Source organism: Cupressus sempervirens, chromosome 2 (genome assembly GCF_028749045.1).
Source record: "Cupressus sempervirens isolate cs-2001-9-10 chromosome 2, ASM2874904v1, whole genome shotgun sequence".
Taxonomy (NCBI): Eukaryota; Viridiplantae; Streptophyta; class Pinopsida; order Cupressales; family Cupressaceae; genus Cupressus; species Cupressus sempervirens.
In genome coordinates, this window is record NC_143119.1 from 670,838,567 (window position 1) to 670,910,655 (window position 72,089).

Here is a 72,089-nt window from a genome sequence, read left to right on the forward strand (position 1 = left end):
CTCCTCAACCTCGCTCAAAACCATCTTTCCCACTACTTTATCACCTCTCAAGGTGTGTGCCAATGATGATCTTTCCATTTTCCTCATCCATTTACCCACAAGCCTTATGTCTTCGCATCCATTATCTATCAAACTCCCACCCACCATTCCACTTGTTCAATCCAATCCTTTTTCATCCATCCTACCAATATCTATGAGCCAAAAAAAGCTGAAGAAAGCCAAAATCATTCCAACTAAGTCCAAAGTCAAAAAGTCAAAAAAAAATAATAAAGAAAAATAAAGCGTCCATTGGTGAAAACTTGGCAATTCAAGCGCCTTGGACAAGTACCATGATGAAAACTTGGCAAACAAGCATCATGTGTAATCCAGCCATCCCCAGCTTAGCCTATCATCCTCATGCTTTTGGTCACATCTTGCCATCCAGCTCCATCTTCCAATCTATCCACCTATCCTCCACCCTCCATCTTCCATCTCACACCATCCACTTATCTCCTGCAGCTTCAGCCAACCATCCCAGTTATCATCCATCTCCCTAGCCCCTTCAGCTTTTTCCATCTTAGCTTCAATCCTATCACATCCATCATAAGACCTCCTTTCACATGTCATCTTCTGATTGGGGGCACTATATTCCTTGGAGATCTTGTCTTGTCCATCCTCCCTTGTCATTGGTATCTTGCTCTAGGCTATCCTCATGCAAATCCAATGTCATCCTCTCATTAGCCATTCGCTCTAGCACCATCTATCAGCTTAGCTACCACCAACCCCAGCATTGTCCCCATCCTTGGTCACAAATCTATCATCAACATTGGATGCATCCTTGCACATCCATATCTTATGCTATCAACTCATCCTTAGCTTCTGCATCTTGCACCAACTTGAGTCATCCCGCTATCCTATCATCCTGAGCTTTTTCCTGCTTGTAACTATCCTTGTCAGCTTCAGCTTGTAAATATCTTGGTCCGTCAGCTTGTACATCCTTTTTAGCTTAGTACCATTGTATCTATCCAGCTTTTGTGTCAGTTCCTCCTTGATCAACATCTTGCACACATCACACATCTTGGTTAGCTATTCCAATGCATCCTTTAGCTAGATCTCTTGTCACCAAAGTGTTATCTTTCTTAGTTCAGCTTGCCAGACACATCACTCATCCAAATCCACCAGCTTAGGTGCTCTCCTATAGGTCCTTGCAGGATATAGCTTTCCTCATGTCTGATCTTGGTCCGTTAGTACCTCGTCCTACCCATCTCGTTGGCAAACGGTTCTCTTTTGGATTTTTGCTTTCTTTTGACTTGGACTCTTCCATGTTGGGTCTTGAAATATCTTTTCCAAGCAATCTCCTTGTTCCCTCCTCAAGGTTTCCACGATCTTCCATATCATGGTATACTGCAAATGGGGCAATCAGAGCGTAAGGTCTTGATCATGTCTTTTGCTTGTTTTCTTTTTTGCTTGTGGGTTACCCAGTGTCGTTTCCACACTACTTCCTCTGGGATTCATGTGTGATACTGGGGCAATCCTTGCGTGTTTGTTTTGAGTTAGTTCGTCAGTCCTCTTGATAGTTGGTGAAAAGGCCTTGATGTTCTTGGTAACTTTGGCAATTAACCAACAGTCCTATAGCAAATCTAGTGCTCAACTACATGGTGGTATTTCTCTTTGAAGTATCCCCCCGCTCAAAAAGCTTCAATGGTTTTCCTTCATCTCCATTATCCCCCATCCATATCCAGCATTCGTCTCTCCTACCCCAACTTATGCATCAGTATCTCTTTGAATCACTCCTCACCTTTAGCTTTAAGGATCCACAATCCTAGTCTTAGGGATCCACCAATCCAAATCAATCCACCAAGCCTCATCTTTCGAGATCCACAATCCTAGTCCTAGGGATCTCCGAAACCCATCTTCCGCCAATCTGACTCTTTGAAATCCTATTGCATCAGCTTTTTAATCCCCTCATCCATCTCCCCATCCTGGATTCCTTTTATAGCGCTCCGCTCCTTCATCCTCTGCAATCCCTGGGATCTTAAGCTTGCTTCCTCTTGTGCCTCTAATTCTCCCTTTATCATTCTCCTGTAGTGAGAGTTTGAGCTAACTAAACCTCTTCTCTTAAGCCAATCTGAGTCTTCTTGCTCATCTCGGATTTTTGTACTTTTCAAAAAGTCGTCGAGCCTCGCTTTCTCTCCCCGCCGCCTTCTTGAGGGGGCATCTTGCAGTCCATTCTCTCCTCTTCTGCTCTAGCTTTGGGCATCTTATTTTCTTATCTTTGATGCCATGCCACTTGCGGCATCGCATCAAAGAGGGGCAAAATGTAGACACCTAAAAACCTTTAGAAAATAAAGTATTTTTATTTTCTGAAAAAGTCCTGATGACATCATCATTAATTAATTAATTAATTATTTAATTTATTTATTTATTTTTATGCCATTAAATCCCTTTATCTTAATTAAAAATATTTCATTAAAGAATCCCTCCCAAAAATGTTTAAATCTTATTTAAACATTATTTTCTTATTTATTAATTATTTAATTAATAAATTGACCAAAAAACCCAAAATAAATAAAAAAATTATTTTTTGCCCAAAACTTGGCCAATTTCCTTAAGACCACTAACCTCTTCCAAAATCTTCTAATCCTTCTTTAATTTTGATTAAAGGCTAATTCCATCATTTCCTACCCCTAATCCCAACTCAAAATATTTAATTAAAATTAAATATTAATCCTCATGTTTATTAAAAAAGTTTTAATAAATATCTCCTCAACCCAAACCCTTGAAATAAATAAAACTTTATTTATTTCCTAAAAATCTAATTTATCCTCATCCTAAGAAGTTCTAGACTCTTCTAGAAAGTCTTCATCCTCATCCTAGGAAATTCTAGACTATTCTAGAAAGTCTTTATCCTCATCCAAAGTCTAGACTCTTCTAGAAGATGTCTTTAAACCTAATCCTAATCCCCTCCTAACCTTGTCACATTCTCTAAACATGAGTTAAAACTTCCTAACCTAAGCCAAAGTTAACAAATATCTCCTCCTTCACCCACCCTCATTAAATGCCATCCACTTGCCTATCCCTAAGCTAATCCTAAACCATCCTAATCCATCCTCTAATCATTTGCACAAGCCTAAGCAAGCTTAAAACCCTCCTAATCAAGCCGAAGTCGAAATTGCTCTCATCTCCCTCAAAATATCTCAACCATAAAACTTTATGAAGCCCACTAGGCCATAAATGACTCTTCCAAGCCCTTTTATTGCTCTTACAAGCCATTATGAGGGTCTTTATGGAGATTTTATCCCTTGAGCCTCCTTTGTTGACTCATCCTTCCCCTTTCCTCAATCCTCTCACCTTGTGACATGTGTCACTCCCTGATTGGCTGTAAGGAAGCACAATCCATGTGCTCTCTTCTCATGTAATCTGAGCCCTCCATGAGCTTTTTCCCATCCTTGCATCTTAGCCCTCAATCTCTCAAGCCTCTTGCCTATAAATTGGATCCTTCCCCTTTGCAAAATATCACAATCCATGAAGTAAAGTCATAATTCCATTTTTACATCAAATCCATTCACCAAAATCTACCAAAAATCCTCCATTGAAGCCCTTTTTGAATCATAAAGCTTGAGCATGCATCCTATCTATTTAGACAAAGCCACTCAACAAGAGAGCTTCTTATTGAGAGAGCCCATTAATGGCTCATATTCTTAATTAAGAGCTCATCTTAGTCTATCTTGAAGTTTATGAATTTTGTTTATTTTGTAGAAGCTTTATTTAAATTTGGTTTCTATTAGCATACTAACATTGCTCATATACATTACTCGCTCTCATGCGAAATTGGTGCTCAAAGGCCCTACACCTCCTACTTCAAATCTTGAACAACACAAGGACAAAGCCCTTGTTGGTCTATCCGGTAAAGGTGCAAAACACACAATGAACTTGACTACAACCAGTTATAGTGTTCTAGATCAATTGAAACGAACCAATGCTCACATTTCCATATTTGAGCTGCTTAAAATCTCGCCTACTCATAGGCAAATTCTAGACAAAGCCCTCACTGAGGCAAACGTTCCTCAAGATCTTGCTCTTGAGCGATTTCAATCCATGGTAGGTCACTTGACCTCACCTCATCTTATGACCTTCTCTGAGGAGGATGACAACTCACTGAATCACCCACACAATCAGCCTCTACACATTGAGGTTACGATCCACCAGACACGTGTTCGTTGGGTACTCATTGACAATGGCGCTGGCCTAAACATCATTTCTGCTGCTCTGCTTAGACAATTGGATTATTCTGAGGACTCTGTTGATCCTCAATGAAAGATCACTATTAAAGCGTATGATGAAGTAGAACGAAAGTCACTAGGTCTTGTGACTTTACCAATTCGCATTGGTCCTGTCGAAAGGGATGTCACTTGTCAGGTACTTGACATTCCCTTAGCCTACAACATTCTGTTGGGACAGCCATGGATACATGAGATGCGCGTTGTGCCATCCACATACCACCAATGCATTAAATTCCCATTTTATGGCTCCAAAGTTACTATTCCTGCTACTAGTAGCTACACTTGCAATATGCTCAAAGCTTCTGATTCTTTCATCCCTGCTAACCGTGAGTCTACTGATTGTCATAACAATAAGCTGAAACAAATTGAGTAGTCATTTAAATTGAAAGAAACTGGTATGGGAGAGTACCACATGGAACCAGTGTTGTCATTAACATCTATTCCAGAGTCCCGTCAAAATTTTGGGAGACCCTCAGTAGCAAAGAAGCCATTCATGTTGACACCTCAGACCAAGTTTAATGGCTCTTTTGTCAAAGCTACAGTTCCCTTAGAAGATGAAAGCGAAAATAGAGCCATTGTTGCATGGCTTTACAAAGAAGAGTCTCCAGTAGACCTAACAGAACAAGCTCGGGAAATCACTCCTAAGAAGTATGGACCTGGTCTTAAGCTTATGAAGCATTTTGGCTACAAGGGAACTGACCCTATTGGGTGCAATAACAATGGTTTAATAGATCCTATCAAAGCAACAGCTCAAAGCAACAGTGACACAACTGGCCTAGGGTTCAAGAAGGTCCCTTTCCATTTGGGATCCAATAAATTCATACCCGTACTTGAGAGTTCATCTGAAAATGAGTCACAATCTGAGTCAGGTACTCGAGAGGAAGAATCTGATGATGAGGATTCTTACCCTCATCCTATTCCTTATGATCTTGCTAAATTCTTTGCTGAGCCAGATGACTTTATGCCACATGTTAGCACTGTGGATGATACTAGCGATTCTTCTAAGGACAATGCTGAGAAACTCAAATATCATTCAGAAAAGGAAGAATCTAGTCAGTCATGCCATATTGAGTATTTGTGTAAGAATATAAAGGCTGAAGGAGAGTATGTCCCTATCACTATTGGGGAGTTCTATATTCTCTCACCATGTAGCATCGATTCTCATGAATATGAATTTGACAATCTTTCAGAAGCGACTACTGATAAAGACATTGACCAAGTGCATGTCTATGAAAATCAAATTGAAGTGAGTGAAACGTCTAGGGATAGGTCACAGGGGTCTGATCCAACTAGTGTCCTAGAGTCGTCAATTACTAATGTTCGTACTCTGAGGCATTTGAATACACCTGTGGGTGAGGTCGCCATAGGTCTCAAATTGCTGGTCCATGCATTTAATGACTATACTATGAATGCAATTGAACCAGCCACTACTCTCTCACTCACACATCCCGAGCTTATAGACTGGAACCCCAATGCATCTAACGAAGACCCCACATTTCAGAATGACTATGCTCTTGCCTGTTACCTAAACGCTATCAAACCTGTAATGTCTTCCACCAATGAGCAAAGCGTCAACATGACTGAGGCCGACATCAAATATCTCAGTCACATAATTAAAAAGAAAAAATGCAAGAGGTCCGATGGTGAAAACCACATTGTGGCAGTGTTGGATCCAAAAAAAGTAAAAACAAAAGACGTATCCAAGGGTGAAAAACTCTCTGAGGCGCCCACGGATGAGATATTTGATGTCCTTCCCAGTCACTTTCAGGAAAGATCATCAGTGTTAATAGAGCCGACACAGCCAATTAACCTGGGCACAGAAGAACATCCTCATGTGATACATTTGGCGCAGTCATTGTCACTTGACGAGAAGGAACAATTCATTGCCTTTTTCAAAGGAAAGAAAATAAATTTTGCCTGGACATATTCTGACATGCCAGGATTGGATCCTGATCTTATTATGCATCACTTGTCCATAACACCAGGCATAAAACCAGTTAAACAGAAGCTTCGAAAAATGCATCCTCATGTTGCATTACTAGTCAAAGCTGAATTGGAGAAACTTCTGAAGGCTGGTTTCATTCGTGTAATTGATTATGCTGAATGGATATCCAATATTGTCCCTATGTCCAAGCATGATAAGTCTATTAGAGTTTGTACAGACTTCTGTGATCTTAACTTGGCATGTCCTAAAGACAATTTTCTACTCCCTAATATTAATATGATCATGGACATGATGGCTGGTTATGAGATGTACTCACTTATGGATGGTTTTTCTGCATACAATCAGATAAAAATTGCGCCAGAAGATCAAGAGAAAACAACTTTCACATGTGCATGGGGAACCTTTTGTTGGAATGTGATGCCATTTGGTTTAAAGAATGCTGGTGCTACATATCAGTGGGTTGTTACTACAATTTTCCATGACATGATGCATAGAACTATGGAGGACTATGTTGATGATACCTTGGTCAAAAGTGCTAAACGCAATACTCATTTGCACGATTTGGGACCAATCCTAGATCATATGGAAAAGTTTAGTATTTGGCTCAATCCTAAGAAGTGCGCATTTGGTGTCACATCAGGAAAACTGTTAGGATATATTGTTTCTGCAAAAGGAATTGAAGTAGATCTAGAAAAAAGTACAAGCAATAATGGACATGCCACCACCTTGAAACATCAGTTAGATGAGAGGACTACAGGGAAGGCTTCAATCTATTCGCAGGTTTATTTCACAATTGGCGGATAAATCACAACCCTTCACAAAGACCTTACATAAGGGTGTGAAATTCAATTGGAGCCAGGATTGTGAGCAAAGCTTAACATAGATTAAACAATATCTTGTCAATCCACCAATCCTGATGCCTCCTATGCATGGGAAGCCTTTGCTTTTATACATTTCAGCCACTAAAACATCTTTGGGTATCCTGTTGGCTCAGGAAGACAATGACAACAAAGAAAGAGCTATTTATTACTTAAGCCGAAATTGGTATCTTATGAGAAAAACTACAGTATTATTGAGAAAGCTTGCTTGGCAGTTGTCTTTGCTTCCCAAAATTTGAGACACTACATGCTTGCCCACACTACATGACTTGTGGCTAAAATAGATCCATTAAAGTACTTGCTCAGTAAGGCAGCTCTCACAGGAAGATTGGCTAAATGGGTCATGATACTAAGTGAGTTTGACATCCAATATGTTGAACGCAAAGCCATAAAGGGACAAGCAATTGCAGATCAGCTGGCTGAGGCACCCATACAAAGTCTTCTACCAATAAACATTGATTTTCCAGATGAGTCAATTCTAACACTCACTCACCATACATGGGTTATGTTCTTCGATGGATCCTTCACACAACAAGGATCAGGTGTTGGATTACTTTTCATCACACCACAGAGATACTCATTGCCCAAAGCGTACAAGATTTTGTTTCCTTGTACAAATAACATTGCTAAATATGAAGCTTTGATTAATGGTATGAAAATTGCAGCTGAATGGAGAGTAGATCAGTTGGATATCTTCAGTGACTCTCAGCTTGTCATCAACCAAGTAAATGATGTGTATCAAACAAAGGATGGAAAACTGATTCCTTACAAACGCATGGTTGATGACTTGACAAAATATTTTGCACACATCACCTTCCAACAGGTTCCACGCACAGATAATAAAGCGGCTGATGCCATGGCCACTCTGGCCTCCCTTCTACAAATGCCAGAAAATGATCTCCGACACGAGTTCTTAGTGGAAGCGTTACACTACCCAGCCTATGACACACCTGATTCCAAGATGATCTGTTCTATTATAGGACAAGAATCATCCCGCTACCATCACATCTATTCCTACCTTCGTAATCAAACCATTCCGGAAGGTCTGACCCGGAATGAGAAACGTTACCTAATCCGTAATGCTTCACATTATGTCATTATTGCTGACGATTTGTATAGGAGAGGTCTCGACAGAACACTCCTTAGGTGTTTAGAACCCGACGAGTCCAAACGCACACTAATTGACGTTCATGAAGGCATTTGCGGATCTCATTCCAATGGCTTAACACTAGCTCGCAAACTCCTTCGTGCTGGTTACTACTGGCCTAAAATGGAGCAAGAAGCTATTAAATATGCTAGGTCCTGCAAACAGTGTCAGCTACACGGGAATCTCATTCACACTCTAGCTAGAGAGTTGATTCCCTCTACTACAACATGGCCATTTCAAAAATGGGCCTTTGACTTGGTGGGACAGATTCACCCAACCTCTTCTAATGGACATAAGTTCATTATCACCGCTACAGATTATTTCACGAAATGGGTAGAGGCAGTCCCTCTCACAATTGCTGATGGAAAAACTGTAGCGCTTTTTATCACAAACTACATCATCTGTAGATATGGTATACTGTCCTCAATCATTACTGACAATGGAGGACAGTTCAAAAATAAAGACCTTAAGGAACTGTGCAAGAAATTCAAAATTACACAACATTGGTCTTCCATTTATTACCCCCAAGGTAATGGCCAAGCTGAGGCATCCAATAAGGCGATCCTCAAAATTTTTCATCGCACAGTCAGTAAGTTAGGGAGAGACTGGCATCTCCAGATCAATCCAGCCCTGTGGGCATATAGAACAAGCATTAGAACTCCAACAGGCACGACTCCTTTTGTGTTGGTATATGGGGCGGATGCTGTGCTTCCGATAGAGGTCAAGATTCCTACCTTGAGAATCTCTATGAAAGGTCTTATCACGGATGATGACTATAGGATAGCTCGGCTTCAAGAGCTTGTGTTGCTGGATGAACGATGACAAGTGGCCTGTGATCATCTACGAGCATATCAACAAAGAATGACATGAAGCTACAATAGGAGAATTAGGCCACGTGACTTCCAGCTGGGTGATCTCGTCCTGAGAGAGAATCCTAAGAATCAACAACAACAAATGCAAAAGGGAAATTTTGAACCAAACTGGCTAGGTCCTTACATCATTACTGTAGTATATGGATCTGGCGCCTATCAACTTTCCACAACCGAAGGAGAAGTGCTTAAAGAGCCTATGAACACTCTCCACCTAAAGCGGTTTTACAGTTGATTCAATCTCAGCAAGCTCTCTGTATATATCTAAATGTCCTGAAAAAAATCCTAAAAATTAGAAAAAGTCCTGAAAAAATTGTTACCTTGGTAAAAACCTAGCAATAGGTGCCTTCGTAATACCAAACAAATTGAAAAAATCTCAAAAAAAAAAGAAAAAAAAAGGAAGTGCCATTGATGAAAACCTAGAAATAGGCATCATGGTAGCAAAAAAAGGAAAATCTTGCCAAGAAGGTGAAAACCTAGTAAACAGGCGCCTCTTGTTAGTCACTTTCATGCTTTCGCTTTCCTGCTTTTCCTGCTCATGTATCCATGGATTGAGTCTTGTCATAGCTCGGGGGCATTCCCCCCTTAGTGTCACTCTTTTCGAGATTCTCCTCATAGAATCTCCTACGCGACAGTCACCAGTCATTTTGACTACGTCTGCCTACTGTCGCCAGTGTCACTCTTTTCGAGATTCTCTTCATAGAATCTCCTATGTGACAGTCACTAGTCGTTCTGACTACGTCTGCCTACTATCGCCAGTGTCACTCTTTTCGAGATTCTCCTCATAGAATCTCTTACGCGATAGTCACCAATCGTTTTGACTGCATCTACCTACTGTCGCCAGTGTCACTCTTTTCGAGATTCTCCTCATAGAATCTCTTACGCGATAGTCACCAGTCGTTCTGACTGCGTCTGCCTACTGTCGCCAGTGTCACTCTTTTTGAGATTCTCCTCATAGAATCTTTTACGCGACAGTCACCAATCGTTCTGACTGCGTCTGCCTACTTCGCCAGTGTCACTCTTTTCAAGATTCTCCTCATAGAATCTCTTTCGCAACGGTCACCAGTTGTTTCAGCTGTGTCTGCCTACCATTGCTCGGGTCATGTCTCAAGATTCCTTTATGAAAGATCTCTTTTGCGTCAGTCACCAGTCATCCTGGCTGTGTCTGTCTACTGTCGCTTAGTCCTTCTTAGGTTCTTCATTGTGAAGATTCCTCTTTGACCTCAGTCACCAGTCGTTTTGACTGCGTCTGCCTACTATTGTCACTCTACTGAAGAGATTTCTTTCTTACATATTCTGGACATTGACACTTGACATCAATCCCGAAAACATTAAACTCAATGATATACTTGTTTGGATATGCTGAGCATTTTCTTTGTTTGCTTTGTTTTTCTTTATCATATCTCCTCGAGCAACTCGATGATGTCATTTTCGACTAGAGAAGTAATGACTGGGGGCATGATCTTTTTCTTTGCTTTCTGTTTGTGGTTTAGTTCTAATAATTTGATCTATTCCTATAAGAGGGGTGTCCACTATAAGAGCCTCCATCTCGTATTGGATGGCCGTGTGTACCTCGACTCCTTTTTATACAGATACGTCAATGACATTGGTTCTTCTCCTTGTTTGTTGGAGTGAACTCTTCATGCTATAGTGCATACTGATACTCGTCCTATTAAGTGAACGTACGGGTCACTACGAGTATATCTAGTACACTTCTATCTTAGGTTACGAACGCAAGGGTCGTTGCGAACAGAATGAATACTGAATACTTAGCATAAGAGGAATCTCCCATGTGTTTGGTGTGCCTGTCATGCAAGCAACATTCAGGTCATCCTAGCATTCATGCTTTGATGCTTATGTTAACTTGCTACATTAAAAGGGACAAATGTTTTGGTCATTCTGACTTCTTGTGCCTCGAATGCTTACATTTAATCCCGACATCCCAATAACATATGTTATATTCATATTTTCATGATTGCAATGTCAGTGAAAATTGTATAACATACGAGCTTTATTTTATATCCAATGATGATAAATAATCGAGGCTTGGTAACCAGACCTAGGGTTGCATTTAACATAGTCTTGCATACTTCATTTGCATTAGCACGCGAGTCGATGGTAATCCTGTTCATACTCCACATGCATCAAATTCCTCCACGGCTGCACAAGCATTTGGTTCATCGATTCTCGCTCCTCAATGGAATACTTGTGACTGTCAAACAAAAACATACAACACTACATCAGATGTCAGTTCATACATATGCGTTCTATCTAAATACAACATACATCTCATGTACATCAAAGTAAAACAAAAATAGACAATGACATGTACATAGGAATACTCGGCTCAAAATCTCGTATATATATATATATATATATATATATATATATATATATATATATATATATATATATATATATATATATATATATATATATATATATATATATATATATATATATATATATATCAAAGAATGAGTCAGTACAAAAATAGGCGCTACTCGAGCGCAATCGATCAAAATTGATACATGTGGTGCTGGCACACCAATCGATACATAGCCAGAGATCAAAATAAAAAATCAGGCACAGAGCGTCTAACTTTGTCCCGAACTCTCGCCTCCAGGAGGAGTAGGAGGAGCAGGGGCAGCAGGTGGCAGAGGCGGTGGTGGCATATCCGGCCTGACAGGAGGTCATGCACCTCCAGACTCTCGTGCGTACTGCGAAAATCACTACACCTGCACTGTCTCATCTGGCACAGCGCTGGTGTATGCAACATAATAATATGCAGCCCGAGCAAACTAGAAGCGGATCTCATCCTGTGCCTGCTCTAGCCTCCGCTCTGCAGTCTCTACGCACTCTCTTTGACGATCTATCTCTTGTTGTCGCTCTACCTTCTACGCATCCCTGACTGCCAATGCAATCTGCAACTCTCCCAACTATAGAGAGGTCACACGAACCCGCTCTTGGTACCACCGTACCGCATCCTGTACCCCACTTGCCGGCTGATCCGACATATCCTCATCAACCATCTCTGGTGGAGGTACCTGTGGCTGTGGAGGCACTACTGCTGTAGGACCTCCTGCTGAGGGGCCTGCTCCTCTATCCTCTCCTCCTCCGCCGACTATGTCTTGCCCCACTACCCCTAGCACCTGGGTCTGATCCCATCTGACGTGGAGGAATAGGTATCTGTTGTACCCAGTACTAGACCTATGGTGGCATCTGTGGCTGTGCCTGCTGCTGCTAGGGCACCTGTCTCTGTCCTTGTACTTGCCCTACCATCCCTAGTGGATCCGTGAAGCGTGAGAACAGATGGCTCATCAAAAATGCCTGATATGCAAGCGTCATCCTAGCATCTACTACCTCTGGCAGGTAGTCCCATTGAACTGTGACTAGGCTGCGAATATCTATCATGGATCGTCCTAGATCCATCCGTGGAGGCCATCCCCACTCTATATCCTTTTGCACCCTAGCATAGGCACAATACTCAGCTGAAATGTCCTGTGGTCAACCATACTGCCACCACACTCGTGAGATGACGAATCTCTCTATGACTGATGTCGTCCTGCCGGCCAGCGATCGAGAACTAAACATCTAGGTAACTCTCTCGGGGCATCATCCCAGTCCTCCGTCTCTCTCCAAGGTCGCCATATAACAGACACTAGGTCATCAAGATGAGTCCGCCAATGCTCAGTCTTACCCAGGTGGGCCTGGGTAATATGCCCTCGATATCTGTAGATGTAGGGCTCCATGGGCTCCCCAGAATCCTCAAAAATTGGCCTACATATAGGGAGATGCTCCCAGGCCCAGATCTGTAGCACATAAACACCTGCTGCCATGGTTTTCTTCTTGTGGAAGACGACCTCATGCATCTCATGAAAAAGATGGGCCAACATGCACTGACCCCATCTAAAGATCTCAGGTGCCTCAACCATCCTACGGAGCATGACACCCCATCCACACTCCAATCCATGCTGTCCCCTGTCAGGAATATGAAGCAGCTCAAGAAAATACCCAGCACAGATGCCAACCTGTGTGTGGGTCCATAAGTATGCATAAGCTCATCCCAGCTGATGGCTCTGCCTCTCGGTAGCTCTCTCCCGAATACAATGGAAAGTGCCTCTGTCCCTAATCGAGGCACTGTATCATAGATGACTCGGGCACCGTGAAATGGGATCCTCAGTATCCTCCATATATCCTCCAGGGTAATCATCATCTGACCCATCAACAAATGGAATGTTTTTGTCTTCGAATGGAAACGCTCTACCAATGCAATGAGAAGGCCGTGATTCACCATCATGGCTGGAATCCGGCATAGTGAAGACAAACCCAATCGAGCAATGTGTGCCCGATCTGCGTCATCCAAACTCCGCAATAACTCTCCATACGGCGGATAATGAGATCTGAATGAAACATCTCCAAAGACCTCTTGCACACACAACAAAAAAATGATAATCAAAAGATCAGTATCAAGTTGAAACGACGCATCAAAACAAACTGAAATGCAATTTCTAAATGCAAAAATCACAAAAATAGCACAGAATTTTGCGCGAGATTCTTGAAATCTCGCGCGAAGACATACAGTTTCACGCGGAATAGTTCTTTCTTCGCGCGAAGAATCTAGCCTTCGCGTGAAAAAAGATCTCCTCGCGCGAGAAAAGAGGTTCTCGCGCGAAACACAAATTGCCTCGCGCGAAGAATCTTCACCTTCGTGTGAAACCAAAATTGCCCCGCGCGAAGATATTTCGGTCGTGCGCGAAGAAACAATGCATCCTGTTTCTTCGCACGAGAAGAGATTGGTATCATGTGAAGAAAGAATTGAACATCCTAAAACATGCTTAAAACATGCATAAATGACCTCGAAATGCGTGACAACAAAAGTACAAAGATGGGAGATCGATGACTCACTGGTGGTCTGTAGTCTGCTGGGCGGCTGTGTCGTCTGGAGTGCTCAAAATGATGATATCTCATGTTCACTGCCATGTCTCTATCAGAGCTCAAAATCACTACAAGACAAAAAGCACAAATGAATTGAAAATGACCCTTCGAGCCCTTATATAGGCGTTGACCAAATTTTTCAAAGTGCTCGGATTTGCGCAAAAATTGCACCCTTGGCTAATTGGACCGTTCTGGATCCATTTTTGGGATCAAATCCAAAATTTGACACACCTAAGAGCCTTAAAAACACATTTGAAAATTTTGGGGACAGACGTGATCGAACGCTTGTGCAGCCCAAATCTTTCTGATACTTTATGATTCTTGGAAACCTTTCAACTTTACATTCTCCATATTTTCAAAATTCATTTTGAAAATAGTCAAACTTAAGTCACCTGTGGCTGAATCTGGTCAACTTTTGGTCAAATTTGGTTTTTGCGACTTCACAATCATTTCAAATCAACCCTGAATTTTCTTTAGATCGTTCTGATCTCTTCTAGCTTTTACTGAATCTCAAATTTCTTCTATATCTCATGATGTACTATTTCTGGTGTGTCATCTTTTGATTTCGCTCTCGAGGGGGCAAGATGATTACATCGTTAAATACTTATTGCTCGGGGCATCTAGTTCCCATCTTATGTCCTAGTCACTTGGGGCATCTCATCACTTGGGGCTTTTTGTTCCCTTCTATCTGGCATCTCTGCCATCTATCTTATCTTTTCATCAATTGATCAACCTTATAACAACTCTTCTCAGAGTTTGATAGACAGGTATTGGGACAGTCTAAACCCCTTCTCCTGAGGATCAAGCCTCGTTCTGAGGATGATTCTACGACTCATTATTGAACCTTGTTATCTTTCTTTTATCAATTTTGGGTATCTAGGTGTTCTATCTGGATCCTTGAAGGTTAAGCTCCGTTCTGGAGATAGTCTTCTAAATGCTTTCAATCTCAGGTATCTAGGTGTTCTATCTAGATCCTTGAAGATTACGCTCTATTCTGGAGATAGTCTTCTAAATACTATTATTCTCGGGTATCTAGGTGTTCTATTTGGATCCTTGAAGATTACACTCTATTTTGGAGATAGTCTTCTAAATGCTATTATTCTCGGGTATCTAGGTGTTCTATCTGGATCCTTGAAGGTTAAGCTCAGTTCTGGAGATAATCTTCTAAATGCTATCAATTTTAGGTATCTAGATATTCTGTCTAGATCCTTAAAGATTACGCTCCGTTCTGAAGATAATCTTTTAAATGCTATCAATCTTAGGTATCTAAGTGTTCTACTCGGATCCCTTAGGATTAAGCTCTGTTCTAGAGATGGTCCTTAAAAAGCTTATCAATTGGTCTCCGTATCATCACCTTCGGAACCAATCTCATCTTTGCATCATGCTTTCTGATTTTCTTTGAATTGAATGTGCTGCTCGCACATTCATTCAAAGAGGGGCAAAATGTAATACCCCATAATTGGCTCATTGCCATCTCAACCAATTCTGGTTGCCATCTCAACCAATTCTGGTCTATTTCTGATCAATCTTAAAGTCCTATTCTAATAGGCGATTCTCATTCTGCTATTCGCTACTCGACTTAATTGTTAGATGTAGAAAACCTAAATCTACATTCATCATGCTTATTATTTAATTCCTATAGTATTTACTCATATTAGTCACATTAAACCTATTGATTAATATTTAATTTAATTATTAAGTATTTATACTTTAATTAAATTAAATTATAATGGCTAATGTACTATGGAATTAAATTTATTTAATTTAATAGATATGCCTATCTTAATTAATTAAATGTAATTATTTAATTAAAAGAAATTATTTAATTAAATGGAGTACTTACTTCTAAATAATTAAACAAAGTTATTTAATTAAATGGGAAGCCATTCCTAATTAATTAAATGAAGTTATTTAATTAAACAAAAGTGTCTCTAATTAATTAAGATTATTTAATTAAATAGAAAAAGTAATTATGAGAGCATATCTCATTTTATTAAATTAAATATCTCAACAAAATCTCTCTTCAGTTCAAAAAGGGAAATTTTCAGTTCACTATTGATAAAAAATGAGTTAAATCAGTTAACTCCTTTTTCTACTCAAATTAAAACAGTTAACTCCTTATTTTACTCAAATTAAGTCTGTTAACTTCCTTTAATTTAGGAATCTCCCTTTATGACTGAACCTCATCTTCAATCCTAACCGTTGATCTGAATCAATCTCAACCGTTGATGGATTCCAGGAGAGTCTATTTAAGAGACCCTCATCTCTTCATTTAGGAGGATGAATTGATTTGCTATCGAATTGCTGTTGAAATTCATGCTCATATTTACTTACATTTCTTGCATACATTCTCATTCTTAGTTTAATCTCATTTTAGTTTAATCATGCATATGCTTAATCTAGTTTGCTTTATTTGTTCTTAGATTACATTGCATCTTTCATTTTTTGGATTAATCTGTATACTCATTTTTAGCTTAATTCCATTATCAAATCCTTTGTTCTTAGAGGGTCTGGTTGCCTGCACCTTGATTCTGAGGATATTAACAGGCAAAATCCCTTTAGATAGAAGGCAACAGGTCGCTTTGCAGGGCAAATTTCGGTTGAACAATTCAATGTTTATTCCGCGATGAATCTGCAAATAAGGACCGTGTTGAAGTGTGTGTGTTAGCATAGGCCGCATTTTCACATAAACAATATCAAGGTCAAACAAGGCTGCCCCCTGTCGCCTACATTGTTTAGTCTTTATATTAACAAGCTCGAAGAGTGGTTAAACGTGCATGATGGAGATGGTGTTACTGTACACGGTGTAAATGCACATTCATGAAACCTTAGGGTAGAATGCAAATGGACTAACGAAAAACTAAACTAAATAGAAGATATCATTATCAGATTGTAATTTTTACAAGCGTCTAATGTTTCCCTAACTACAACTGCTAAAATAGCTCTCAGACCAACATCTTAGTGACAGTTCTAGAATGAGAGAATGCTGAAAATAAAATATGCAATGAACTAACAAGTGATAAATGATGCTAAATAACACAAAATAATGGTAAAATGCTATGAAAATGCTACAATAAAAATGCTAGATGATGAATCAAAATGTGCCTATAGTGCAAATGCCTAAGACTTGGGTCCTTTTGCTCTTGAATTCTCCTTCTATTTATAGGATTTTAGAAGGGGTTGGGATAAGAATTTGGGTTTTACCTTTTCACTTGGTGGGTAGAAGTGAAATTGAAAAGGAGCTCAAAAGTCTTGATTGGAGGCTCCATGTGATTTTCATGTCAACAAAAATGTCTCATGAGAGACAAGAGAAGGATCTCAAAAGTCATGATTTGTGGCTAGATAAGACTTTATGTCAACAAAAATGTCTCATGAGAGACGAGAGAAGGAGCCCAAAAGTCATGATTTGTGGCTAAATATGACTTTTATTTTCAACAAAGTATATGACTTTTATTTTCAACAAAAATGTCTCATGAGAGACAAGAGAATGAGCCCAAAAGTCATGGTTTGTGGTTAAATATGACTTTTATTTTCAATAAAAATGTCTCATTAGAGACAAAAGGAGGAGCCCAAAAGTCATGATTTGTGGCTAAATATGACTTTTATTTTCAACAAAAATGTCTCATGAGAGACAAAAGAAGGAGCTCAAAAAGTAATGATTTATGGCTAAATTTGGATTTCTTTTAATTCTTTATATAAAAGGAGGTTTTTTATTTTGTGAGAATAAAAGGATTTATTGATTTAATAAAAGTTCTATTTATTCTCAAAAATTTGTCTTTTCCCTCTCTTTTTTTGAATTTCATTTTATGATTTTGAATTGCTTCTCTCCTCTTTTGAAGTTGATTTAGGTCTTATTAATTTGATAGATGATTTTTTGTTTAATTTGTGCCGATTGATTAGAATTGCGTGATTTATGTCTTTGCCAATTTTTGGGTGTCTACAATTACAATTGGGGGAATTTGTTATTAGACTACTCCTTTATGTAGATGGCCTTATTTTGATTACCAAATCTACTCATGGTTTACAAGGCCATTTACATACTCTTGAGCATTTTTTTACTATGGTGGGAATGCAAGTTAACATTAGCAAACTAGAATCATGGTGTTCTCTATTGGATTCTATTTTAATGGTAGCACTCTTGAAGAAGTTATGGATTACAAGCATCTTGACATGGAATTTAACAAGAACATAAGATGGGAAGTTGCAAAAATAAATAAATTTTGGAGGCTGTAAGGCCTTTTATGCTCTTCAAAATAGATGTGGAGAGATTGAAGTTTGGTATTGGAAGACTACTCAAACTCTTTATGATCTTATAGTGTTATCGGTTGTTCTCTATGGTTGTGAGGTGTGGGCCAACAACATTTCCATTTCCTAATGAAAGTAAATCGAGGGTATTCAAAAGCGTTAGATCATTAGCAAGTTCAAAATCAAGTGCATTGCCCCATGTGATATTATGCTAAGAGAAACAAGAGCTCCCCTATTGAGGCTATCACTATGGTTTATGTTTTATGTTATCTCAAAGAAACCAAGAAATGGAAAATGATAGTTGACCTAAGAGTGCCTTTAGTGATGTTTTGTGCAAAAGAAAGAAGATGTGGATGCAAAAAAACATCAAGCGGATGAGTAGATGGAATATTCATTTCAAAGCGTGTCCCACAAATAACAAAGAAAGTAAGTTCTTCGTTTTGAATAAGTTTTATAAGAGGAATTGGGGTAAAGGGATAGGCAAGAAGAAAAACATACTTTATCATTGAGTTTAATTCCTTGTGTGACCAACTTCAAAAGTCTTATATTGAGGTCAATATTTCTTGTAAAGCACAAATTCTTATTGCCTAGTTGAAGACTAACTCGCATAAGCTTTGTAACGTGACCGAGCATTGGAAAAGGCCAAAAGAAATTGGAATGAACGGGCCTGTCCCTTTTATAATTCTGAAAATGTGGAAATTGAGCACTATTTTGTTGTTGAACTTGATTTATTGAAATTGTAATGTCCCCATTTGGGACATTTACGTATTTTTTGATTTTCCATCTATACCACTTTGATAATCTTCTGATATGATCCTTCTTCTCCAAAGTTGATTCGATATATATATATATATATATATATATATATATATATATAAGAGTCACGTCCTTTCATTATATCAATAATAATAATATAGTTATATTATATTAATTATATATTTATATTAATAAGTTTTTGATTAATTAATATAACTATATTAATAAGTATATCATTTATATTTTTTATAAGATATAAGTATTAAATATGTTATATAACATTGTATGTTTATAATAACATATTCAAATATATGTTGTTATAAATATAATATCATATTTTATTATTGTTTATATTAATTCTTGTATTATTAATATATATTATATTGATTAGTCTATTAATCAATTTATTATAATTATCATTGGTTATTAATATCATATATATTCAAATGTGATAATATCTAGATATGTTATTATTTCATTGTTTATAATGTAATTGTAACATTTATTTATTCTTATATCTTAATCTTATTATTATGAATCATAATTTATATTATTACTATGAATAATACAAATGATTAAGTAAAATAAATAGATCATAAGTATTTATCAATATTATTTCTTTTGTGAACAATCGATAATAGCGTATGAACTATTATTATATTTTATCCTATTATAGGATTCCCTCTTAAAGTATGATATAAGAATAGGGTAATATATATGTATTAAGGTACATATATACAAAGGCATGATATTAATACATTTGATATAATTACGTAATTTTGAAGAATCATTCTAATCAATGAAATGTCGACTTGTTTGATTTTGAATATCTACTCATTTAGTATTAGAATGGAAGTTGATGAATAATAATCTATAAATGATGTGATAGATATCCTTTCTTTTGGAGACAAGGACATATTAATATGTTAACTTAAAGACAAATTATATCATTATTATTAATAATTAATTTATCATTAAATCTTATAAATATGAAGACATGACAGAAATTGAGAGCTATCTTATACCCTATGTTTAGTCTTATGGTTAAAATCTTCTCTTCTATGATCTATCACAAGAAAGACAATACTTTTGAATAAACAAACCCAATGAGGGTACCTAATAGAAAATCCGTAACTCGGTCAAACTAATACTTCTTCCTGTTCTCGAACGGTCTTGAAAAGGAATTTTGTGTATTTCTGACTCCTTCAATCACCTCCAATAGTGAAGAGGCTTGCGAAAATGGGGTGTAATGGGCACCCAGAATGCGTACTGAGTCTGGCAGTGAACGAGACATTTGTTTTAGAGAAGGCTGTCTGCAGCTATGGCTTCTTCATGATGCCACCCAATCTTTGGCTCTCTTCCTCTTCCACCCTTCAGCGCCCTCTCAGACTATCAGATGCTACCACACGCATGGTCTGCATCTCGCAACAAAAATCACCCTCTTCTTCTCTTCTTATAAGGGTAATGGGCATAAGTTGCCTCACCGCTGAAGACCAACAATATTTGCTGGTATGCGTTTCTCATTATATTAACTTTCATTATCCAGCCAGTTCAGTTCAATTTGAAAATATTATAGGTGTTTTAAGAAAATGCAATTGCACTTGCTTTGAATTATTTGTTTCAGTAAGGGTGCCCATTTGTTGAAAAGTGGTATATACTTCATATTCCAAGTAGTCATTATAAATCATTTTGCGGAAACATACACGTGGGGAGCTTGAGCTAGCTCAGGTTTGCAAATTTTGCAATAAGTTCTGGCGATGGGTTTAGAAATGTCGCTCTAATCAACATTCATGGATTCGTCTTAGGCAGTTTTATACAGAAGCTTTCTTTAAACATTTAGTGGAGTGTGGAAATTTCAAAAAAGATATTTTTAATCATTTTAGTCAATCTGCCAGGATCAAGTTGTTCGAATGCTGAGGCTATCAGAAATGCAGGAATCTGCAGTTAGAGGTTTCCATGCTTTGCATCCCGAGGCTGAGGCTAACGGTTTTGGTAGGCTTTTTCGGTCACCGACCTTGTTTGAGGACATGGTCAAAAGTATGCTTTTATGCAATTGTGGGTGAGGGCCTTTACATGTACTTTTGTTTTATATTTCTTTGCTGCTGTTCCAGATGCAACAAATAATTTTCTTGCCAGTTTTTAACCATAAAAATCAATTCAGAACCCTCAAAGGTACTTAAATCAACTCACATTGTATTATACCCTAGCTAATAGGACCTTCTAGGTGGTACGACCTTACAGAAACCATTAGGCAGTACGGAATTGTCGACACTACCTGCTTCTGTTTCTAGAATGGGACAGCCTTCCTGCATCCAACCGACCCTGTTTCCAAGCCTTTAATCTCCTGGCTAATTCTTCAAACAACACCATATTGATTTCACAAAATATTTTCACCAACTGCAGTGATGATGGGTCGATAAATGTTGCTCTAAACATCAATATTTATGGATTAGTTTGAGGTAGTTTTTATACGGAAGCCGTCATGTAACAATTTGTGTACTGGGGAAGTTTGATTTCATTTTTTTTGACTTTTTTATTCAATATGCCAGGATCAAGTGCTTCTGATGCTGAGGCTATCAGAAATGAAGGAATCCACAGTTAGAAGGGGTTCCCTGCTCTGCATCCAAAACCCAATGCTAGAGGTTTTGATTACCTTTTTCAGTCAGCAACCTTGTTTGAGGTCATGGTCAAAACCTTCCTTTTATGCAATTGTGGGTGAGAGTCTCTACTTTGTTCTTATTTCCTTACATGAAAACACTAATTTTGCAGATGGTTGAGCAGTAATGGACATGCTTGCAGATGGTGCAAGCAGAGTGGGTTTAGCCATAGAGGAAACACCATAGTTAAGTGTGCTCGAGCTGGAGTAGTACCGGGATGGGTGACCTCCCGGGAAGTCCTGATGCTTCACTTTTGTGAGCATCACCTAGATCCAGTGAGTGCTAAGTGCTCCATTTATTGTTATGATAGATGGATTCGTGTGGATCACTACTCATGAAACATGATTCAACGAGTCAAAAAACTACACAGTTAAATCCTGATATGAATATCACATTAAATGTTTTTGTTGTGTACTTTTTGGTTTCTTTTCCACCAGCGACAAATAATTTTATCAGTTTTCCAATTGTGATAAACAGTCTACAACTCTTACAGGTACTTGAACCAGCTAGCATCATACTACAATTTAGCTAATAAGACCTTCTAGGTTGTGTGGCCTTAAAGCAGCCATCTGGCAGTCTGGAATTGTTGATACTATATACTTCTTTTTCTAGAATTGGGCAGTGCTCGTGCACCAAATCAACTTTGTTTGCAAGCATTGAATCTCCTTGCTCACTTTCCGAAGAACACTACATTCATTTTACAAATTTTCTCCAACTCAGTTGCAATTGTCCACAGTTCCAGCTCCATTGCATTTATGGTCATTCCTATTTACTATTTGTGATTCCTTCAGTTGGTACCAATTTGCAATGCACACACCTGCATTTTCAAGGTTTCTTCTATACAATCATTAGGGTTATAGAGAAAATATTTGATCCAAACATACTTCTGTAATGTCCCTTCTATGTCACCTCAGTGCAAAGTTGTATTCCCTACGTAACGTAACAATCATGACTAGGAATCATGACAAGAGTGTTAACTGCTAGGGTTGCTGTTGCACAAAAAGATCAACCTATCAATGCCCGATACAACCACTTGACTTATAGAAGATACAAGAGGCTGTTAAACCATATCGCGAATCCAATGAGGGACACTGGTCCACTGCCAACAATTCCCCTCGCAGGGTTACTGGCTGTGGCCTGCAAAGATTCAAACCTATGACCAAGCTTTGATACCACTTGTTAACTGCTAGGGTTGCCGTTGCACCAAAAGATCGAACTGTCAATGCCTGTTGCACCCACTAGACTTATAAAAGACACAAGAAGCTGTTAAACCATGTCGCGAATCCAGTGATAGACATTGTCCCACTGCCAACAAAGAGAAGTAGTATCATGTCATTTGGAATGTCAATAATTTCTCATTGCTTTCCAAAATTATCAAGATCAAATTTATACACCACCAGATACACTGTGGATTTGGAAACCAATATTCTGGTAAATGAACATTATTCTGTAATGCAGTACTTTTTCTTCTTTTCCCTCTCTTATTCAAATTTCATACCATCTGTCCTTTGCAACCTTCATTTACGTTTTTGAGTATTTTTCTTGAACTCCCATATCTCTTCCTCTTATTATTTGACATTAACAGGAGTTTGAGTCCAATTGTATTTGATGCAATTCTGTCATACCTCTCAGAGACTGTCCATACGTATTTTAAAAGTTTATAACCAGTCTACAATTGGAAGAATTGACAGCAAACTCAGCTGAAGTGCCCTTAAGTAATTTTTCTTTGATTGGCTTTGTACGACAGTTTGCAGCAAATTTGGAGTGATTGATTTACTACTTTAGATTGTTCTTTTGTTTGAGGAAAGTGTAACTAAATTGAATTTGGGCTTAAACCATGTTTGATATTGGTTCCTGAAAACTACTGAAGAACTTGGCAGCTCTGTCAGATTTCTCATTTCACAGAAAGAGGCAAGCTATTTTGCTTGATAAACTCTGTAGAGAAAATTATGTCTTTGTATTAACTTATGAGGTTTAAATCATATTCTGAAGAGTTTTTTAAAATCTAGAGATTTATTTTTTTATGAGTAAATCACCTTTAACTCACCTAGCTAAGCTTTTGGTGAATATGCCCGAGGTTTGATGAGTTATTGTATTTAAGTATTTTTTTCTGATAGATAAGCTACTAAGCTGCAGTGTAGGGCTGCTTGATGTATTGATCCAAAAGAAGTATTTAGATAATATCATAATTTCTGTCTTTTACATAACAAAATCCTGGCAGATCTGAACCAGGTCAATATAAAAATCCTGGCATTATATCATACCTAAGGATGCAGTTACACAAAGGGCTCTCACTGGCTGTAAGATTATATCCTAAGATTGCATAACTTATGTTGATGTTCTAACACCAATTTTGGAGTGAGACTGCAGATGCATTTTGTTACGAGCCTTCTTGCTTCTGAATGTATTCTTTTTCCTTTCCTGATCTACATACCACACATTGGCATCTCCCCATTCCATTAGATGCCCTGGGATATGGGAAGGCAGAGTTTAAATCATTACAGCGGTGCTCTCAGCAGAAAATTCAGGACTAGTGTATTCACTATGATCTTTGAAAACTGTTTATCCTTTGGGCATGTTGATCTGTGTTTTATGGCCGTATCAATGATAGAATATAATACCAAAGTATCTTATCTTCTCTTTAGTAAAATCGTGTATGCTATGATTGCAAAAGATTATACAATTGACTCCAAGGTTCTTTTATGTCAGTTCTTGTCTACGGATACGCTCAATGGTTGATGTGTATACTGTTATCATGAGGGGACTTACATACTTGTTCTCAAGATGATTCAGACAGTACTGGCCATGGGAGCTTTCAGATGATATAGCTGAGAGTACCTTTTCTAGGGGTTTTCATCAATATGTGGAGAAGTAAATGAGATAAGGGTGAAAGAGTTCTAATATAATTCTAAGAATTTGTAAGATAGATATTGCTATGATGAAATCTACCAAACTTTTCTCCACCAAATTCAAAGCTGGTATGACTTCAAGGGCTGTGCACAGAATTTTAATATCCTATGAACACCAACCATTAAAACAAACAATGTGCTTCAAAAATAGAATTAAAATATCCACATAAGAGCTCATAATCAACCTTACACTGTGCTTAGGAGTCAGTTAAGTACAAAAGGTATGCGCAAGATGGTTCCACCATAATACTATTATCAATCACATTCATCTAAGTACTTGAAAACAGTTCTACGTTTAAGTGAGGGAACAATGAAACCATGAAAGCACCAGAATACTTTAGGTAATCACCATGAAGCCAACTATGAATTCTTTATTATCTTGCTAGCTCTTAGCAACAATCTCAAATTTACTCTCTTACAAATGAGAAGTGAGGCATTTATACAAGTCTAGGATTACAATAGGTGGCTAGGATTGAAACAAAATAAAGGACCCACATTTTGCCACCTCAACCCTAGTTAGAAGAAAGCTGCTTACTCAGTGAGGGAAGTGGTCAAATTTGACTCATTAATGAAGAAAGAATCCCACTAAGTCATTAATGCTCTTTGCCCAAAATAGCCTACGCATGATTCTGTTCTTTGAATATTTGGAATCTGGACAACACTATCTCCAATTCGTCTACATTGACACTTGGCACCACTACTCGTTTGAATCCCAAAATGGTTATGTCTCTTTCACATCTGTTAGAACTTTTCTCCCAGTTTCGCATTGAGTTTTGAGTAGTGTACATGACATTGAGATTATGGAAAATTTCTCAAAGTATATCTTGAGAAGGAATGTGATTGAAAGAACTCTTCCAGTTTCCCTCTTAGGCTATCTGCAGTTATATCATCTTCGTCATGCTCTTTGTTAACAAGGCTACAACTGTGTTGAAGGTTCCCTTCTAAATGTTCTTGATCACCTTTTTCAGTCAAGCAAATTCTTTGCTAGAATTTCCAAACATCTCTTTTGCAATGACTACTGTATTGTACTAGCATGCAAGATAATATTCCTCCCCTTTCCCTTATCGCCCCACCATCAGCCAACATTTACTTAGGAGTCTCAATTCAAGACTTGTAGTTGTAAGATTATATCTTTTTGGTAAAGATGCTCATCATCTCATGACTCATATATGCATTGTATCTTCTCTAGGATAGCTAATACCCTTTTATACATCTGCACCAAGTCTTCAACAAATCTTTGTGCCTCCCTTTGAATGCCTTCCACCCATACCTCTGTACCTTGGATGACTCTTCTTATCTCCTCAATGTATTCTACTAACTCTCTTGGAAACTTGGAAGAGCTGTAGGAGAAATAAATGCTTGACTTTCTTCCTTGACTGGATGGGATAAGCTCTGCAGATACCCACACAAGGCCTTGTACTCACTCTTCACTTTTTGGTATTTTTCTTCCAGTTTCCTCATCTTCTCCTTCATTGCTTGGGTAGAGTCATCAAACTCTTCAATGACAAGCTCCCTAATGACATGCCCCAGATCAAATGTTGTCACATTGTACTCCTTTAGAGTGATCTAGTCTTTGATCTTGTCAATTCTAGGCATTGCAACCTGCAGATTCTTGATCCTAATTCCTCATTAATGGTCTTCGAAAATCTTATTGCCTTTCCTTTCTTTTCTGAACTGTTGACGTGGTTCAATATATTTTATAATTCCAATGCAGGGTCAATTTTCTTTTCACGACTCTTCTTTAACCATTTCCTCAATCATTTTGGAGGAGCTGTATGATGGTCATAAATCGATAGCTATTCCTGTCCTCGCACCATCCGTTCATTGATTTCTTCCACTGTGATGGGACTCTTTACCTCTGTGATAGGAATTTCTATCTCTGTAGTTGGAATTTTTACAACTAAATCACCTTTAACTGACCTAGCTAAGTTTTTGGTGAATATGCCTGAGTTTTGATGAGTTATTGAATTTAAGTATTTTGTCCTGATAGGTAAGCTGCTAAGCTGCAGTATAGGGCTGCTTGATGTATTGATTCAAAAGAAATATTTACATAATATCATAATTTCTGTCTTTTACATAACAAAATCCTGGCAGATCTAAACCAGGTCAATATCAAAATCCTGGCATTACATCATACGTAAGGATCCAGTTGCACAGAGAGCTCTCACTGACTGTAAGATTATATCCTAAGATTTGCTTAACTTATGTTGATGTTCTAACACCAAGTTTGGAGTGAGAGTGCGGATGCATTTTGTTACAAGCCTTCTTGCTTCTGAATGTATTCTTTTTCCTTTCCTGACCTACATACCACACATTGGCATCTCCCCATTCCATTAGATGTCCTGGGAGATGGGAAGGCAGAGTTTAAATCATTGCAGAGGTGCTTTCAGCAGAAAATTCAGGACTAGTGTATTCACTATGATCTTTGAAAACTATTTATCCTTTGGGCATGTTGATGTGTGTTTTATGGCCATATCAATGATAGAATATAATACCAAAGTATCTTTTCTTCTCTTGAGCAAAATCATGTATGCTAATATTGCAAAAGATCATACTATTGACTCCAAGGTTCTTTTATGTCAGTTCTTGTCTATGGATAAGCTCAATGGTGATGTGTATGCTGTTATCACGAGGGGACTTACATACTTGTTCTCAAGATGATTCAGACAGTACTGGCTATGGGAGCTTTCAGATAATATAGCTGAAAGTACCTTTTCTAGGGGTTTTCATGAATATGTGGAAGAGTAAACAAGATAAGGGCGAGACAGTTCTAATCTAATTCTAAGAATTTGGAAGATAGATATTGCTACGATGAAATCTACCCAACTTTGCTTCACCAAGTTCAAAGCTGGTATGATCTTCAAGGGATGTGCACAGAATTTTCATATCCTATGAACATCAACCATGAAAACAAACAATGTGCTTCAAAGATAGAAGTAAAATATCCACATCACTGTGCTTAGGAATCACCTAAGTACAAAAGGTATGAGCAAGATGATTCCACCATAACACTATTATCAATCACATTAATCTAAGTACTTGAAAACAATTCTACTTTTAAGTGAGGGAATAATGAAACCATGCAAGCACCATAATACTTCAGGTAGTCACCATGAAGACAACAATGAATTATTTATTATCTTGGTAGCTCTTAGCAACAATCTCAAATTTACTCTCTTACAAATGAGAAGTGAGGCAGTTATACAAGTCTAGGATTACAATAGGTGGCTAGGATTGAAACAAAATAAAGGACCCATATTTTCCCACCTTAACCCTAATTAGGTTTAGGACTAGAAGAGATAATTCACAATTGATGAGAGGGGCCACATGGACCAACTAGAAGAAAGCCACTCACTTAGTGGGGGAAGTGGTCAAATTGGACTTATTAATGAAGAAAGAATCCCACTAAGTCATTAATGCTCTTTGCCCAAAATAGCCTATGTATGATTCTGTTCCTTGAATGTTTGGAATTTGGACAACACTGTCTCTAATTCATCTACATTGACACTTGGCACCACTTCTTGTTTGAATTCTAAAATGGTTGTCTCTTTCACATCTGCTAGAACTTTTCTCCCAATTTCACATTGAGTTTTGAGTGGTGTGCATGACATTGAGAATATGGAAACATTCTCAAAGTATATCTTGAGAAGGAATGTGATTGAAAGAATTCTTATAGCTTGCCTCTTAGGCTATCTGCAGTTATATTGTCTTCGTCATGCTCTTTGTTAACAAGGCTAAAATTCTGTTGAAGATTCCCTTCTAAATGTTCTCGATCACCTTTCTCAATCGAGCAATTTCTTTGCTAGAATTTCCAAACATCTCTTTTGCAATGATTGTTATATTGTCTTCGTCATGCTCTTTGCTAACAAGGCTAAAATTGTGTTGAAGATTCCCTTCTAAATGTTCTCGATCACCTTTCTCAATCGAGCAATTTCTTTGCTAGAATTTCCAAACATGTCTTTTGCAATGATTACTGCATTGTACTAGCATGCAAGATAATATTCTTCCCTTTCCCTTATCACTCCACCATTAGCCAAGATCTGCTTGGGAGTCTCAATTCAAGCCTTGTAGTTGTGAGATTATCTCTTTTTGGTAAAGATTCTGATCATCTCACGACTCATATATGCATTGTATCTTCTCTAGGATAGCTAATGCCCTTTTATACATCTGCACCAAATCTTCAACAAATCTTTGTGCCTCCCTTTGAATGCCTTCCGCCCATACCTCAACACCTTGGATGACTCTTCTTATCTCCTCAATGTCTTCTACTAACTCTGTTGGAAACTTGGAGTAGTTATAGTAGGAATAAATGCTTGTCTTTCTTCCTTGATTGGATGGGATAAGCTCTACAGATACTCAGACAAGGCCTTGTACTTACTCTTCACTTTTTGATATTTTTCTTCCAATTTCCTCATTTTCTCCTTTGTTGCTTGGGTAGAGTCATCGAACTCTTCAATGACAAAATCCCTAATGATATGCCCCAGATCAGATGCTGTCACATTGTACTCCTTTAGAGTGATTTGGTCTTTGATCTTGTCAATTGTAGGCATTGCAACCTGCAGAGTCATTGATCCTAATTCCTTATTGATGGTTTTTGAAAATCTTATTGCCTTTCCGTTCTCTTCCAAACTGTTGACGCGGTTCAATATCTCTTGTAATTCCAATGCAGGGTCAATTTTCTTTTCACTACTTCTCTTTGACCTTTTCCTCAATCATTTTTGAGTAGCTATATGATGGTCATAAATTGATAGCTATTCTTGTCCTTGCACCATCCCTTCATTGATTTCTTCCACCATGATGGGACTCTTTGCTTTTGCAATTTCTATCTTTTGTAATTGGAACTTTTGCCTTTGCTAAATCCTTTTCTAATATGGCCTCAAGGCCTCCCTCAACGAAAGCCTCTTGCTCTTGATTTATCTGTTGAGCAGATTCCTGACAAACATTAATGCTTTCTCTATCTTGCACTGGTCAAGTTACTTGATCTCCTTATGATATCCTTCTCCCAGTCGTTTTGACCTCATCTCCTGTGAAAGGATCAATTTTCTAGCATTACAGTACTCCTGAGGCGAGGTGGCCAAAACGAGGCTGGCTGCCTCTGGACTCGGACTTGACCGAGTCTTGCTTGACTCACCAAGTCAGTAGACTTGGCTGACTCGCCAAGTCCCATTAGGCTACCTCGACCGACAACCAACACCCATAAAGTGGCAAATTTTTTTTCTTAAATGTTATTTCCTTGTTTTTTTTTGGTTTGTAATGCATGACTAAGACCTAAAAAGGTCATTCTATCACTTGCAAACATAAAGAATAGAGAAAGAAGAATTGAGAGAAGAGTATTGGGGTTTTTTGGCTTAGGGGCAGGATGATTTATGCAAATATAACTTTTAAATATAAGTTGCATTTATTTTCTTTCTTATACTTTAAGTTATATTTGTATAAATATTGTCAGGATGTTTTGTAGTGCCTGCCCCTAGTTTACATTCAGTTATTATTGCCAAACTCTTTTAGGCCAGTTTATGTTTATGCTTGATGATTAGTAGCATTATTCTCTAGATTATTGGATATTGTTTTCATACTCAGTTGATTTTATGATGAGATTGCTTTGGTACTAGTTACTTCATGTATGCATGATTATACCTTGATGATGATTATTTACAGTGATTTCAATTATTTGATGATCTTAGTTAGATGGATTATTTATATGTGTTTTCTATGGATACTTACCCCATACTGCATGTGTATGGTGTGCGTGTATGTTTTCTTTATGTATGACATTTCTGATGTGGTTAAGAAAGGGAGTTGTAGTCACCTGCTAGTTGGGATCTACACCATGCACCACTTCCTTCTATTGTCTTTTTAGTTTAGAATATATGTGTTTGTACATGCGTGGATTTGATGCAGATTGCAGGTATTAGGTATCAACTCCCCTGAATTACCAGAATGAGCGTATCCTATCACAATATCTCAATGGTAAGAGAGGGGAGATAAATTCTTAAGTCCAAATCCTAACCTTTAAATCAATTGTCCTAGAAAAAAAAACTAGGACAAGTATCTGAGATGTTTACCCTTCCAAATTTGTTATAAGACGTAAATTCGTGATTATAACCCTTGAGTTTGATTTTGTGTGTTATATTTTATGATGGGTTTTCATATTTCGTCTTGTAGGTTTTTGATGATTTTTTTGTTAATTAAGTCAAATCAAAAGATTAATTGATGATTTAATTTAATGGGAAATTATTAAGATAATTTCAATATTTAATTATATTTAATTGATTGGGAAATTAATTAAATAAAAAGAATTAAGTTTAAAGAGAAAATTATAGTTCTAATTTTAGAGCATAATAATATTAATTTAATTTAATAATAATATATTTAGGAGATCATTTTTAAATAAATGCTAAATATTATTATTACTCAAGTTAATAAATATTTTATTAAAAATCAAATAAGAGAGAGCGAGCAATTATTTAATAAAGTCTATTTTAATTAAATTGTATAAAGATTATGCATGAGATTAAAATATAATAAATTAATTAAAAAAGAGAAAGCAAATAAATTTAATAAAGATATTTTATATTGCAAAAAACGTGCATGAAAACGTAAAAGATAAGTAAAGAAAGAGTTAAAGGATTGTGACCAACAAGTTCCCTCGCGTGATTGCACAATCAGTGCCCCAAATTTAGGAGAGAACTCCATATCAAAGATTGAAAGTTCTTTTCGTAGGGACCGAGAATTTTGGAGAAGGGAATTTTCAGAGAGAAGGTTTTGAGAGAAGAGATTTCTTTCACAATCTTCGAGTGATTGCGAATTAGCCTTAGAACCAGGTAGAGCCTCATGTTTTATTCACCCAATGAATTACGTTCTTCAAATTTCTTGTCTTCATCGTGCTTGTTGAATTGTTTGTTTCAAATTTTGTCTGTAATAAATCTTTCAATCTCTCATTGTGGATCACTATTACTCGTGAATTCTTCTGTATATAAGGATTGAAAACTAGGAAACCCTCGTTCCATGAATTGAATAATTGTTAATAGATTGGAGTTAGTTTTGAAAATAAATCATTTTAAATTAAAATTTGATTGGTTGATTTGGGTTTTCCTATCAAACTGAATTTGCTATGTTTATTAAAAAAATTATATATTCAAATTTTTTTTTTTTGGGGGGGGGGGGTGGGGGGGGCTTGTTTTGAAAATGTTTTTATATTTAAAAAAAAATATAAAACAAAATTTAAAATATATATATAAAAAATGAGTTTGGAGGAGGCAGGGCCACCAATTCCCCACCTCTCCATTTTACATCCCCGCGTGCTTTATCATTGCCTGTGGTGTAGTCTGTAGTGCTGCTGTAGCAATAGTATTAAACACTGTTGTGTGCGGCAATTGATAGTTTGTGGCCACACAACATCCGCCTATAAAGGCTGACCGATGGGGCCATAACTACATTGCAATTGTTTTAAAAGTTATTTTTAAATTTCATTTTATTTAAATTTTAATTATTATTTATTAATAGTTTTATTAATATTTATTAAATTAATTAATAATTAATAAATATTAATTATTAAAGTATTTTAATTAATAATTAGTAATTTAGTAATTCAGATTATCATTGATGAGTATCAATTAATAATGTTAAAATATATTCCCTTTATTATTATTTAATAAATTGATTGTTAATAGAATCATGAGTATTTTATTCAATAATCAATATTTATTATTTTAATAATTTAATAGATAATCATTTTTAAGTCATCTTGTGATATTGAATGGGGATATTGTAACTTCATAAAATTAAAGGATAAATTGTGCAAATTGTTAAAAAATGAGAATGGGTTAACTTGTAAAAATAAACTATAAAATTCATATATTCAAAAACTTACATTTATTGAAAATTCAAGTCTTACTATTAACTCAAACTATTTGTTTTTAAAATCAAACCAAACTATGAAACTGCACTGTTATCTGTATGTTGTCTTATGTTTTGAGTTTGGGGTGTTGACAAGTCTTAGTACGTCTACCACAGGTTTGGGAGTTTTGTGTTTGTGATATTATAATGATGCTTTGATTCTGATCTTTAAACTCAACCATGGTAATGTGTTTGGTATGCTCTATGATGAGTTTGGATCTATTGTTTGTATTTACTTTTCAGTGTTCTTGTGTGAAACTGAGATGAATGGTATCACATATTTGACTTAACCTTTGAGTCTTCGATTGGTTATTTTGGGATGCTTTCCAGTTACTTGTAAAGGATTGAGGGGTTATTGTGAATTATCTTTTGATGCTTTCTAGTCACTTGTATAGGACTGAGGTGAAACTTGTGATTCTTTGATTTGTACTTTTATGAGCCTAGGGTAGGTAATCTGTATGTTAAGTTGGGAAGTGGCTTGCAATGGAGGCTAGGGCCCAAAGTGGCTGCCAAGGTAACCCATTGTAAGGAGTTAATAAGTGAAAACACTACACTAAATGAGAGTAAAATGAACCTAATAAGAGTCTTGTCTTTCCTCGCCCATGCCTCGAGTGCTAGTACAGACTAGGATGGGAGTAGAGAGGACGCTTGGTTGTGACCATGCATCGTTAGTATGCCTTGTCAGTACGAAAGGATACTAGTGCCGCATAGAGTCACTAAGGGGCTAGAGGATTAAAAGACTAGCTGGGTAACCCTAGAGTTGGTTCGTGTGATGACACTTGCCCACTAGCAGTATAGATTTCCTACATGTTTTTGTTTGCCCGTACATGTTTTTGTTTGCCTCTAGGTCTAGATGTCGATTTATCTTGGAACCTTTGAGTTGGATTACTTTTATAGATTTCCTTGACATAGATATTACTTTTGATTTTTGGGATTGTTATCCTGTGTGGGACTTCAAACTATCTCCTTAGCACAGTGGAGTGGACCTTTTTGAGTTACCACGAGGTTGGGTGGTAGTGCTTTTTACTTTTGCCATTGAGATCCGTCCGTTAATGCCGTGGCTGGAGTTCCTTGTCTACATTTCCTTTCATTCTGTCTTTGTGTATTATGATGGATAGTTATATCTTTATGATGGATTTTACTTATTGTATTGTACTATGTTTCATGGATCCAAAATGGATGATGTAATCTATTTTATAAATGTATATTTTTTTAGCCTTTCATACCCTGTGACATGTACAATGGATGATTGTGCATTCCAAATTTTATTGCCAAGTGGCATTCAGAACAAATGTATATTATTTAAATGGACTTGGACTTGTAATTATTCCTTCATGTGGATGTGTTATTTATTGGACTTAGTATTATTTAAATTTAAATGTGATTCAACGTCTTGGGATCCTTAAGGAATGTAATCTGTTATGTTTTCTTGTATGATTGTATGTTATTGCTTCCGCTACTTTATGACTGTTGTACTTATTAACCTTTAAAAAAAAACGTTTGGCAAACTTAGTAAAACTTTAGGTTAATTCTTTTGGATCCCTTGGCGAGGCGTTACATGTTTGAAATAGGTTTCAACTTCATAGGAGTCAAAATGCAGATTCTAGATTTTGGGGGTTTTCGAAAAATTCCAAGCTTAGCTAAATTTCAGGATTCAACATGCCTTCAATAGTGTTAAACTCCCATAGCTTGTCTTGGCTGTTTGAGGTCAAATTGAAGCTAGAAGTTGATGATCCTGTCTTCAATGATGAAGACTTGGAGTTGGTTGATTAGGTGGATCTAGAGGTAGAAGCAATGGTGATGGCAGTGGAGGAGGCTAGAGCACGAGGAGATCCTATGCAGGACCCTGAGGCCAAGAGTGATGGCCCTGTTTCAACTCAAATTTTGGCAAAATTTAGAGTCCCAAATACCATGCCAAAGGGAAAATCTTAATGTGTTACTATGTTCAATTCCTCATCTTCAAATATATTCCTACTATTCTAAATCTTAGAAGCCAATTTGATGCATGCACTCAATGGTCAGTTTTTAGAGCTTACCCACTACTCATATTCAAACAATATGCTTCAAAACACCGAGTGCTATGACAAGAAGAATGTGAAGAAGAGGATTGGTTCTGTACGTTGAATGCAAGCTATCCCAATACTTCGTCAATACAAGCTCCTATTTTGATTTTCAGAATACAAATAAAGAGGTCAAGCTTTAGAAACATGTTATGTAGATACAATCAGTATACTTGGACTTACTTTAATGACAGTAACTGAGTTTAGGCAGTACTAATTGATTAAGTAGAAGAGTTAGAACAAAAAAATAATGAAGTCAATGCATAACAAATCTGATGCATATCTTACTACAGGCATCGAATAAATATTATATTAGTATTGTGAATCTATCCAAGAATCATAGAAGTTTGTTATAGTAGAATCTAGGAATGCAACAACAAGTTAGAAGTAGTTGGTATGACCAATGATTCAATGCAAATGATCTGAGTAGCAAACATGTCTGGGCTTGACGGCAATGATGAGAAGAGTCACTATGTTGTGATTGGAAAACAGAGTATTAAGTTCATATGGAACTTGATGGATATCTGCACCGGCCATGTGAGTTAGAGATAAATTCTATAGATGCATATAACAATAGCAGAGAGGCCATCACAAGGAGAAGAGAGGGAGCGCACAGTCAACAAATTAGAAACAAGACATCAGAAACTATAAGTTTTTTCACCATACTCCATAGCAACCTGTGCAAAAGACATAATGAAACAAGCATCATATACCTAAACGGAGATAAAAGTAAATGGTAAAACAAATGAAGACATTGAAAATAAAAGGTGGAATCCTGTTTGCGAAAGACTCCAAGTTGATTTAGAAGCATGGTCTGATTGCTTTCCAATCTTTCGATATCGAGGCTTCTCTTGGTGTGCCTGATGAAACATTGTTGTAGAAAGGATGTTCTCAAATTGAAGCTTTTCGAAATCTTAAGAAACCTTGAGTCCCATGCCACAAAAGCACTTTGCAAATAGCTATGGATGTTGTGTGGTGTTGAGAATGGAGCGCGGCCTATTTTGATACAGGCGAGGCTCTCAATAAGTAGTTCCAATATTGTGAAAACAAATGGAGAGATGTTCAAGCTTGGATAATAGTGACCAGATGGCGACAATACACATGTGCTTCAAATTCCACTTGAACGCCTTGTTGGCATGAATATTACACCTTGTGCGATAATGGTTAGAGAAGTTGTGTTGGGAATTCGGAATGATGAAGATTTGCGATGGGAAGGAGAAAAGCATACAAGAAACAATAGATTCAATATTCAAAGGCAAAAGTGAACAATATTGTTCCAGGCATTGGGAATAGTCAAGGGAGTCTACATCAATGAGTTTAAAGGAAATTATAATGTGTCATCGATTCCACCAAGCAAATGAACTATTGAAACATTTGAAAGTATGTGGAAGGGGTATAATAACAAAATAATATTTCAAAAAATCAATTTTTTTATGATAGGTAACATTATTGATATTATATTGATATTAAAGGGAGAGATTACAATATTTGAGGTATGGCCATATACCTTACTACCATATATTTACCTGTCCTAAGGCCATACATATTACATTACAAAAAAAAACTGTAGGGTATTAACACACTGCCAAAAGCATGAACCGCCCAAACCAAAAAACACTAGAGACGAAACAAAAAGGTGCTCATATGCTAATGCCGTTGTCTCCACCATCTTCCTTTGCTAATCCTTGAACCAACGCACTACCTCCTTTCGTGTGAATGTTGGCGTAGAGTGATTGGCCAACATTGAAATCCCTTGCGTAACTCGGCGATGCTTACTACAACTATCCCCTGCCTCTTCAAGCAATGAGGCATGCACCCAAACACCCTTTGCTGAGGACTCTTGCCTGGTTCTTCATGAGTTGATGGCGCAGAGGTTGCCTTGGAGCAAGTGTGTTCTTACGCGGTGTAGCCTTCATGAAACCTCGCTTGCTCTCTGCCGACACCCAAATTCTCCCAAGCAGAAAATCCACAATCTTTCTCCAACCCTGCTCCGACTTTGGGACATGTACTCCTTGTGGATTTGTAGAGGACCACACTACCAGTGGCTGAACAGACGATTCCCCTCCACCAATCAATCTCCAAGGCTCCTCTTCTATCTCTACGCCCACTCTCAAGACAACTCTTTCAATTATATCTTCCAGCCCCAAAAGCCATTGTGTATCAACACAGACTGCAACTACACAGAGAACTTCCTCCTTTGTTTCGTCCAACATTAGTGCCAGTGCCAAAAACATAGACGCCATGTCTAGGTTTGATCGTTGCTTCCAATACGCATCCAAGTACTCCGGCCCAAGCATTTGCTGGACTCCCTTCAAGAAGTCTGGATCATCAAACACAAATATGTTCTTAAGGCATCAAACATTGATCTTACCCTCGTAAGTCTACGTCTGAATCAATCTCTAAGGCTCCTCTCCCATCTCTACGCCCACTCCCAAGACAACTCTTTCAATTATATCTTCCAACCCGAAAAGCCACTATGTATGAACACACACTTCAACTACACAATGATCTTCCTCCTTCGTTTTGCCCACCATTAGTGCTAGCGCCAAAAACAGAGACACCATGTCCAGGTTCGCTCATCGCTTCCAATATGCATCCAAGTACTCTGGCCCAAGCATCTGTTGGACTCCCTCCAGGAAATCTGGATCATCAAACACATTTATGTTCTTAAGGCGCCAACCAGTGATCCTACCCTCGTAAGTCTGTGTTTGATTCTTAGAGCCCAAAGCAATATTTGCCTCCTTTTTCGTCGCCTTTGATGAAAAACTCTAGAATTTGGCTTAACTTCTACCTGAATTTAACTTGCTTGGAACTCTCTAGAAACAAGCATCCACCGGGGTGTCGAGAAATGATTGCAAAAGCTGATACGTGCGGAGGATTGGGATCTTTGCATGCTGTAAAATGATAAATGCTGTCCGGGGTAGGAGTCATGATGCCTTTCCCAATTCAAAAAATTAATTATTGTTATAATATGAAAATGTGTGATTATATATTAACAGGTACAATTTTTCATATGAAAAGTTACACCCATCGTTGGAAAGAATATAAATGGAGAGTATTTCATTTGAACAAAAGACATTTGAAAAGAAAAAAAGTAGAAGAAAAAGTATTTTACATTCACTTGTAAGGAGGAATAAGGAGCAAAAATATGGCTTTGTAATATAAAATTCTAATATTATATTTTAATGATAAATTAAAGCATTTTTTTCTTTTTGTTTATTTAAAAGGCATGGAGATTTAAACTGCAATTGATTCGTCCTTTTTAATCATCTTTAAAATTCCATAAAAAATTTAAATGTCAGAGAAGTGGACAAGGTCATTTATGTCATTTTAAACTCTATCATAATAGATATAGTGAAATATTGAATCGTTTCCATGTCTATATCCAGTTTGTCTCCCTACGTTAGGAGTTCAAGTGCAATCTGGACTAGTTTAAAATTGTGTATTGTTAATGCATGCATGTAGCTTCAGTTGGCATTACTGTGATCAGCATATACGTATGTTTATATGTACAACAGTATGATGCACACACTGTTATACATATATGCATACATATGTGCTGTATGTGATCATTCATAGTTTGAAACCGATGACATATATATTTTCAGATATCATTAAGGCATGATCGAAACTACTTTTGATTCCTTTGATATTTAGATTATGATCAATCTATTCTTTATATCAGGCCGCAGATTTAATGATTGGTAATACATTTAATTACTTTGATTTAAGTCAGTAAAAAATCGTGAGGATTAGTTACCTCCGAATGTGTGTGAGAATGAATGTCCATGTCTCCATTCAAAGACATGGCCATTCATCCCCACACCCCTTCCACTTGATATATATCCAATCTGCCCAAAGTAAACAAGGCATCAAAATCTATTAATGCAAGCACTTCAAAGGATCGAAGGAAATTCTAAGTTCAATATTATTGTTTTATCTCTGTTATTACTGCACTAACTTCTACAAATTCTGGAAGCAAATCAATCCATTGGCATTAGTGATCATACCTGCAACACAATTGTGCATCAGTCTACAAATAAATTAAAATTTGGTAAGAAACTTTACATGGTATCAGAGCCTTGTTAAGGAGAGATCTCATTAAGTTTGAGAGATCAGATTTCACATCAAATTGCAGTCTATCTTTTATCTACAAGATGACAAACACGTTAAGATTCGAACACCACCTTGCAAATGTTGATAACTTTGAATCCTGGAAACTTCGTATATGATGTTATTAAAAGAAAACAAATTGGAATCTTTCATAAGAGAATATAAGAAAGAACCTAAAGGTGATCTAGAGAAAACATTACGGATCAAGAATAATGAGAAGGCCATGAAGATAATCGAGGATGGTGTTTGAGATCACATTGTCCCTATTGTAGCAAAATATGCAACAACATATCGCATGTTTCGAGCTCTTGAAAATGCATTCATAATAAATAACACTGGCAAAAAACTTGGTCTTAAAAGACGAATAATATCAGCATGAACAATGGAGAAACTATGAATGCCTTCTTCATGAGAATCATAGATTTGAGAGATTAATTATTTGCAGTTAGTTATGAGATTGACAACCAAGAATTATCCCTAATAGTGTTAGGAAGACTTCCAAATTCTTGGGAATCTTTTGTACTAGCTATAAGTGCTAGACTTAAAATCCAAAACTAGATCAACTAAGATCTGATTGTCTTCAAGAAGAATTGAGATTAATGTTTAAGGGAAAACACAAAACCTTAGATGAAGACGTTCAAGTTCGTAACACAAATTCTCATAAGGGAAAGAAGAAGAACAACAAAAGGAAAAGAAACTTTCATGGAAAATGACAGTCTAAATAGAAGAAAGACTTGTCCAAAATTCAATGTTTTAGATGTGATCTATATGGACATTATGTGATAAATTGTCCCGATCGATCTAAACCTCAAGCGTCATTTGCCAAATCTGATAAATCAAACGAAGGATATGAATCTGAGAAATATGCCTTTTATTCAGCATTGTCCAGTCAAATTTCAACCAAATCTAACACATGGATAGTTGACAATAGATTTTCAAGACACATCATTGGATATCAGGATGAGCTAGAAAGCATGCAAATAGAAACATTTGAAGAAGTTACAATTGGTGATGATTCTGCACATTCTGTAAAAGGAATTGGGACCTGCACCATCAAATTGAAAATTTGAAATTCTAATAAGCTTTCTAGAGTTATTTATGTACCAGGTATTAAAAGGAATTTAATATCAATATTTGCACTTGAAGATGATGGTTATATAATTGCATTCATGGAAGGTAAGGTACTAGCTTGGCCTAAGAATTCAACCATAAAGAAGGCTCTAACAGTAGGAGTATGACAAGGACTATTATATGAGCTATGCACTAAGATAAACTTTGCACTTGTGCATGAGACTTCAAATTCAAATGAAATATGGCATAGAAGATTAGGTCATATCAACTTTCATGCCCTAACATCCATGGAGAGGTTAGTAACTAGAATGCCCAAATTAAGCCATATTCAAAATGAATCCTGCAAAGGTTGTGCCTTAGGGAAAAAAACTAAAAAGTCATTCCCTCATAGTTTGAGAAAAACTAAAGATGTGTTGGAACTAGTGCACTCTGATCTATGTGGACCCATGTCTTTACCATCTATAGGAGGGTTCTTGTACTATGTGATATTTGTTGATGACTTTTCAAGGAAAACATTGATATACTTTCTTAAGTGCAAAGAATCTGAAGAGATTTTTTCTAAGTTTAAAGAATTCAAAACAATCACTGAAAACTCCTCAATAAAGAAAATTAAAGTTCTGAGAACAGAGAATGGGAAAGAGTACACTTTTGAAGTATTTAAAGAGTTCTGCAAACTTGCTGGGATTAAGAGGGAGTTCACAGTCCCCTACAATCCTCAACAAAATGGAGTTGCTGAAAAGAAAAGCAAAACTATTGTAGAAGCTGCTAAGGCTATGAATTTTGTTCAAAACTTGAGTCTGTCATTCCGGGCTGAAACATCTAATACAACAGTTTATATTTAGAATAGATTTCCTCGCTCATATTTGGACAATAAGACCCCTGAAGAAGCATTTTTAGGAAAGAAATTTGACATTAGTCACTTAAGGATATTTGGATGTCCTATGTATGTTCATGTACCTAAGGAGAAAAGGACAAAGTTAAAACCTTCTGGAAGAAAATGAATTCGTATTGGTTTTAGTGAAATAGTAAAAGGATACAGAGTCTACATACTTGGACAGGAACAAATAGAACTAAGTAGAGATGTCATTTTTGAAGAAGACATTGCCTTCAGAAGAGCCAAAACTTCTGATGAACTAGATACAGTTGACATATCGCACCAAAAGGCTCTTGCTCCTGAGATTCAAAGGGAGTACCCTGAAGAGACTTCAAATGAAATCGAGATCCTTCCTAATAGTCAAGAAGAGAGTCTTGATCATTCTAAAAGGCCACTTTGGGCAAGGAAAATTATACAGGAAGGAGATGGATTTGCAACACCTTCAAGGACTTTCTGAGAAAGTAAGAGACCTAGAAAATTGACATATAATGCTTTCATGTGTGAGAGTCCAAACCCTGAACCATCAAGTACTTCAGAAGCACTTAAACATCAAGCTTGGAAAGATGCAATGGTGGAAGAGTATCAATCGATACTAAAAAATGATGTTTGGGATATAGTTCCTAGACCTAAGGGAAAATCTGTTGCGTCTTCAAAATGGCTCTTCAAAGTTAAGTATGATGCAGATGGCAGCATTGAAAAACATAAAGCTCATTTTGTGGCTAGAGGTTTTTCTCAAAAGGAAGGAATCAACTTTGAAGAAATATTTGCACTAATTGCTAGGTATACCTCAGAGCTGTAATAGCCATTGCAAAAACTAAAGGTTGGAAAATCCATCAAATGGATGTAAAAACTGCTTTTCTAAATGGAAAAATTGAGGAAGAAATATACTTGGAACAACCAGAAGGATTTGTGACTCATGATGCTGCCTTTTATGTATGTAAATTGAAGAGGGCTCTATATGAACTCAAACAGGCTCCCTGAGCCTAGTATGAAAGGATTGACCAATACCTTTTAAGTCTTGGATTCACCAAGAATGTGGCTGATCCAAATCTCTACTTTAAGGTAACGAAAGGTGATATGCTAATTCTAATTCTATATGTTGATGACCTTCTGATTACAGGGGAAGAACATCTCATTAATCAGTGTAAGAAAGATTTGGAAGTATGTCAGAAGTTTGGGAATATCTTTCTACATCAAAAGAAGTATACTATTGATATTTTGAAAAGATTTGGAATGTGGGACTGTCGACCTATGTCTACACCTATGGAAACCAACTTACACAAGCTAAAGGAAGCAATTGCTGAATCCAAACTAGTTGATCACACTTTATACAAATAGATAATTGGATCCTTGATGTATCTTGTAAATACTCGACTTGATATCTACTATGTTGTGAATGCATTAAGTTAGTTCATGTGTGAATCTCGTGAGATTCATCTTGTTGCTTTGAATCATTTATTAAGGTATCTCCAAGGTACTATTAGATATGAACTTAAATATGAGAATACCAGCTTGGAGTTACATGGATATACTGATTTTGATTGGGCCAAAAGTGTAAAAGACTGGAAAAGCACATCAGGATGTTTTAGTTATGATTTCTTGGATCTGCAGAAAGCAAGCTTCAATTGCTCAGAGTTTTACTGGGGCAGAGTATATTGCACTAGCAATGGGAGCTAGAGAAGCAATGTGGCCTTGAAAGTTGCTTTCTAACTTGTTTTGTGAGCCTATGAAACCTACCACTATTCACTGTGATAACCAAAGTTGTATCAGGTATTCTGTGAATCCGGTATTTCATGATAGATCCAACATACAGAAATTCCTTACCACTAAGTAAGAGACATGGTGGAAAGAAGAGCTATTCAGTTAGAATATAATACAGGTGATCAAACAGTTGACATTCTCACCAAGGCTCTTCCTAAAGTGAAGGTTGATCATTTCAAAAAGAAACTTGGCTTGGTAGAAATGTAAGTTTATGAGATTGAGTCTCAACTTTGTAAATTTGTTTTATTTAATAAAAGATGTTTAAAGTGTAAACTCTTTTGTCATATGTGTGACTCTATGACTCATGGGCCTACCCTATCATTATTTAAAAGGTGACGATCTTTTATAATGAAATGTTGATTCTAATAATATGAGGTGATGACTTTATAATTATTAGATTACTATGTTGATGGATATCATGTGACTTGATATCTGTGTACACACCATAACTGGAAGGAATATCATGAGACTTGATTTTCTTAAATATATCTTGAGGATATTACTTTTCAAATAAGAACTTATATATATGCACTTTGTCTTCCCTAGCTAAGAGGGAGTGTTAATGCATGTAGCTTCGGTCTGACATTACTGTGATTAGCATATACGTATGTATATATGTACAATAGTATGATGCACACTATTATACATATATGCATACATATGTGCTGTATGTGATTATTCACAGTTTGAAACCGATGACATATTTTCAGTGATCATTAAGGCATGATCGAAACCACTTTTGATTCCTTTGATATTTAGATCACGATTGATCTATCCTTTATATCAGGCCATAGATTTAATGATTCATTTAGTTACTTTGGTTTAAGTCAATAACAAATCGTGAGGATTAGTTACCTCCGAATGGGTGTGAGAATGAATGTCCATGTCTCCATTCGGAGACATGGCCATTCATCCCCACACCCCTTCCACTTGATATATAATCAATCTGCCCGAAGTAAACAAGGCATCGAAATCTATTAATGCAAGCACTTCAAAGGATCGAAGGAAATTCTGAGTTCAATAATATTGTTTTATCTCTGTTATTATTGCTCTAACTTCTACAGATTCTAGAAGCAAATCAGTCCATTGGCATTAGTGATCATACTTGCAACACAACTGTGCATCAGTCTACAAATAAATTAAAATCTGGTAAGAAAAGTTACATGTATATATACTTGATTTATCACGTCTTGATTATTAAATGTTTATAGTTTGAGTGCATAGAACTTTATAAAGTTGTATGTAATAATCCATGTTGTAGTTGACTCTATTACCCGAATAAGCAAAGGCACTGGTCCTTTGAATCATTGAAGTATTATTGGATTTATATTTGAAGTCAAAAAATCTATATCTTCCTTCTTACAAGAATCAAATCCATTATTGATAAATATTATTCAAAACATTCTACATTCAACCATTTTAAGCATTTAGCATTTAATTTCATTTTGATTGAGTTTGAGGACCTTGCCAACCGGAGAACTCGCAAAGTTTAAATTCGTTATAGAAAATCTTCGGATCAAGTGATCGTGTTTGGTGTAGCGAAGCTTGAAGTGCAAGGGAATTGAAGTCATTCTCGTTCATTGACCAAAATTGATTGTGGATATTGGAGAATTGGCAAGCGCTTAGATTTCCAATCTGTGGTTTTGGGAACCAACATATTGATGACTCTATTGGGGAGAGTTGCTCACAATAGAGCTTTGTGAAGTTACTTAAAGTTCCAGATTTCATAGACTAGAATCAGAAAATAGTTGTATCAGTTTGTTTGGAAGCATACCCTGCGGGAATTAAGAACCCGGAAGGTCAACAAATCAATACATTCCTCGAAAGAGGTGGTGACTCTATGCAATAAATTTCAGTTGGTAGCTTTGCTGAGAGATGAAATAGAATTGCATACAATGTATGAACATGAGGAAGTTTTAGAAGATAATGAAGATATTAGTCTTGTTGATGAAACAGTAGATGATCTGGATGAAAGCTCTCATGAAGGCATACTTGAATATTCTATGTTCCTGAATCCATTGTTTGAAGAGGAAGCAGATAAAGGTATGTCTGATTTCTCTGAATTCTTGAATCTGTTGTTTGAAGAGGATCTTCTATGCAATCAAATCCATCAGCATCATGAAGAAGATAGCAGTCCTAATTTTGGAATTGATGAAATTCATGATATGCATTCAAAAAGTGAGACATGCACTAGTTCATCCTATGAGTGGAGTTGTTTCAAACATGTGAAGCTGATATGAAATCATACAAACACAATGAGGAAAATGTCTTGAAGGGTAGTTCTGAAAATTTTCCAAGTGTCATATCTGATGGGGTTTTTGATGAGAGAGAGGTAACATTTCCTGAAAATGAACTATCTTCGAAATCTTTTCGTGAGGAGAAACAATATTTGGAATGTGGAGATGGAACAAATTGTGTTCAAGGAGACATCCAAGCAGAAAAACTTAATCTAGAGGATTGTTTGATTGATCAAAATCTTCCATTGAGCAAAAATCACGGTGCACCTAATTATTTCTCATAGGCAAGACAAAGGCTGGATAGCAATAACCGCATTAATCAAATGGATCCAATAAATATTCTACAAGAGGATGATGCATCTAATATAGCAAGAGTCAAATTGTTACATAATCAAAATCGGGTGTTCGATAGAGGAAAAGAGTGATGTTCATTTTTTGGGGGGCCTGAGGCCACCCAATTTCACCTTGCATCATGTTAAGCATGGATGCTCAGTCTGCTTTTCCAGAGATAGCTGGAGTCTCATTATGCCCACAAGGGGAATATGTCCCCAACAAGAGCCACTGTTGGGACTCAAATTTTGGCAAAATTTAGAGTCCCAAATACCATGCCAAAGGGAAAATCTTAATGTGTGACTATGTGCAATTCCTTATCTTCAAATATATTCCTGCCATTCTAAATCTTAGAAGCCAATTTGATGCATGCACCCAGTGGTCAATTTTCAGATTTTACCCACTACTTATATTCAAACAATATGCTTGAAAACACCGAGAGCAATGATAAGAAGAATGTGAAGAAGAGGACTGGTTCTGCATAATACTTTGCCAATACAGGCTCCTATTTTGATTTTCAGAATACAAATAAAGAGGTCAAACTTCATAATCATGTTATGTAGATACAATCAATATACTTGGACTTATTTTAATGACAGTAACTGAGTTAAGGGAATAATCATTGAATGAACATAAGAGATACAACAAAAAAATAATGAAGTCAATGGATAAAAAATCTGATGCATATCTTACTACAGGCATTGAATAAATATTATACTCAGTATTGTGTATCTATCCAAGAAACATAGAAGTTTGTTATAGTAGAATCTGGGAGTGCAGCAACAAGTTAGAAGTAGTTGGTATGACCAATGATTTAATGCAAATGATGCTAGTAACAGACATGTCTGGGCTTTACGGTGATGATGAGAAGAGTCACTATGTTGAGATTGGAAAATAGAGTATTAAGTTTATATGGAACCCGATGGATATCTGCACCAGCCATGTAAGTCAGAGATAAATTCTATAGATGCATATAACGATAGCAGAGAGGCCATCAGGGGAGAAGAAAGGGAGTGCACAGTGAACAAAGTAGCAACAAGATTGCAAAAACCGTAAGTTTATTCAGCATACTCCATAGCAACCTGTGCAAAAGACATAAAACGAACAAGCATCACATACCTGAACCGTGATTAAAGTAAATGGTAAAGCAAACAAAGACATTGAAAAGAAAAGGTGGAATCTTGTTTGCGAAAGACTCCAAGTCTATTTAGAAGCATGGTCTGAATGCTTTCCAATCTTTTAATATCGAGACTTCTCTTGGTGTGCCCAATGAAACACCGTCATAGAACCATTAAGTCAGAGATAAATTCTATAGATGCATATAACGATAGCAGAGAGGCCATCACAGGAGAAGAAAGGGAGTACACAGTGAACAAAGTAGCAACAAGATTGCAAAAACCGTAAGTTTATTCAGCATACTCCATAGCAACCTGTGCAAAAGACATAAAACGAACAAGCATCGCATACCTGAACAGTGATTAAAGTAAATGGTAAAGCAAACAAAGACATTGAAAAGAAAAGGTGGAATCTTGTTTGCGAAAGACTCCGAGTCTATTTAGAAGCATGGTCTGAATGCTTTCCAATCTTTTGATATCGAGGCTTCTCTTGGTGTGCCCAATGAAACACTGTCGTAGAAGGCATGTTCTCAAATTGAAGCTTTTTGAAATCTTAAGACACCCGCAATCCCATGCCACAAAGCACATTGTGGATAACTATGGACGTTGTGTGGTGTTGAGAATGGAGCACGACCTATTTTTGATACGGGTGAGGCTCTCAATAAGTAGTTCCAATATTGTGAAAACAGATGGAGAGATGTTCAGGCCTGAATAATAGTGATCAGATGGCAGCAATACACATGTGCATCAAATTCCACTTGAACGCCTTGCTGGCATGAATATTACACCTTATGCAATAATGGTTAGAGAAGTCGTGTCAGGAATTTTGAATGATGAATATTTGCAATGGTAAGGAGAAAAGCATACAAGAAACAATAGATGCAATATTCAAACGCAAAAGTGAACGATATTGTTACAGGCATTAGGAATAGTCAAGGGAATCTACATCGATGAGTTTAAAAGAATTTATAATGTGTCATTGGTTCCACCAAGCAAATAAACTATTAAAACATTTGAAAGTATGTGGAAGGGGTATAATAACAAAATAATATTTCACAAAATTAATTATTGTTATAATTATTGTGAAGCTCTTTCCTAGAGACTTAGAGACATTGGGATTTTAAAGATTCCTCTGATGGCTATCATGAGATTGTACAAGAGTGTGGTGGGTAGATTCAGGACTCCACAAGGTTCTTTGGCCCTATCTAGAGTACCATTGGGGTGTAATAGGGCTGCCCCCTCTCACCTACCTTGTTTGGTATCTACATTGATGAGCTTGAGGCATTCCTTTGGGATTACTCACTTTTAAGTGATGGTTGTTACTTGCATCAGGTTGTGGTCTCCATATTACTATTTGTAGACGATGCGGTTCTCTTAGTCTCCTCCCCGGAGGGTCTTCAACACCTTTTGGATAGTCTGGCCTCTTTTTGTGATTCGCAGCTGGTGGTTACTATTGTAAGACCTGATTGATGGTTTTCAATTGCTTGAAGATCTCTCATCTCCACTTCTTTTTCCTGGGCGAGGAGGTTGAGATCTCATCTTCTTACACTTATTTGGGGGTCAAGTTCTCTGGACCCCATTTCAATATGAGGAAGGCCATGCAACCCAGGGTAAATTTTGTTCCCTTTCTCTGCTTCAAATAGAGTGTTTTCAGCATCAGTTTCAGGACACTACGTCCGAGATGTCTCTCTTGAACTCCCTAATCAAGTCGACCATGCTTTATGACTTCGTTGTTTCGGGGCCCTCTCTCCTAGAGTTGGACTGAGCTTTGGTGGAGAGAGTCTGGATCTTGCTTCTCTAGTGTATCATTAGGTGCCACCCATTCACTCCTCCCAGGATCATTTTGGCCGAGTTTGGGTTCCATCCTTTTAGACTTGAGGCCATCTTTGACTTAGTTTGGTTCCTCCATCGACTTCAAGGTTTTGTGAATTTTGTTGACGAACATCACAAATACTCTGACCTGGCCCTTTGCTCCTCGGAGATGATTGCAAGTGCCGATTCCATTGGGTGGGCCCATTGCTGGTATGCTTAGGCCTCTGTTCTTTTGAGTTCAGTGGAGATTGAGATCAACTACCTTGTCCCCTTTCAGTTCTCTTTGGATCCCCACTCATCTCCTCCTCTCCCAATAGGAGTTGAATGGGCATGTCAAGATGGACATCTACAAGCAGTGCATTCTCATGACATGGGTTAACCACATGGGGGTGGGGGGGGGGGGGGCTCTAACCGAGGATGTCCTTCTACATAGAGCACTATATGGATCTATAAAATGGGGTCATTGTACATCCTTCTTACCTTGCCAGTCATTGGATGCATGCTTTTTGCTTCACTTTGGGCTCTTTCATGGTGGGTTCTCATTGGCTCCATTTCCAGACAAACCACCAAATTGGCAGAGAGGACAGAATCTGCTGCCTTTATTTTCCCTTGCCCCATATATTATGTGATTAGAGGGAGGTTTTACTGCCTCTTTAGGGGGTGTCAGTCCCTTTCAGTCTTCTTCAGATACACTAACCAACAGTTTCTTGTGATCTATCTCCAAGAGGCCATGCAGCTTCGGGATCACATCTTACAACTTTAGTTCTCGTTGAGATAGACTACCGATGATCTCATCACCTCCTTCATGTCTGCCTCTTCGGCTCGAGCCACGAAGCCATGGCTTGGCCTCACTACCTCGGGGCATACCAGGTCTGTGAGACCTTGCAGGGGTTGCACACAGCAGCAGCCCTCCACTATCAGCAGTTTTCAGAGACGGCCCGGGGCTTTGTCTCATCCCGGACCATATCCTTCAGTTTGGGATTACTCAGCGACGAGAAGTGATTAGTTTGCTGCTAGCTTCTGCTATCGATCCTTTGCTGGGCTCTTGCTTTGTTCTAGCTTTGTTTGCTCTTTCCCTGGGCACCGTTCGATGTTCCCACTGTTGGCTGTTGCTTTGTTGTATGGTTTCATTCCCTTAGACTCTCTTTCTGGTCTCTTCTTGGACATTAATAATGCTATATTATCTTATCTTATCTAATTGATATTGTCAGCAGTTTCAATTATGAAACTCTTTTAAGAAACTTGTGAGCTGTATCTATTATTTGCACCAGACCTGGAGCACAAGGAAGTTCTCTTAGATCTCATATTTACCTTAACCTTTGAACTTTCACATACATGTATTTTGGTAGTTGCCCTTCCTCAATTTCTTTATTGCATTGCTTGCCTTTTTCAAATTTGGTTGTCGGAAGTCTTTTAGATAAAGATTTCTCTTGGTGAATATTTGCACCTTATTCCTGTAAGTTTTCATCTTATTTTTAGAATCAAGTTGTCAAATATCTTATTTTTATCAAATTCTTTCCATGGTAGGTATTCTAGCAGTTTTTAATATCTATCTCATCATGTTGCTGATGGATTTGTAGGTGGGGGAGGACATTGACCATGAATAGATTACTCTGTGATCTCCAGTCAGAGCTGAAAGAACAACCACTTGGTTGGTCAACTATTCAAGAAACCAGTTCAAACTTAAATGGTACTTGTGTAAATTCTGATGATTCATCACCCAAAACTCCAAACAAAAAAGATGTGAAGAGGAAAAGATGCTCTAAAAAACCAAGTAATATTGCTGTCAATTTGGCACCTGCCAGATTTTCAGAACAGGGATTACCTTTCACAGATGTGAAGAAGACCACAGCATCAGAGACGTCCAGCATAATAGGTACCAAAAAGAGTCCAATGAATCTTGATATAGGGCTATGCCAAGAAGGAGAAGACAAGAATTCCATAAAGATTTCTAAAGTGAATTTGTCAGAAACAATCTCAAGCACAGAATCCCTTACTGAAGAATATTGTAGTCCTCAAGCATGGAGCACAGGGGATTTTCCCACTCCCAAAGAACTGGCAAGCTTTGATGAAGCAATTTTGGCAAAGCGCTGTTGTCTTGGTTACAGGGCTAAGCGCATTCTGAAGCTAGCAACAGATATCTGTAATGGTGCTATTGACTTAAACCCTCTTGAAAGCTCTGATGGATCACCACTGCTGAAATTCAGTGAGTTGGAAGAATTTTTCCTCAAGTTAGAGGGTTTTGGTCCATTCACAAGTACAAATGTATTGATGTGCATGGGATACTTTGAGAGAGTTCCGGCTGATTCTGAAACTGTCAGGCACTTGAAAATGGTTGGTTGAATTTATTTGTCTTCCTTCCTCTGTGGAAAGATTTTTCTCAGTAATGAATAGTTAACTTCCTTTTGCAGGTCCACAGAAGGTCTCAGTGCACCATGCAGAATGTTGATACAGAAGTTAAAGAGGTTTATGCAAGATATTTACCTTTTCAGTTTTTAGCGTACTGGTAACAACTTTCTACGATCATTGATTTTCTGATTTTTCTATGCCTGATTTCTGTTCATTTTCACAAGAAGTATTTCAAAACTAGGTTTCTAAGGCTGGAAATATATGTGCTACTGAAAGAGAACGATTGTTGCTACCATTTTTTCTACACAGGTGCGAGATGTGGGACTGCTATGAGGAAAAGTTTGGGAAGCTTAGCCAAATGCCTCCCTCCTATTATCATTGTATCACTGGCAGTAACATGAGAAAAAAGGTTTCCAATTATTCCACAAAAGAAATGCCTCCCTCTGATTGTCATCTTATCACTGGCAGTAACATGAGCAAAAAGGTTTCTAAATATTTTATGTAAGAATGAACTGCGAGCCCTTTTCTGTGATCAAAGGCAATGGTTCTGAATATTTCCTGAGGCTTTCTTTGCCCAGACTCAAGGATGAGACACATTTTCTGATAATTGGAATGTGCTTCCTGTTTTTGCAAGTCACGCTTACAAACATTTAGATATTAGAGAATGATACAAACTTTTGATGGAGAACATGCATATTGCAATCACTGTCTTAAGCTGAAGCATTCACAAGATGAGCTTCTGTCTTGGAAATCCTCATTAGTTCCTAAATTTGGATGACTCCCGTGAGTCTTATTTCAAGAAAACTATCCGTTTTTAATACTTTCATGACATTGGGAACGGCACTCAAAGAAGATCAAGACATTCACTAAAAGAACTTTACTGGTTCCATATGTGGATGTTATCTAGCAGGCATTTTTTTTCAGTCTCTCAGTGGTTTCTTGTTCTGTCCCCTTAAATGACTCAAGTCTAGTCGCATTTATCAGACTAGTTTCCCATAATTATATGAAGATATACATCTAATTCATTGGCTGGACCATCAGATCAATTTCGTTATTCAACATGGCAGGGTACAAGAGGTTCTGCAACAATTTTAACTCTGGTTCTGTGTTGGGTTCTAACTATTGTATGGTATCAATATAGAGATAGTTAGCCTCCTGTTTTAGTAGTAAAATCTCTTGCTAGAAAATGTCAAATGCTTTCTTGACAAAGGTTTCTTGTGGGACACTAATACCAAGGCAAGAACGAATGATTAAAAAATGTACATTCTAGCTGGATAACACCATTTCCAAAAGTCTCATGAAACTTCTTGAGCATCAAATACCCTCTCTGGAATTTCTTTTTACATGCATACCACTAGATGGATAACTTGACTCCCAAAAGACTTATATGCGATTTCTTGAGTACCGTAAGTCCTCTTTGGAATTGTGTTAATCAATCATACAAATATACATCAAATGGTTTCCACCAATCAAATAATTATAAAGAATTGACGAAGATTTGGTAGGCATAAGGCAACTTGTGTTTGTATGCTCTACCCTTCACCACAGTGCTCCTAAAAGCTTCATACATCGTTTGGATTAACCAATGTTGAGCAAAGCATTGCCAATTCCAAGTTGGATTTTATCAAGGACCTGGGCAATGTGGAATTGGTCTAGAGTCATGAGTTTTTCTGTGGAGAAGATACCGATCACTCTTTTTTGGGGTTTTTAACTGTTGGTGTCCAAGACTCTGAATGTTTGACCACACTATGTGATTTCTTTGTTCCAGGGGCTACCTTTCAACATTTTGTAGTACTATTTTGATTTGATTTGTTAGCAAATTTGTATTTTGGGTCAAGGGCTTGTTAGTGTCTCATTGATTGTAGGGCTCTCTTGGATATCTTTTCTCCTACCACAGCAGCTACTTTCCAGTTTCTGTAGTTACTGGTTTGATTGGATTTGTTAGCAACTTAGTATTTTGTTCAAGGGCTTGTTAGTCATTCTTTGATTCCGGGTTTCTCTTGGCTCATGTGAAACTATGAGAATTAACTTTTGGTTGTAAGTTAACTAGTAAGACTTAATTAATGGTATTGAAATTCAATTGTTTCCAACATGCTAAAGTGTTGTGTTAGCCTTTAATAGAGAATTCTTAGTCTCCTATAATTCACATGCAGGTGGGAGTAGTGCTGTCTTGGAAGTGGATACTTGTTTTTGATCCACCAAATAATTGTTAACATCACGTGCGTCAGTTGTAGGCCAAATATCAACAATTCTATTTCTTTACCATGTTTACTTGAACAAGCACAATATCCTTCGTAAAGGTATAGTGGGAACCTTTGATATTATGGTGTCATAAGGATATGTATATTTATTTTTATCCATAATTGTTTTCTTCCTTAGTGTGGTCTATAACTCTAGAAATTGTACATCCTTAAGGTCACCATCCCATTTTAAACCTCCTATCATGTTATTCTTGACCTCATCGTCACCAAAGGTCATGTCCTATTAGGAAATTTTCCGTAACATGTTATTTTTAAATCCCATGAACATCACTAGAATTGCTAAGTATTGATAGCATAACCCGGTTCACGAGCAACATGGTATGGGGGTAGAGATGAAGGATCTTGGAATGGATTTAATGGTGTCGGGCTAACTATATATTGGATTCAATGTACTACATGTAGAAAGAATGAACATCAGCAGTCCTGTAACAAGATTGCTAGTATATACAAGGTTAATTCCAGCTTCTATTGGTTTCATAAGCATTAGTTAATGTTCTGCACCTATTGGTTAAATAATTAAATCTAGGATTAGAGGATCTAAGATAATGGAGAATGTCAATGATAGGGAGTAATGAATTTCAATGGGTATTCTTCCTTAAGACCTTTTAGATCTGATTTGAAATACTGTGTATGTTCAATGGGGCTATTTTAATTGCAATTAGTTTTCAAACTAATGCAAAATTGCACCTCCTAGAATCATCAGTGATTTAAGTAGCTTTATTCATATCAATTAGAAATGCATATGGGCATTAAGCTTCTAAATTGGTTAGTACATTGGCCTTGAGATAACCTCAGCACACCATTTAAAATTTGTAATATGGAGAATTACTTATATGTTTGGGACTTGTGAAATATCTTCTATAAAATATGGCACAGATATCAATGTTGACATTGCACATATCATTCAATTCATACAAATGTGAAGGATGGAGATTATGACACATCAATGGTTATATTCTTCAATTTGAAATTCTATTTATTTGGATTATTGAAGGGGTTGATGAAGTGTTCCCCATTCGAGGTGGAGATTTCATTAGTTGTAGGGGTTGGGCTCCTAGTAGTTCTTGATCTTCTCTGTAGTACTAGGTATGCAAATGTACTACATCCTTCACTTTTGTTATCTTTCAAGAAAAATATCTGAACGATTCTTCTCAAAAGCCATTGGTTGTGCTTTAACAAAAGACTCAAATGGAGTCATTGGGTGGATTGAGTAAATCTACAATTCATCTAAAGAAAATTTTCATGATCTAACAAGACTTTGTTATAACGTTCACTTAAGTTGGAAACCTTTGTAGGTTACATATTCTTTACAAAATGCCCCATTGTAGATGTAAATTCTTCATGCCTATGAGCTATTTATTTCATTCATAAGTACACCATGACAAGGGAGTCCTCTAAATGTTTCTAACTCTAATATGCCAGGGGTGAAAAGAGTTGACAAACTATTTTAAATTTAAAAAAATTGCTGGTTTTCCAAGCACCCTCAATCAAAATGATAAAAAATAAATTACTCTTAAAAGATCTTAGAACTTGATTCAATGGATAAGCAAGAGGTAATATGTTTGATACTACTTAAAAAAAAGTTTCAATTATTAACTATGGTCATTTATGTATTTTAAGTTAGTAATGACCTTAAGTTAGTTTAGTACATTTCTATTTCTTTATTCTTTTTTGATTGTTTTTAAAGAAACATAATCTTCTATTTTCTTATTTATAAAGTCTTTTGTCTCCATTATATACAATGAATTACCATTTCTTGGTATTGGAGCTCATACTTGAAATTTGTTTTAAATTCTTTACCAAATAATATATTTGAATTTATTTTATGATTATACATTTTGTATATTTATATGCATTATGTTTAAAATATATAATTTCTAAATATTTAAGTTTAAAATATTTTATTAGATGATTTCTTTATTTAAAAAATTGACAATCAACATATTTTTTTAAAACGTAAAATGAACAACATTAAAATGATCATATTGCCATAAAAATATTATATAAGAGGTAAGGGTGCTCGTTCGTCAAACTCTAGGTCTGTTAGAGTTGAGTCATATTTTATGTGGATTGTTTTCAAACAAGAAAAAGTTGCTGTAAAAGTTTTAAATATATTTTTTAATGGATTTTTTAACAAGAAAAATCATTGGTCTTTCTTTTGCAAATTTTATAACTACCCATGTTTAGTTTGTGGGGATTTTCATATTGAAATTCAAAGGTTTCTTTTGCTAATAATCACAGGTTTGATAAATTGTTGGGTTTTGTTTTGTCATAACATTTTTGTTGTCAACATCGCTACCCAGGGTTTTATTGGCAAGGGAGAAGCTTGTACAATATTTTTTGTTTGTGTTCTTTTGCCGCAATCCCATGTTATTCTTTTACATTTTTTTGTCACAAGATTTTTTGCCATTTTTGTGAAAGGTTGCCAACAAATTTTTTTTTGCATGATTGCCATAATGTGATTTGTGAACTTGTGTTAGCCGCTTTTGAGGAGCTTCTTATTTGTATAGTTGTTTTAGTTGCCATATTTGCATAATACTTACTTGAAACCAAGGTTTTCTTTTCAAAAAATTGTGCTACATCTACATATTTTTGCCTTTTCTACAACTCTAGGTTTTTTAGTGCATTTTTTTGTTTACAATGCTACAACTAAGTTTTCTATTTCTTGTACACTTAGGGGTTTTGCAAATATTGAAGTAGGGCTTTTGAAAATTCTAATCTAGTTATTCTATTCTAAGGCTATTTTTCTTGAGTCATGTTTTTTTTTTTTTTAAATTATTAAAAATCAAGTAAAATCAAAGACATTTTTTTTGGAATCAAGTGCCTAGGGATTTGTACCAAAAAATAACTTGATCCTTTATTTTTTTAGGAATAGTAATTTTTTGAGAAGTTGACCTTATCTTTATGTCATTGGAAATTAAGAGGGATGACATTGTTGCCCAACATTATGTTGGAAAGCAATGTGGGCTTCAACGACAAGAATTATAACTTGTAGAAACAATGCATGCACACAATTTCTGAGTACCAATGTGGATCAAATTGTACGTTGTAAAGTTGTATGCCATAAAATGATAGCAATATACTGGGGAAGTTTGATGAAAGTAATTTAGAAGTAGTTATGCTCATCAATCTATTAATCACTGATGACATGCTTCCATAAGCACCATTTGGCAAGACAAGTGCAAAGATTTTGGTGCATATGAATAATCTCCATGAATGTTCAAATAGGGCATAACATTCTTTTTGAAGAATATGTTGTTATTCATTATGCTGACGACATGTCTATCGAGAGCATCTTATGACAAGTAATGATATCCACAATCAACTAGAGACCATTGGTGGTAAGATAGAAGAAGAATATATGATGTTCATCATACTAAAAATCTTACCATTATCATATGAGCACTTCATCAAAACTCTCAAGATTACGTCCAACAATATTGATTTGAATTTTGATGAGCTGTGCAATAAGATCTTGTAGCAAGACAAATATAAATAATAACTTGGGAGCATTAGCTAGACAATGACCATGAAACAAACATTTATTACCAAAGCCAATGAAAAAGACAAGTCCTTTTAGCAAAAAGGACAAAGGAAAAACTAGAGGAGAGTACCAAGAAGGTTATTACATATTATTGTAGTAAGCTTGGGTAGATAAAGAACTAATGCAAGAAATAGTTGGTTGATAAATAATCCAACTAGGGAAGGTCTTGGAAGAAGGCCCATGTTATAGAGCATACTAAGTAGGAGTTTACCTTTTATGTGCTTATGGCCAAAATGCCAGTTGACCATATCAAAACATTTACCCAGTACATTGGTTTTAGAGCTTATTGATGCTTTACAAAAGGAGAGATTGGTTCAAAGAATACATGACTTGCTCTGATTTTGAGATCTTCTATGGAGGTGAAGAGAAAACCTTGTTAGAAAGGGAAACATTTAAATTGCATTTGGTGGGAGAAATATCAGATTTCTCAATGTATAGATGTTTTGGGCATGGAGCTCAATTTTCTCTTAGTGAGTCAAATTATGCAAAACTCTTCGAAGTTGGATATCATCTTCAATGCATAAAATTGTCACATATATAATAAGGATTCTAAGAAAACAATTGTAGTTGGCCTTAAAGATTATGGATTATTTTGCTTACTTGTTACTAGAGAGTCACAAAAGATTTCTATGGATACAAAAAGTTCATCCATTATTTCTATTTAGTATTAGTGTTATGGACCCTTAACTTATCATATATCTCTCAGTTGAGTTAGGATAATTTGGTAAATGGCTTACCTAAGGATGACTCACAAACACATGGATTATGTTGAGCTTGTTAAGAAGGAAAGTAGCATTGGACTCTCTTCTCATATGGGATTTCTTGTAGAGTAGCCATAGTCTTGTGATCGGTTAATGTAGATGTTTAGGGACCAATGAATATTGCATCAACCACTAGTGCCAAGCATCTTCTTCTGTTTTTGGAGGATAAATATGTGTATTTTTCCTAAAGGAAAAATCAAATATGTTTAATGAATTCCATAATTTTAAAGCATTATTTGAAAAAAGATAGGATCTTCCAATGAATACTCTAACTTTTATGCTAAACATAATATTATTGTCAACTTATGACACCCAACACCCCTAAATAGAAAACTATTGTTGAGAGTAGGAATCATACAATTATGGAGATTGCCTGATTCATACTAAAGGGTAAAAATACTCCTAAGAAGCTTTGGGTAGAGGTAATATATATTGTAATATACCTTTTGAATTAGTCTCCTACATATGCTATCAAGAAGAAGATCCAAGAGAAGATATATTCTAGGAGGAATACAAATATCATCCATTAGATTTTTTTTTTGGTTTCACATCACATGCTTGGATTCTAGATGCACAGAGAAGAAAACTGGTTCCAAATATCAAAAATTGATGCTTATAGGCTACAATGACAATCATAAAGCCCATTGATTAATTGGCGTGAACATTGATCATCTCACATTCAATAAAGATGTGATTCTTGATGAAGAAGGTGGGCCATGTATGCTCTCTTCTCAACTCTTAAGATCAACATATGGAGACAAGTCTTTAGGTGTTAGGTTTGCATTCACTTCACTTGAAGGGGGGATTTTTAATTGGTGGAATCTCATAGGCATGATATTATACCTTTAAATTACACCTAGGGTAACTTGGATCAACATCTAGATGAATGCATAATGGGAAACCCAAATTATGATAGCCATCCTTGTTGGTAAACAAATTTGTCCTTAAAAAAGAAATGTAAATAATGACTCGATTTTCCCAAATGAAGGCACAAATTTCACCAATAGTTGGATGAGTTATCATTGGTTGATAACTCTCCTCTAAATTGAGACGTACAACTCCCTCTTAGAAGATATTTAATGAATTAAATATCAGATTGTGTTTTAACCTGAAAACACAAAGGCTTTTGACATTCATCCATAACCATGAAAAGAATGTGATTACAATTGGAAATACTCAAAGAAAGATGAATTAAATGACCAATTGATCACATATCCAACCTTCTCCAATTAGAGAAGAATCAAGGAAGAGATTAATTATTTTAAGCTCTAAAAGTAAGTGCATGCAAAACCAACAAATTTATAATGCACAAACACATTTAATTTGACTATACAAAGTGTACTAAAAGTATGAATGAAACAACGAACTGATCATTTTCAGTAAGAGAAGCTAGAGTCCAAACCAACAAATTCAACACACAAACTTATTTTTATTTGTGAATATAGATAGAACAACCGAATGATCATTTACCCTTACAATCCAATTAAAATGTTAAGAAAATACTCATCTATTAACCTCCCTTTATCTCATATTACAGAACTATAATATTCAGAAAACATGTTCTCCTCCCTTCTGCAACATCCAAACTATCAAGAGTTAAAAAAAAAAAGCCCCCTCTTTTCACTTTCTATCTTCTATTTTTCTCTTTGGCCTCTTGGTTATCTTATCAATTTTCATAATTGATTCTTCGATGACTTTGGACTATTAGTGTTTTTAATCCCCCTTGATGGATATTTGTTATTGTCTTTCTCTTGATTATCATAGATTTGATGGTTAATCCCACCTTTGTTTTTGAATAATAAAGCAACCAAAACAACAAGGTTGGTCCTTACATAAGAAAAACTTACTCTCTAAGATAGTCTATCAAATAAAAAACATCAATCAAAAGAGCATAATAATAATAACTACCAGGCACCCTACTAAGATAACTTGTAATAGTATTTCTTTTAAGTAAAGAGTTTTTAAACAAAGGCACTAAAGCTTTAGAATTGACTAAGTCCTATAGGAGTTGATGAAATCCAACTCCACAGCTTGCCAAGATCACCTGCATGCAAATAACCTGTCGAAGGGAAACCAAGAAGGAAGAGGTGGAGCTTAGAAAAACCCTAAACGGACATGAGAGAGAACATATTGCAAAATAATGAAAATTTATTTACAATGAAAATGCGATATGAGTTGAGAGATACAATGAGAGAGCCCGAATATAAAGGCCTCATGAAAGCTTGTAGAACAAGCTGGAAAGTGGTAGAAGATAAGGTTGACAACTAAGCACTCTTCCACAAAAAGGTGGAACATGCTAGAAGGGAACAAACTCTTGTGTTGTCAACAACTCATCACTACAAAAACTAAATACTAAATATTAAATAAATGCATTAACCTAAGTAAGCTTAAGTAATAGAATAAACAATAAACAATAAATAATTTACTCTAACACCCCCCCTTAAGTGCAACTTAGGGGAATACCTTAAGCTCACAAAACTAAGATGAAATGTAGAATGGGTCGTGACAACGAGGCCATGTACAATGGAAAGAGATGCAACCTTTGAAAAAACCATGTGGGAAAAAGTCTCCCCCAAAAAGAGGTAAGAACCTAGTGAAGGACTGAAGAAGTCTCCATCTAGGGGAATGTCCCCTAAAACAAGAACATAGAGTGATCAAGAAGAGCATCACTGAAGCATGAAGAAATCAAAAAATTTTCCATTAGAAGAAACTGCTGATTCAAAGAACCTCCATGGAAGAAGAAGACATGAACCGAGCGTGTCTATATGGTAGATGATACATCTCACCGAAATGCATAGGTAGCCAGCCACTGCAATCGCCTCATATATAATCAACCACTAAATACATAGCTCACACTATCAAACCATCAAACCAAGGATGCATTAGAACAACAACATAACCCCCCCTTAAAGTAGATGGGGTGAGATGACAGGCAATTGAGAAGGTGGGCCAATATCCTATGTAGACAGAATCAACAATGATGAGAGAGGAAGAGGTACAAACACTTATAAAGACACAATCACACCAAATCTACATGGGAAAACAAAAGGAAGAAGGCCTAAAATAGTAAACAACTATCCCCCCAATGGTGCTTTATAAAAATAGTGCAAGTACAACTATCTCAAAACAACATTCATGAACCTAAAATGCAAAAGTGACACTTTATTTTAGTGCGTGTACATAAAAGTGCTTACAAATGATGTCTAAAATGATTAGAAAAATAAAAAAGCTGACACAAAAGATAGCATAGCCCAAAAAAAAAGAAACCATCAAAGAAAACGATCCTCGGACCTGAAACACCCAAGATATCCACCATAGAGCAAAAATGCCAAAAACATGATAGAAAGAGCATGGGCCAAAATTTAAGGAAAAAGACCACATTTCTGAAAAGGTGACAAAACCAGCTTTCCAAAAATATAACATTTTCAAAAAACTAACATGGGCTGCAAAAGATATGCATGCCGGAGTCAAAAAATAGAACTTCAGAATTCAACTAGAAAAATAGGTAAAAAAATTGCATCAAAACTTGAAAATACCTACATTAATGTCTCTGTCTCGGAACCAGCTTTCTGACAATTCTTTCGGATCGAAAAAATACCTCCGTATGCTCAAGTTATGGCTAAAAAACCTTGAGTAGGTCAAAAAGGACCTTGGAGAGGTGCAAGAGGTATGCTGATGCAGTGCTAACATCATGTTGATGTCAAAAAATTACACCAAAAAAATTGACAACCTAGCAGCCGTCATGAAAAAAAAAGGTGCCACGTGGCAGGTCCACATGGAAAATAGGCTGACGTGGCAGGGGCCACGTGGCAAAGTGCTACGTGGCAACCCTGCCACATGTCACATGCTGACTATGACAGGTGCTGCTGAGCTGTTGTGCTGACTATGCAAAAAATCCAATGTGGACACAGGTGGACCCGAAGCAGAGAGTGGGTGGAGAACCACTGTTGGAGTGGTGCTAGAGCATAAACCAACAGTGGAAACCTACGAAGGTGGTGAAGACAGGTGCTGCACCGACGGAGAACTAAGGGATGTCACCAGAAAGGCTGTGGCGGGGGCCAAGAGGTGGAAGGGTGGTATTGCCGAGCTATGGCGAGGCGCAGGTGGCCCCGCAGTGGCGCGCTCTGTGCTTACCTTTTTTTTATTTTTTTAAATGCCAAATCATCCATATGACCGTATGGAAAGCCCTACAAGCAAATTTATTTTGCCTCTCGAAGCTCTATCTCTAAAATCAAATTTTTTTATATGAATTCTAATTGAAAACGACCTTCTAGATCCAATGGCAGTGTCTGTTTGGGCCCAAAGTGCTTCAAAAAAATGCTCTTCCTCTGTATTGAAGAAAAATGCACAAACAAACTAGGGTTTGTGTCTCCAAATTGCAGCTTCAAAAACCTTCAATGAAGCAGTAGTAGGGTAGCTCTGATACCATGTAGGAGTTGATGAAATCCAACTCCATTGCTCCCCAAGATCACTTGCATGCAAATAACCTGTTGAAGGGAAACCAAGAAGGAAGAGGTGGAGCTTGGAAAAACCCTAAATGGACATGAGAGAGAACATATTGCAAAATAATGAAAATGTATTTATAATGAAAATGCGATATGAGTTGAGAGATACAATGAGAGAGCCCAAATATAAAGGCCTCACGGAAGCTTGTAGAACAAGTTGGAAAGTGGTAGAATATAAAGGCCTCATGGAAGCTTGTAGAACTAAGCACTCTTCCACAAAAAGGTAGAACATGCTAGAAGGAACAAACTCCCGTGTTGTCAACAACTCATCACTACAACAACTAAATACTAAATATTAAATAAATGCATTAACCTAAGTAATCTTAAGTAACAGAATTAATAATTAATAATTAATTATTTACTCTAACAAGTTCAAATACCACCAAAATAAAAAACACATAAAATAGAGAGGAGCAGGCCCTAATTAGACTTCTTGTCAACCTTCACTTTGAGAAGGATGCTAGCTCAATCTTCTGCTAGGAAATCAAATAACATCTTGGAATCCTCCTGATTCAATTCCTCCTCCTGATTGTCCTTCAACAGGTGCAGGATAGTGGCCGCTGCATGGGTCACCTTGATGGTGAACTTTGACAAAATTTTGATCCTCTCCTCCAGGGCCTACATTCTCTTCCTCAGCTCTTTAACCCCCAATTTTTGGGCCTCCCTAGTATCCTCCAACTTGCAACATGAATTTCCCTTCACCATGTGCTTTCCATTATCTTGCGAAACCGGGGGGTTAGAAATGATTTTTTCTTTAGGTATTGCCCTAGCTAGGGATGACACCATCCTAAGGGAGGGGCCCACCCTATCTACCATTTCTAGGAACAGATCCTGCATGAGGTCCACCATTCTAGACGCTGAGATGTGGGTTAGTTCTTTGCTTCCCTTATCCTCAACACCTGATCCCAACATAGAGGAGTCCAAAATATCTACCTCCTTATCCTCCTAATTCCCCATTCTATAATTTGACATCTTCTATTTCATTCTTTTTTTGCAGTCGGCCATCTCTTCAAAATTCGAATCTGAATCCTATGAGGCAATAGTCCTCATTTTCCTTTTGGTAGTCATTTATGCTAGTCGCCCAAACCTTCATCTTCCATCTCTAGCCTCCTCATCTGACTCCTCCAGATCCTTCTTCTTCCCTTTCTCCATTTTCACCCTTTTCCTAGGGGGGTTTATCTTTCTCTCCTCATGGGACCCACTTGGAGAGGGTTGGGGGGTAAGGGTCCCAGGGCCATTAATTCACAGAGGGACATGATGAGGGCTAGCGTTATGAAGAGTCGAGATATCAACCTCCACAATTCTAGGAGATGATAGGGCCAGATGGAATTGGTATAGGAAGAACATCAAACCTTGGTGAAGGACTGTATAGTTAACACCCTTTTCCATTTTTTCCTTAACATTTGAAACAATATCAACTAATTCATGTAGCAGAAAGAAAGGAATGGAGATACTATCACGATAGCAAAATTGGTTTAGGAGAGGAAAGTGGTAATAGTAGCACACTACATATGTCCCTTCTAGGGTGAGATACTTCATCATCACCAAACACATCTCATTCCATGGCTTCAAAATCTTTTCTCTTAGAAACTATCCACGATGGCGAATGGGTTCTTCATCCTCCTGAAAAGAAGAAATTTAGGTTGGCTTCATCTGCAACCCTATTCACCTTTTGCCATTTTTTATTTTGCATTGCAAGGCCTGCCACCATAGAAATAATTTCCTCAAACACCTAGAATGTAATCCCATTCATTGTCACCTTTCTATCATCATAGGAATTCACAAATTGCTATGAACAACTCTCATCAAAATCATCCATCGCCTCCAAGAACGGGACCAATCCCCCCTCCTTTAACATGTACCAAACTCGCCTTTGTTATAGACTTAAAAAAATTGTAGTGGGTAATGGGATGACTCCTAGTCATTTACTTGAAGACATGTGTCAACACCCGATGCTTGACAGTTATGTCACTCCTAATTACTTAGTAATGGATATATTCCAAAACATGTGTCTTTTACTTGCACATTCCATGCCAATTGTTGGCTTGTGTACATTTCACCAATCTGGCTCTTTCACATTTATGACCTCTAGAAAGATGTTACTATGCTTTGGGATGACATTTCCTTGATTGGTTTATTATTACCCTTCAACATCCTTCTCTACGAGTTTCATTAATCCATCATAGTCATGTTGCATTCTTGAAAAATAATGATGGACATTGGGGAAACATCAGCTTTGTGCACATATATACCTAGAATTCATCTTATTGTTGGAGTCCTTTAGAATAACTAAGAGGGGGGTGAATCAGTTATCCAAGGTCTAGATGTACAAATAAAACTTTTCAATTCTTAGTAGACCCGTATCCATAAAACCTTATCATGCATGCATCCATTAGATCATACAGTACATAAACTTTGTAGGTTACTGTCCTAGGTCAAAACAACTTTGTAGAAATGTAAATATGAAACAACATAAGAAATTCACACAATTTGACACAAGGATTTTATGTGGAAACCCAATTTGGGAAAAACCACCAGTAACATGCTACTAATTCTCACTCTTTTGAAGTGATGCCCTATGAAAGGCCAACCCTATTAAAGGTTATAATACACACTATTAAATGTGACTTGGTTAAAGGATTTCAATCATCTTGTTAGGAGTGGGCCTTGTTAGAGGAATTTAGACCATTCCATTACAATGTCACCCAGTTAAAGGATTTACAAATGACTGTTAGGTCAACCTTAATCGAAAGGATTTACCCTAGACTGATACAATGATTAGAAAGTAACAATAAGGCTTGATCTGATAATAGATTACAACTCACTTGCATATTAAAGATCTTTTTTTTAGTCCTTCATTTTGCTTGGCACTCACACACTTAAGCTCTGATAGCTTGTTTACCCTTCAAGCATTCATACTCTTAAGTCTTCTTGCTTTGATGCCAACTACAGTCACTTATGTTTGGCCACTAAATGAAGCAATACCCTAGACTCCTTGTCTTCCTTAGGTTCTCACACATGACAACCTTTTCTTCTAACCAGCTATCTCTATAAATAGAGAATTTAGATATTTTTTTGCTTAACCATAATTGTCCATTTTAGGGTGGTAGGATTAGGTAGGCTATAATGAATCTACCCACTTTTCCATTTGGTTCCTCTAGAAACTTCTTCTACAATCTTCCTTGAATTTGCCTCAAAATGGTTTACCTTGAATTTTGTGCTACCAACTCATCATAGTTATCTTCCACATGCTTCACACAATTCAAGAAAACAAAATAATTGGCTCAATTTCATCAAATCTTCAATTTAACACTGTTTGTTGTCACTTGTCGATTATACTATTTTGTCACTCGGCCAACACTAGTTCACTTGGAAAACACTAAAGTTTACTGATGCTCATCAACAACTAAACTTTACTTGGCATATACTAACAATCACTCATCTTGCAGTATTTTTTTATCTTTGCTCGACAACTCTTGTTTTTCACTCGACTTGCATTGATTTTTGCTTAGCTTGCACTAATTGCTTAACAAGGCTTGACAAACACTTTTCTACTTAACCTTCTTCTAGTCTTAACTTGAGTAATCTTTCATTTTAGACTTTAAGTAGATAAGCAATACACTATAGTATTAATGTCTTACTTTGTCTTAGTGGTTCTTGTTCATACCAAATAACTCAACCTTTGTCTAGATGCTATTGTTATCTCCTCTTTTAAAATCCTCTTAATCAATCAACTAAATGATAGCTTGTAGACCAAAAATCAACTAGCAGGTAGCAGGTTTGACATCATTGAAAAAATAATGATTTTTCCATTACAGGTTCTTCACTTCAAAACAATCTTATATCAACACTTACCATACTCTTCTGTGAGTGGTCCATTGACCTATAAGGAGGATTTTCATTTCTTTTTAACCATCAATTATGTGATGTTTGATTCTTTTATCATCTCAAACCCTGATCATTTGTTCCAAATTTTCATTGTTCTTTTAGAGCTCCAAAAGATACAATGCTCAAACGGCTTAAACATCACACACTAAGCTTCATTCCAAAACTAAAAGTAAATAGTCAAAGTTGACTTATTTTTTCCAATCTTAATTTTCCTTTTACTAAACTAGCCTCATCACATCAGAATTTTATTACTCTATCTTAGGTGGAGAACATAATTGACGTAGGTCAATGCTTTGGGTGCGCTTTCAATTTTGGTCTCTTGTATCCACAGTGACCCACAAGAGGACACATCTTCATTCATCTGATGAGCCTTTAAACACATTATGTCAAATGGTTGGTGTTTGGTCTCCATCCAAAAACCATTCCATATGGATCAACACTTTGGTTTTGGATCACAATGTGGGATCAACTTGATACATTTAGTGAATTTATCCCTAGGTTTTGAGTGAGGGCTTGTTTCATATTTGTGTTCATAGTTTCTATGGGTATTTTCCATGTCACCATGTTATGATGATAAATGGGATTGTGATTCAATTGGACACCCTTATCTTTGTAGCTTCCCAACATGAAATTATGTGTTCTCGTTAACTTTTAAAGTTGTATGAAATTATTCTTTCAAGCTAATACATGGCTTTCCAATCACATTGGTTGGGTGTGTTTGCTCATGGGCTTAAGACTTTTCAACCAATTGCATATCTCAACTAGTTAGGATTGTTTCAATTTACTTGTAAGCTCTGCTTGGATTCCACACAACTTAGCTATTGCACTCGAGGGCTTTTATTGTAGACATGGTTCTTCCCCAACCTAGCACATTATTTGCATCATTCTGACTATGGTAAAATAATAAACTTCAAATCTTTTGGGCATCATGATCTAAAACATGAGAGATTAACCTAAATCTTTGAACTGAATTTACCAAACCCAAAACTCTAAACTCGAACTGGGTCTACACTTGGGGAATTCTTTCATCAAACTATACTTTTGAATTGAACCTTAAAGTTGAACCCCCTTAACTTTTAACTTCATCCTCATATCTGGACTAGTCATTTGTGTTCTTGAACCTGAACTTGAACTTTGTACCCTTTGAATTTACTAGTACAATTTCAAACTTTGAACTTTTAATTGTGGACCCCTAATGAATCCAAATTCTGAAAATGAACTTGTTTCATCTTTCTAGACTATTGAAATTATGAAACTGCATCCTTGAATTTGTAGATGCTAAGCCTTCAAACTCTAAATCTTTGAACTTCAACTTGATCTTGAAACCTATGGTTCAAGCTCAAGTTCAATACAATATTGGGACTTTGGCTCTTCATAGATCAAACTTTACAAATGCGCCATTAGTAACAAAAACCAATAAGAAACTTAAACAATCTTAGAATCTTTTCCCACCAAGCTGATTTTCAAAGTTTAAAAAATTGGGTGTGAAAGCATGCTTGAGGTCTTGATTTCGAAGAAGATGGTTCTACTCTTTGGCATAAGTGGAGGGAAAAACTTATTTGTAATGTACAAGATGATGAACATGCTGAGGGTAGAGCATCTACATGAAAGAGAAAGAAGAATATATTGATTTTTTCTCTTATAACAAACATTATGAGTGTTTATGAGCCCACTTATTTAGAATTTAAAGTATACTTGAATGGGGAAAGGCCATAGAAATTAAGTATCATATCCTTTTGAAGTAAAATACTTGAGTTTTGGCTAGATCTTCCACCAAAGGAGAAACCCATTAGTTGTGGATGGATTTGTAAAGCAAAGTACAAAGCTAATGGAACTCTTGATAAATCTTGGTTGGTAGCTAAGGGCTTCTTGTAGAAAGAAGACATTGATTATGAGAAATATTTTCTCCTACAAGAAAGATAAGCATTGTCCAATTCATTTTGACCATTCCTACAAAATGTGATAGGAAGGTCCATCACATAGATGTGGATAGTGTCTTAATAGATGGCAATTTAGAGGAAAAAGCATATAAAATACAAGATGTAGGTTCTAAATTTGTAGGCAAAGAGCACTATGTATGCAGATTGGAAGAAGGCTCTTTATGGCCTAAAACAAGCCCCTAGAGAATGTTACATCAAAATTGATATATTTATGGTTGCACAAGGCTTTCAAAAAATTCCTTTAGTTTTCAACTTATTGTTAGAGTGGGGTTGCCATTGCACCAAAAGACTGATCTATTAATTCCCAATACAACCACTTGACTTATAGTACACAAGAGGCAGTTAAGCCCTTGTCATAGATCCCAAGGGGAGCATTGAACAAATTTTCAACAATCTACCACTCAACATTACCTGAGGGTCTAAGGATTCAAACCTATGACCAAGCTCTAATACCACTTGTTAGAGTGGGGATTTTGTTGCACCAAAAGACTAATTTGTCAATGCCCAATATAACCACTCAACTTATAGTACACATGAGGTGGTTAATCCCTTGTCATGAATCTTGAGGGGAGTGCTAAACAAATTTCTAACACTTATATGTCAAAATCAATGGTAATGACATTATTTTCCTTGTCATTTATATGGATGAAATCAACATTATTAGTGATGGGGCACATATGTTTAAGAAAATAAAAAATTGAATCTGCATCAAATATTTGATATGTTTGATTTGGGATTTCTACCTTATTGTTTTAGTGTCGAGGTGTAATGTTGTGTTGCCAAGTTTTAGTTTTCTCCTTTTGAAGCTTGAGGTCATTGGTTCAAGTGAGTGTCTTTCCAAGTGAGAGATGTCTAAGATTGTTCTAGGTCACTTACTTCTCATCTTTCCCAAAGTACTCTTCTTACTTTTTTTTCCAGGTCTCCTTTTGCAAAAGCATTTACCTAATCTTTTCAAGCGGGTTTCCTATCTTTTCGGTGCACATGGGGATTAGGTGATTTAGGAATGGTTAGGGTGTGCTCTAGCATCCTCTTGATGAGAAGTAAGTGTTTTGCATTTTACTATACGAAATCTTGCTCTATCATTCCACATCTCACGAATTCTAAGCTTTCAAGCTGATTTTCCCCTTTTGTGAACTACACCAAGTGAAAATTTGAAGGTTAAAGCCATGGAAAGTAATTTAAAGGCTATGAATATGATTTTTCTAGTCTACAAGGATTTATGAAGCTTTTGATAGAAGTTAGGGTGAATCTAATTCAGATCTGAGGAGACGAGATAGAGAAGTTGTGAGGGAATGTAGGTTTATGGTTCTTATGCTGCATATTCATGGAAGTGAAGTTATTTATTGTTGCTTCTGAGGCTTTATGAACTGGAGCCAAATCTTAGTTCAAATAATAAAGTAGTGTGAGCATGATGTTGAGAGAACTATTTAAAGGCTCATAACTAGTAAGACATGCTCAAGTTTTAGCATCAGAGCCATCAAATTGAAGTGCAAGGTTGAATGTTATTTACCATGCTTCAGTCTAGGAAATGTTACTGAGAAAGGAGATTTCTGCCCCAAGGAAATGAAAAAGATCACTTATTTGAATGCTTTCAAAAAATAAAGTCAAGTTACCCTAAAAATGCAAATATCTTTTGGAGATGCCCAAAAGATACTTTTGAAGAAGTAAGTGTTGGAGATGCGAACCTGTTATGAACGAAAGACGATATTAAAATTCTTAGGCAAAAAGTGGAAGAATGGAGTGTGCAAGATAGTAAAAGGATTACTCCCTGTGCTATGATTCTGAATAAAAGAAAAATTGGTTTGCGGTAAAGCTCATTGTTTCTTTCTCTCTTGCACATGTTAATATTATTAAGGATATCTACATTTTGGATTCTAAAGCTAAGTGAAGTACTTCACGCAAAGCTAAGTATTTGTATTGTTTGATGACTTTCAGTCATATCACTTTACTTTAAGTAAAGGAATAGTACTTTCGAGAACTTAGTATTTTATGTGTGAATAAACAAAAAGTTCAAATAGTCATTACTAATGGAATTAAATGCAATTCCAACCATTATAATCGTCAGCCAAACTTAATTTCATTCTTGTGGTGGAAAAATTCTTATTCCTAAAGCTATTTCATTTTAATTGAAAGCAATTAGTTTCTACAAGTATATTTAAATGACTATTTATTGAGAACTACATCCGAAGAAATCATAGTGAATGGAAATCAGAGCTACTCGTTATGAAAGATTAATTGTCTTGGAGAGTGAATTAGAAGACTTCATAGATACATCCTTCAAGTTCTATGATTTGTGTGATCTATATAGGAGCTTAAATTCCTAACCCATTCACCCAATCACTCTAAAACTCAAAGATAGCGGATTGGTAGAAGAAGTTGAATTTCCAATAGCAGTTCATGCACCAGAGTTGGTGAAGGAATGTATAGAGAGATAAAATCCAAAGACAAAGAAGATTCAATTTCTAGATTAGTCCATTCTCTTATCAATTAACAAGGCATTGATGTAGTCAACATTTGGAATCCCTGCACAAGAGCAATATTGTGATATTTATTTTGGGTCCTTGGCATCAATGTTTAATGAGAAGGAGACTCTCAGATGGGATGACATGCAGAGGACTTGGTTCTAGGCTACCCACTTGTTAGTACCCGATATGGTCACAATTTCAAAACTTCAAGTTTAGAGTTGTTGAACCACTTCGAACTAAAGTTCAAAGTAGTTCAAAATAGTTCGATGGTTCAGAGGTCCAAGTTGGTTTGTTGGTTCAACATGAAGAATTAGATCAGGCTTAAGATTGTCAAGTTCAATGATTCAGAGCAAAGGTTCAATATAAATGAAGTTCAGACTCATTGGTTCGAGGTGGCATAGCAAGGAAGTTTAGATCATAATTATCAGAGCTTAGCAACTTCAGCATTGCCACACTTCATTGTTTGGGTTCAAAATGTAGAAGGGCTAACTCATGGAGATTCAGGTCCAGGCTCAAATTGCTAGATTCGATGGTTCAATTGACCTGTCTTGTAGATTCAATAGAAACAAAGTTTAGATTCTTAGTTCAAAATGCATATTGGTTAGTTCAGAAAGATTCAGAATTCAGTTTGGGGGTTTGGTAGTCTCAATATTATAGACGACTTCTGTGGTCTCCAAATGCAATAGTTAGCTTCATTCAATATTTTGAATTCAGCCGACACAACGTGACTTACTGACTGACAATATCAATTTCAAGTGTCCAACCCTAGAGTTCATATGCTAGGAATTCAAAGGGCATATAATCTGTACAAATTATAGAGAAGGAACTTGCTGATTGAGAATAGTTTCAAATTCATTTCCAAGGAGGAAGAATGAGGTCCCATGGTCCAAAATGATGAAATGTATGTAAATGCAGCCTATACTCGAGCTTGATGTAAAGGATCTATCAGACATAACATGGATGCACTAAAGTATTGACTTAGTCAAGAAGTGTTATTGAAACCCGCAGTCTCTCTTTCTCACAACAAGATATAGCAAGCTTGAGGAAACCACAAATGTAGCTATGATGGGATACCCGATGCCTTTTAAACACTCGTGGGTGCCCCATGAAACACGAGTAACAATTAAAATAGGGTGGCAAAGATATTAATGATAGGTTCACAAGCAATTGGCAATATCCAAAGGCGTAGTATCATGATATAAGCTTCCTATGATTAGGAAGTGAATTGCATGGCAGGGGCACTTAGAATCGGGTCAAGAGATAAGTCACCTTGCAATAAAGTAAATGAAATGGAGGATGTCGCATGCTCAACAATAAAGTCATGTGTCAATTATGAAGAAGCCACCTAAATAAACAATTGCAGAAAATGCAAACACATAGGACCTGAGAAAACAAAATCAGATTCTACATTTCTATTGCATTATAATACAAAGGTCATACATATGATCTACAGATTTATAAAGACAGGCAACTGATTTCCCCAATATTGGTGCGCGCTGCATAATTGATGTAGGATCTGGTCAAGTTTATCTTTCTCAAGTTCTATCATTTGAATATCAATTCTTTGTAATGGCTTTGGATGCTTCTCTTCACCATGCAATTGTTACAAATGAATGGGCAGAATGAATTAGAAAAAACCACCAAGGCATTTGCGTCATTGTTGTGAAGAAAGAGAGAGGACCTCCTTGTGTTTCTGAATGATTGGGGCAATGTTGTTGGTAAACATATTATCTTTGTGTTGAGGAGGAAATTTCATCATGCTGCATTCATATCCGATAACAGATCCACGAATTTGAAGTTATAACATTCTAACATTCATGTTATATTGTGCCTGCTTTAAAACTGAGCTTCTTGGTTTTATACGAACCCAGGGAATATTTGCAGATAGGGAGACATTTTCAAGATGGTGGATCAATGATCAGTAGCTGGGAAGTGTAATTCAACAAGTCGGATTTTCTGACAGTCATATAGACCCTCAAAAAGTGACCTGTAACTTTTTACTGAGGCATTATTTTCAAAATCTCCTTGGTGAGAATGTGGAGAACTAGGATTCGGATAACATATCCAAAATTCAGCAAGATCCAACAGTGGAATAATTAGTTATGGCCCCCGTAATCAGGCCTATTTTTACTGTCAGAATCATTTCCAATCCGCTCAGCATCATGAATACCTTATTTAAAATTAGATCATTCAAATGACAGGTGGCATATGTAAACTCTCTCACATAATGCAGATATATGATAGGTGTCTAAAATTAAAGTTTGGAAAGGAACAAATAAAATTATAATGTTTCATTAAACATTATAATTATCGGGATATATATAAAAATTCTGGGTTATAAACATATTTCTCGTATAATCTATTCAAAACAGAATGTGAAAGATTATGTTTCATATTATAAATTTAATGACATATGTCATTAAGAGTTAATATTCAAATAAGAATCAGTGGGAGATATTGCAAAGGAAGAGGGAAATCAAAAGTTTTTCAAGAATCAGTTG

General features: G+C 36.6%; 1 protein-coding gene across 1 annotated transcript; it reads left to right on the forward strand.

Annotated features, from left to right (window-relative positions):
• The first annotated feature begins 20,116 nt into the window (after positions 1-20,116).
• LOC149575131 (uncharacterized) lies at positions 20,117-51,264 on the forward strand. Its single transcript, XM_089814980.1, has 5 exons — positions 20,117-20,549; positions 20,936-21,099; positions 49,456-50,209; positions 50,287-50,381; positions 50,534-51,264. Exons 1-5 carry the CDS (start codon positions 20,280-20,282, stop codon positions 50,727-50,729), a joined length of 1,479 nt encoding a protein of 492 aa, XP_089671106.1. The 5' UTR covers positions 20,117-20,279; the 3' UTR covers positions 50,730-51,264.
• Positions 51,265-72,089: the final 20,825 nt, after the last annotated feature.

Bases quoted from the DNA above. Each gene is read 5' to 3' on its own strand.
- LOC149575131 (XM_089814980.1), top strand. From the start codon at position 20,280: ATGGGGTGTAATGGGCACCCAGAATGCGTACTGAGTCTGGCAGTGAAC. The intron at 50,210-50,286 runs GTTGGTTGAATT...TTCCTTTTGCAG, and splicing joins CTGTCAGGCACTTGAAAATG to GTCCACAGAAGGTCTCAGTG. The intron at 50,382-50,533 runs GTAACAACTTTC...TTTTCTACACAG, and splicing joins TTTCAGTTTTTAGCGTACTG to GTGCGAGATGTGGGACTGCT.